The sequence below is a fragment of the Magnolia sinica genome, chromosome 6, assembly GCF_029962835.1.
Source record: "Magnolia sinica isolate HGM2019 chromosome 6, MsV1, whole genome shotgun sequence".
In the NCBI taxonomy this organism is placed as follows: Eukaryota; Viridiplantae; Streptophyta; class Magnoliopsida; order Magnoliales; family Magnoliaceae; genus Magnolia; species Magnolia sinica.
The window spans coordinates 92,198,810-92,270,898 of record NC_080578.1 but is presented as its reverse complement, the minus strand read 5'-3'; the positions used below and the strand labels follow the sequence as shown (position 1 = coordinate 92,270,898).

Here is a 72,089-nt window from a genome sequence, read left to right as displayed (position 1 = left end):
CTAAGTTTCCAAGTTGAAAACACACCACACTTGATGATAACTTGATGGACCAAATTTAATGGTCCACTACTTGATCATTATAGGATATAAATATAGTGGATGGCCAAAATAGTGGAAGAATTAGATTAGGTACATGCATGTATAAAGTATCATACGTGCTTCCTTCACAGAAAAGTGCACCAAAGTTCTTAGGTTGGTGTAGCACCATACCTAATGTACATCCTTAAAACCCTAATCATCCTTATATGTAAATTCTATCTTAGAGGAGAGGAGCATCCCATGGCGTTTCATAGTTGTTATAAGTAATTAATAGTTTACAAGAAGCATACAACATGTTAATGCAATTTGTTGCACATTGGAAGAAATGATTGCAATAATTGATAGTTTTTCATGAGATTATTATTTTTATGATATAATTTGCGTGGTGTGTGAGTTTAGACCATAGAATGGATATAAACTATCGTTTTAAAGATATGGGTATTACTTTTATTATTATTATTATTATTATTATTATTATTATTATTATTATTAGAATTAATGGATTCTTTATTGCAACCCACTTGAGGCTTGGAATTTTCTAATTTTGGGCTAAAATGATGGACTTTAATCCTTAACATGCAGTGAAATGGTAGGATTTTTCAAAAAATCAAAAGAACGAAATGATCATAGGATCCTCATATGTGATAAACTCACATTTTCTATTAATCGAAACTAAAATGGATTGTTATGCAATATAATTTACCGATATAGAATCCATACACCAAAAGGCCTTTCCTCATTTTATTGCGGTTTAAAAAGATGAGAGAACTACCTGTAAGACTCCTATCAGGTGGGCCACACATAATCATCGGTTAAGATCTGATTGTTGGATTATTCAGATTGAGCGATTCAATGGGCCCCACTATAGTTGTGATCATTATATATAGGTTTGGGACGGGATGCTTGAACCGATGTCCCTATACTTGATTATTAAGCCAGATATGGAAACCTACAGTGGAGACTCTAGAGGGAGAAGTGTGATGGGTAAGCTTCTAGCCCTCTTTCCTATAAATAGATGTCTTGGTACCCTCACTAACACAAGTGAGAAAACCCTAGTCTCATTAAAGGTTCTCCTAAAAGATGTGAGGTGCAGAAGATCAGGATTCTTGTCGAATACAACGCGAAATCAGGAATGTCTTCCCAATCAGGTATGCCTTAAGATTGTTGTATTGGATCTCCATTATTGATGCATAGACGATCCGTCAATTCTACAATACATGTATAACATTTGATATCAGAGCATCTATGCATGAATGTTGTAGATTCGATGAATACTCATTGAAGTACAATGAATTATGCACTGCCTTAGAGTTTTCTCCATTAAAGTTTTTTTGTGGGATTCGTGTTCTGAATGTTGTACACGGATCAGCTTTGTGGTAATACCGGCTGCTTAGATTGGTAGTCTTAGCATGAGCTTGTGGTAATAGATAACAATCCAATAACATAATCAGATTGAAAACCAACATTCCAATCAGCAATGGAAGAAGAATCACCGATCGTCGTCGGCTGCCAACAGCGGGATCTGCTGGCATTGATTCCAGCGATGATTCTGCTCGTTACGACAGCCATAGATTCTGTCATGGATCTGATCCTCCTCCTTTCTGTTAGTTTCCAGCAGTCATGGCCCTATTCAGATGATCTGAGATCAGATCATGTAGACCCAGCAAATCAGGCAGCCATGGCCAACCGTGACAAAAACAAGGGTGAAAACCCTCTACCCATCTTCTTCATCCCTATCAACAAGGTCGACTGTCATTAATGGTGGAATAACCCACCTCTTCCTCCATCAGTAGTGCTCAATTCTAGCCCATAATGGTAGAGATATGGGAGTCGAACATGGTGGTTCTGGTGGTTGGAACCTGCAGCCACGAATTTGACTGAGGAATTGCTGCTCGATTCATGCCGGCGAAGAAGATTTTAGATAATGAGATTAAGGCTATGATTTTGCCGGACTTACTGAGAAGCGCTTAGTTTTTTTGGGGGGGATACGTAGTTTCCTATTTTGAAAAATCCCCTTAATAGCTATGAATTTGGCCGCAAGATGCAAGGGGCTGAGGATTTTTCGGATGTGGATAGTGGAGGAAGAGACGTGTGGCTTCATTTTTGGGCACATGTAGTGGTTGAAAACGGCTGAAAACAGGAGTTTCCCTCTTTTGAAAAGGTTTTGTGACTGTGGAATGGGTCATTGGGCCTATGCACTGGATCCAAAATCTGGATTCTCCATTGGCCTCTACTATTGGTCTACATTTTGGGCCTAGCTATGGCCCACTTCAGTTATTATTTTATGTTGGCATAAGGCTCTAAATAAGGGCGATTTTAAAATTGTCCACGGGCCCATAACATGTTGAATAACATTCCAATTTCTAGGGCCTGATTAAAATTTTCCTTTGGACTATGTGGGCCCACTTTGGATATATATAGGGCCCAATTCCTTAGATGTTGTTGTTTAACCTGATAGCGGGTTGAATTTTGGGCCTAATGCCTTACATTATTTTAGATCCTTAGGGCCCGCTTTAGTTCTTGGGCCCATTGTCCATTGATGATGATCTTAGCCATTGCATTAATTGTACTTGGGCTATCTCAAATTAAATGAAACCTATATAAAGTAATTGATAGTTGATAGGTTACACTTGCTAGGTGGCCCAGGTAATTCAAGAGTATGATTATATACATCTTTTAGTTTTAATTTGATCTAAATAGGGTCATGACCCATCTGTTTAAGGTTGATATTAAGTTGTTGACCATTAGGAATTTAAACCAACCATCACTTTAGAATATATTTTGCCTACGGGCGGTCAAAATCAGTCGTATTTTGTGTTAAATCAAAACTATTTCAGAATGGTCTATTATGGACAAGACCATGTAGCAATCCTTAGGTCCGGGAGTGGGGAAGGGAGCTAGTTGTGTTAGTCACCAAAGTGACCTCAATCGGCAAAAAAAATTTCTTTCAGACTTCAGTTTATGAAATTCAGTGGCCATCCATATTACGATTGCATTTAGTTGCGTTTGTTTTCATAGCGGGCGGTGGTCAGAACAAAAAGGTATCATCACTTGGATATGAGCGGAGTGAAGTGATTGGTGATAATAATATAACTTTAAGATATTCATTTTGCCCAAAGGTGATGGATGTCTTAGATTTATTTCACTAGCACTACTCAGCTTCATGTTTAGTAAAGCCTCCTATATGTTGCAATTTCACCCAAAGGAGGAGTCGCAATGATACGTCGGGCTCTTGCCAGAATTTGATAACTATGGCCCATTATCATTCTAGGTCATTTGATTGAAGGCCCAAATCAATCAAATATTAATGCAAGCATAATGTTTGTAGTTTACATTCATGTAGTAAAATGTAAAACTTGTTCATTCATTGATGTAAGTGTTATGTTTTGTATGTCCAACTATGATTGTCTCCAATGTTTCACACCAGTTTAATTCCATACATTTGCTTACTGGGTCCAATTTTAAGAAAATGAAGCATTATTTAGGAAATCGTTCCTCGGGTCCTGCAGAGGATTGCACATATTTTAAAGAATGAGTTGTTTCTAAGAGTAAGAATCAAGTTTTAGTCTGTTTTGAATCTAATTTAGCTGATATATACACAGACTCTTAGTGGATAGACTCTGGTGCAACTATTCGCATATGTAATTCCACGTAGGATATTGTCCAAAGCCAAACACCAACCCATATATAAAGTTCGGTTTATATGGGGAACAACATTAAAGCAAACGTGGAAGTTATTGGAGTCTGTAGGCTTAAGTTATCGTCAGGACACTTTCTTAATCAAGTAGATACTGTATGTATGCCTTCTATAAGATGCAACTTGGTTTTCATTTCCCATTTAGACAAATTTGGTTATAAGTTTAAATTTGGAAATGAAAAATTAAGTATTTCCTATAATTCTGATTCGTTCTAACACTTTAGTCAATAACCTTTATCAACTAGATTTGGATATTTCACATATCTACAGAATTAACTCATCACATGGAAACACTAAAGGCATTAGGCGAAGGTTAAATTATGAAAATTTCTTCATGTTGTGGCACAGGCGATTAGGCGATATCTCTCGTAAGAGATTGGAAAGGCTTATGCGTGAAGGAATTCTTCACTCTTTGGACTTCTCAGACTTTGGGGTCAGTATAGATTACATTAAAGGTAAACAAATTAAAACGAAGAAAAAGGGTGTCACTCGGAGCATAAGACTCTTAGAAGTGAGTCATACAGACATTTATAGACCATTCCCTTCAGTATCTTGGAATGGGCAGAAATATTTTATTACTTTCATAAATGACTACTCTCGTTATCAATACTTATACCTTATTAACGGCAAATCAGATGCCCTAAATACATTTAAGATATATAAAGTTGAAGTCGAGAATCAACTCAATAAAATGATAAAAGTTATCAGATACGACCATGGTAGTGAGTACTACAGAAGGTATGACAAATCTAGGCGTAATCCAGGATCATTCGTTAGATACCTACAAGATTGTGGCATCATCACCTAGTATACCATGCCTGGTACTCCAGAGCAAAATAGTGTAACGAAAAGGCGTAATCGCACCCTAAAGGACATATTACAGTCTATGATTAGTAATTCAACGTTGCCAAAATCTTAATGGGGTGATGTGTTAAAAATAGTTGTACACATATTTAATAGAGTCTTGAGTTAGTCTATGATGAAAACTCCATATAAATTGTGAACAGAGCGAAAGCTTAGTTTACGATACTTTCATGTACGGGGTTGTCCTACAGAAACCAAACCGTATAACCCGCATGAAAGAAAGCTTGACCCTAAAACGGTTACTTGCTTCTTTATTGGATTCCTAGAAAGATTCAAATGATTCAGATTCTATTATCCATCATATTCCATGAGAGTCATTGAGACTGTGAATGCTAGGTTTGTTGAGAATACTGAAGATAGTGGGAGCACGAACTTAAGAAAAATTATGTTTGAAGAAGAACGGACTATGATTCCCACAACAATTATTCAGAGTAGCGTGGTCGTCCGTCCAGCGGCAGACCCTGGATCCCTATGGATGACCATGCAGAACCTCAAATACAACTCATTAATGAGGAGACAGAAAACTCGATTCAGGATAATGAGCCTTTAAGATGATTACATGGAGAGAGAAGATCTATGATTCCAGACGATTACATCGTCTATCTGTAAGAGCATGACTTTGATATTGGGGCTAAAAAGGATCCTATATCTTTTTCACAAGTCGAACAAAGTGTGAATTCTTCTCAATGGTTCGATGTCATGAAGGATGAATTGAAATCCATGAAGAATAAAAAAGTCTGAGACCTTGTTGAATTGCCTAAAGGGATTAAGCCAATTGGTTGTAAGTAGATATTCAAAACCAAATGGGACTCTAAGGGCAATATTGAAAGGTATAAAGTCAAACTAGTTGCAAAGGGTTCAGTCAGCGTGAGGGCATTGACTTTAAGGAGACTTTCTCACCTGTGTCCAAGAAAGATTCCTTTTGGATCATTATGTCTCTTGTGGCTCATATGGATTTAGAAGTACATCAAATTGACGTGAAAACAACGTTTCTCAATGGAGACCTAAGTGAGAATGTATACATGTTACAACCAAAAGGTTTTAAAGACAAAGGCTCAGAATATCTGATCTGCAAGCTTAAGAAGTCCATTTATAAGTTACAATAGGCATCACGATAGTGATACCTAAAGTTTCATAAAGTTATTTTTTCATATGGTTTCATTAAAAACACTGCGGATGAGTGTATATACGTGAAAATCAATGGGAGTAAGTTTATTATTTTAGTTTTGCATGTTGACGACATTTTGTTGGCCAGTAGTGATATTGGATCATTGCATGAAACTAAAAAATTTCTGTCTCAAAACTTTGAGATGAAAGATCTTGGTGATGCATCATTTGTCATCAGTATTCAGATTAGCTAGGACAGATCACGTAGACTGTTTGGCTTGTCACAGAGGGCCTATATTGATAGGGTTCTCGAAAGATTTAACATGCAAGGTTATGCTCCTAGCCAAGCACCTATTGTAAAAGGTGATAGGTTTGGCCAATTTCAGTATCCTAAGAATGACTTAGAAATGGACAAAATAAAAGATATTCCATATGCGTCAGTAGTAGGGAGCATTATGAATGCTCAGATTTGTACGCGTCCGGATATTGCTTTTGTGGTTGGAATGTTAGGCAGGTACCATAACAATCTAGAGATAAATCATTGGATAGCTGTTAAGAAAATATTGCGCTACCTGCGAAGGACAACGTACTTCGCACTCACGTACAGAAAATCCAATTGTTTGGAACTGGTTGGATACACACATGCAAATTTTACGGGCTGTCTCGACAACAAGAAGTCCACCTCGGGCTATGTATTCATGATGGGTGGAGGAGTCGTATCATGGAAGAGCGTAAAACAGTCGATTATGACATCTTCTACCATGAAAACAGAGTATGTAGCATGTCATGAAGCCACGAGTCAGGCAATCTGGCTTCAGAGTTTTTTCTCTGGTTTACGGGTTGTGCAGATGATTCCAAAACCATTGAAAATCTATTGTGATAGTTCAACTACAATTAATTTCTCCAACAATAACAAGCATTCATTGAGGTCAAAGCATATTGACATTAAGTATCTTGTTGTGAATGAGAGAGTTTAGAATCATTAGGTGTCTGTGGAACTCATCGACACGAGGTAGATGATAGCGGATCCTCTCACTAAAGGTCTTCTTATTACTCTCTTTAAGGAACATGTGACGTCTATGTGAGTTGTAGATCCCAATGATGTATTTCAATAGTGGGAGTTTTCAGTTTTGATCAAATTATGTACAAACATTTCAAAGATATCTTATATGCATTGATGATTCTGTTATTCAGTTTATATCTTGCTTCTCCTTCGGTGTGCACTTTCAGTTTTAAGTAAGAAAAAATTTGGTTTATGTCGTGGTGACACATTCAGATGGACCACTTGAAGATAGGCATGTGTGATCACATTAGATGTGCAATCTTCATACCACACTCCATATCTTTAATCTATGTCGTTGAGGCTAGCTATTGGTATTCGTGATCGCGATTCGTCGCACTTCGAAATGTTTAAATGCTGTGTTGACTACCATGATTCAATATTCGTAATCTTGATTAACCAAATCTGACAAGCGTTGCTCATAATTATCCAACGGTATTGTTTTGAAATTCAATGGGGCGCCCATTATGAACTTTAAAAAAGCAAATACATTTTTCAAAATTGTTTTCACAATTAAAATAAAATGTTTTATTTTCCTTCAAAGATCAGTGTAGCCCAAGTGGGAGAATGTAAGATTCTTATCAGGTAGGGCACACATGATCATCGGTTAAGATCTAACCGTTGGATTATTCAGACTGAGTGATTTAGTGGGCCCCATTATAGTTATGATCATTGTATATAGGTTTGGGGTGGGATGCTTGAACCGATCTCCCTATACTCGATTATTAAGCCAAATATAGAAATCTACGGTGTGGAGACCCTAGAAGGAGAAGTATGATGGATAAGCTTCTAGCCCTCTTTCCTATAAATAGTTGCCTTAGTCCCCTCACCAGCATAAGTGAGAAAACCCCAGTCCCATTGAAGGTTCTCCTAAAGGATGTGAGGTGCAGAAGATTAAGATTCTTATTAACTACAACGAGGAATCAGGAATGTCTTCCCAATTAGGTACACCTTAAGATATTGTATTGGATCTCCATTATTGATGTATAGACGATCCGTCAATTCCACAATACAAGTATAACACTATCATCTATACATCTAGTAGAAGCTAAGGGAGATGCTCGTCGTATCTGTGAAGGAGAGATGAAGAAGAATGATGATGGAAGAATAGCCTCTCTCTGTCTCTCTCTCCTCTTCTCTTCTCTTCTCTTCTCGTCTCCACAAGGTGATGCAAGCAAGGAGAGGGGTTCATACTCTCTTTGATTTGTATATCCCACTGTGAAGGAAGATCATTAATTTATCCCATACATACACATAGTTGTTATATAATCCTTCTATTGTCTAGGCCATCCACTATTTTAATCCAGATCCCAAGTGGTAGATCAGTATCAATTGAAATAAAATAAGTTTTAACAATTAAAAGGATTTTACGTTTAAAACCCTTTTTTAAGCCAATTAAACTTTTAAATATCGGGCCCAGTGGTAAAACCACTTGTTAAGTCCCTAATTTAATCGAATTTAACATTAAACAACTTCCTAAATAAACCTAGTAAATCTCATATTGGCTCATGTATGAATTAATGCATTTTGATGGACATACCCAGTGTCATTCTCTTTCAATGCCTTTAAGAAAACCTCATAAAGTAAGCCAAAACTGCCCAATCAATATCAAAGATCCATACACGCACTCAAGTATAAGAATTGATCATCTTTCATGGTTATCAAGTCCTTAATTGCATTATCATATTCAACGCTAATTAGCCTTCGGGCGTGTTTGTTAACGCCGAAAACTTCCACTTAATACCGAATCTAGAAAGCCATCAGTGTTAAGCGGTGTTTGTTAACACCGGATGAGGAAAGCGCTCTATTATTTTATGTCGATGAAGGAGGCCTAACTTAATGGTGAATCCGGAAAGCACTTTGCAAATATATTTTTAAAATCCAATATTGCCCCGTGCAAACAAAGATTTTCTTATTGATGTAATCAACAACCCAACTTTTAACATGTGACACTTTTCTGGGTCCACCATGATTTATGTGTTACATCCACACCGTCCATCAACTTTTTTATATTATCCTAAAGCATGATCCTAAAAAATATACACATCCAAAGTTCAAGTCGATCACACCACAAAAAGTAGTGGGAATGGAACGACTACCGTTAAAACCTTCCTAAGGTCCACCATGAGGTTATTTGCCATCTAACCTCTTCATAAAGTCACACAGGCCTGGATGAAGAGAAAATACGAAAATAAGCTTGATCAAAGCCTTATGTGGCCCTAGGAAGTTTTCAACGTTAGGCACCCAATTCCCACTGTTTCTTATAGTGTTGCCTGCATGAGCCTTAGATCTGCCTGGCTTTTGGTATTATTCCCTAAAATGGTATGGAAAAATGGATGGATGGTGTGGATAAAACATATACATCACGGTAGACCCCACATAGCCTTAGACATGACCGTCTTTCTCTAGCTAGATCCTAATGGGGTAGTACGAGATCCCCGCCCAGATTTGCAGGGGGAAGCGGATTGTGTGGTGTGCCACAAGCTAACTCCATTTTGTGTTGACGTCACCAAGTTTTGTGGGGGCCACTATGATGTATGTGTTATATCCACACAATTCATCTCTTTGGTGAGATTAGCATAGCGAATGAGCCTAAAAATGAGTTATATTAAAAGATCAAGTGGACCATGCCACAAAAAGCAGCGGGGAAAATGATTCCCACTGTTGAAACATTCATAGGGTCCATCACAATGTTTATTTTCCATCCAAACTGTTCATAAGATCATACAGACCTAGATGAAGGGAAAAACCAAATATCAGATGGGTCCACAACTTCTGTGACCCTAAGAAGGTTTCAATGGTAGATGTTCAATCCCCACTGCTTTCTGAAGTGTGGTCCACTTGAGCTTTGGATCTATTTCATTTTTAGGCTCAGGCCTTAAAACATTCTCACCAAATGGACGGATGGTTTGGATATAACACATACATCGTGGTGGGGCCTACTAAACTTGTTGATGTCAACACAGCAGGGCAGTTTGGATATAACACATACACCGTGGTGGGCCTACTAAACTTGTTGACGTCAACACAGCAGAGGTCAAATAATTGGCTCCCCATGCGGATCGCCTAGTGACGCTGCAGTAGGGAGCAAGATATTGGACAAGGCCCTACCATGATGTATGTGTTTTATGCACACTCTCCTTCTATTTTTCCAAATGATTTTATGGCATGAGCCCAAAATTGAGACATCCAAATCTCAGGTGGACCACACCACAAGAAAACAATGGTGATTGAACACCCATCATTAAAAACTTTATAGGGCTCACTGTAATGTTTATTTACCATCATTAAAAACTTTCTAGGGCTCACTATAATGTTTAGTAACCATCTAATGTGTTTATTAGGTCACACAGACTTGGATGAAGGGAAAACACAAATATCAACTTCATCCAAAACTTTTAAGGTCCCTAAGATGCTTTTAATGGTGGGCGTTCAATCACCACTCCACTTGAGATTTGGACCTTCCTCATTTTTGGGGTCATTTCCTAAAATGATATGGAAAAATGGATGGATGACATAGATAAAACACATACATTATGATGTGGGCCACACAACACCATCCAATAACTATGGGTTACAAACATTGTCGGTACGCAATCCGGATCCACTTAGGTGGGTGGGACTCTCAACTGTGGAACCCACCGTAATGTTTGTGACTACATCCATGTTGTCCATTCATATCGAAAGCTCATTCTTAGGCATGATCCAAAAAATGAGGCAAATCCAAATCCTAGATGAACCATAGTACACGAAATAGTGGTAAAAAAAAAAAAAAAACTTATGGGCCACAAAAGTTTTGGATTAAGATGATATTTGTGTGATCTCTTCATCAAGTCTTTTTGACCTTATCAATAGGTTGGATGGCAAATAAACATTTTGGTGGAATCCACGAAGTTTTTAATGGTAGGGATTCAATCACGATTGTTTCCTGTGGAGACAAGGACAAATGTGTCAAATTAACATATTTCAAACATTTCGAACGTTACTTAACAAACAAGTTGTTCTAGACTCAATACTTAATTTTAGACTTTAGATTCAAATTTCACATTCAGGCTTCATACTTCAGATTTAACAAACGGGCCCTTAGACTATTGACTTGTACTTTGATTCATCAATACAAATGTTCAAAGGTTTGATAATAGGATCTTATGTCCATGGCATACTTACACTCTTGTGTATAGTAGGACAAAAGTACAATTGATATCAAGTCAACGATTGATAATGTAGACTTCTATCTTAACCCAAATCATTTCTCACATATTGGATGACTATACATCTCAAATATTGATATTCACAAATATGTCCTGAGCATTTATGCCAGTTATAACTCAATAAGGTACTGAGAGTCATAAACCACAAAATTTTCCAATCAATAACTATTGTATACAATCTCAAGTTTCGAAGGATTGAAAATTTTAATTTTTATATACCCTAAATTAACTAAATTTAAAGTAACACTAGATATCATCTAAAATATGTCACAGATGTCCAAATGACCCATGATCATCAAGATCAATGGCTGAATTCGACCCTATAACATTCACACGTCCAGTGCATAAAGGTGCACATTGATTTTCAAGAGCAGAACTTCGCCACAAAGTATATATATTTCAGTGGGCTTACTATAATAACTGTATTAAATGTCACGTGTGTAAACTAATTTGGATGGTAAAGTAGATTTAATCATACTTAGATTATTATGAATATATAGTAGAATTCTATGCATTCTAATTATAAGCTACTAAATATAGTTTTTAGATTCATTCATTCCAATTACAAGCAGCCCAATACGGCTCAATTTCTAATGGATTCCATAGCCAAGGTGATTTGGAATGAATTCATACAATGATGACAACCAAAAGAGCTCTGATAAAAGAATCTTTTTGGCCTTTTTAAATTGTCTTTGAAAATTTCACATCAAGATCTTGATTTGACATTTCATGAAAAAAGGGTGTTGAATTCTCTTGCCTGGCAAGGGATGGCAAAAGCAAATAGATCATTGCACACTGCTTTCTAGCATGTGCAAATGTCCGAACCGTTAGGAGCACCTTTTGCATGTATGGTTCAAATCATAATTCTCACCTTACGGACGGAGTGGATTTACATACAAATGTTGTTGTATACTTCTTTCCAAGCATGTGCAAATATCCAGGCCCTCGGGAGAACTTTTTTTGTGGTTCATAAAAGTCTTTTCTCACAGCTTATCTTTTGTACGTACGGTTCAAATCATAATTCCCACCTTATGGACGGTGTGGATTTACGTGGACCCATATTGCCTGGGTATTCTAAACCATGTGTTGTCCGAATCAGGACGCTTTGCATGTTGAAACACGTGTGTGGAAAAAACCATTTTTCTGCGAGCGTCGCCTTCACTACACATTTATTCAGAAAGTTATTATACTCTGATCATTGGTGAACGTGCTGTGAGGACTATGTGGGGTCCACCGTGATGTATGTGTGTGTGATGTCCATCCGTTCTGCCAGCTCATTTTAGGGTATGAAACCAAAATAAAAGCATATCCAGAGAATCAGAGATTAAGTGGACCACAACACAGAAAACAGTGAAAATAATTATATCCACCGTTGAAACCTTCTTAAGGCCCACAGGAAAACATAAATATCAGCTCTCCAAGTTTTCAACGGTGGAAATTCAATCCTCACTGTTTTATGTTATGTGGTCCATTTGTGGGTTGGATATACTACAATTTTGGGCTCTTGCCTTGAAATAAACTGTCAAAAATGATAGATAGTACATCATGGTGGGTCCCACATGGTCCTCATACCAAGTAGCTACGTGATGTTATGCTCAGTGGACAGTTATCTCGACCGTCCATTTGGATTAGAATCATCCATTGACAGTGATTTCAGGTTTTGACTGACCCGTAATGGGTTCCGAGATCTGCACGGTTTGGATCGAAGTACAGGAATACCATGTACGAATGGATGGTCATGCCACGCAAGCATATCACTTAGAGAACTGATCACCTACAGACAACTGTACCTACCACTCGTGGTACCGTACATCTTTTCTGCCAAAATGCTGCCTCTTTCGGAAATTAGTACCGGAAAAACGATAGGTCCAACCGTAAAGACATCCTTTATCGGGAATCAGGCTCATCTCTCGATTGGTAGATGGGCTGAGCCTGTCTATTTAGCCAAACCGTCGGTTTTGGTTTATTCCTGCAGTGGGGTCCACCTGAGGAACAGACCAGCCTGATTTTTGTGCGATGTGGTCTTCATGGTGGGGCCTACAGCTTTTGTGGTACTGATGTCCTACAAGAGTGGCGTGTTGGCGGAAAAGATTGCACAGCACCACAAGCTGCGGTACCGTACCTGTAGGTGAGCAGTCTCCTCAGACGGATCGGCTACTCACCCTCCCACTAGCCAATGGCTAGTGGTCGGTGCTCTGTGGGCCCCACCATAATTTTTGTATTCATCCATGCCGTCCAACAATTCTTCCAGATCATTTTATGGTATGAGCCCAAAAATGCGATTGATCCAAATCTCAAGTGGACCGCACATGTTGATTGAACACTCACCATTAAAAACTTCTCGGGGTCCACAAAAGTTTTGAATCAAGATGATATATATTTTTTTAACTTCATCCAAGTCTGTATGACCTAATCAACAGGTTAGATGTCAAATAACCATTACAGTGGGACCTAGGAGGTTTTTAACGGTGGAAATTCATTCACAACTGTTTTCCCATGGTGTGGTCCAAATGATATATAAATCAACATCATTTTTGGAATCAAGCCCTAAAATTATCTTTAAAAATGGATGGACAGCGTGGATAAAACACATACATCATGGTGGGGTCCACATAGTACCGACCACTAGTCACCTGGCTGGTGGCAGCGTCACTAGCCAAACCGCGTCCTCTTCTCATACTATCGTGATCCATGGAAAATCGAAAGTGGGCAAATGAGACGAGATGATCTGATGGGTGTGGACCCACCACCCATCATCACCCAATTAAAAAACAGACGGTGGATCTTGATTCAAGGATAGGAGAGGCGAGCTCAGCTGAGCCGAGCCGGTATCTAGGCCGTGGGGAAGGATGAAGTGGGGCCTACCAAAATGACAATCAGTATCAGGTGGGGACACTAGTACAGCTGTCTTTTGTCATCTAGCGGTGGAGATTAAGACATAGGCGAGTGGGCCCCACATCCCGAGGCAAATCAGGTGTTGTCTCTGTCAAAACCCTTTCCTCGATCTTCCCAATCCCATGAGAGACTACGAGCGAGCGAGAGCGAACCTCAAGTCAATCAAGCCGCTAATCATAGCCTAGCATCTTCTAAATTAGTGAAATGCCACCGCGATTCGCGCGATTACGAACTCAAGAAATGAGTCGCGTCACGCTTGCCAACTTCGTTTACGTGTACGTGATCTGCTCTAATCACTCACTCGGTGGGGCCCACTTGTATTTGGACGGACTTGCTTGTGACCCAGGTTTAGAGGAATTCTCTGAAATCCTGGACTCGTGTGTACCATTGTAATGTTTGTGTTATATCCGGTCCGCCCTAGATGTAGGGCCAAAATGATTAAATACACCGTAGAATCGTCATATCAAGTAAAGCTTGCATTTGCATGATCTATATCATACAATTGTAGTCAACTTATTAGATTTCACGATTGATTATGGTCACTTGTGCACATGCAACGCAAATGTCATATATTATAAGTGCATGCGGATGGATGGACGATGTGGATGACACATGCATTAATATAAGGCATGTATCAACCATAAATCTCATGGTATTTAATAGTAGCGTTGGATGATATTTGGATTAATCAATCCAATCCTTTCAGCAGTTTCAAATGCTGAATGGAATTGGCATGGGGTTAAAAGCAATTACAGACCACTTAATATCATGTTCCAAATAAGTCCTTAGCAAGTCCGCTCATGTTAAATAAAGTAGATTTAAAATTCAAATTAGCCACATCACAAGAAAAAATAGGAGTGAAGATGCTCGCTATTAAAACCTTTGGGGCCATTAATATCTTTATCTGTCAACTAACTTGTTTATAGGGTTATACATGCAGAGATGTAAAGAAACTGCAAATATCAATCTCATTAAGGTTTTCCGTGGGCTTTAAGAAGGATTCAATGGTGGGTGTTCAATCCCTATTAATCTTATTTATTGCAACGTGGCTGTCTAATATTTTAGACGGAAGTGGATAGGATGGCGTACGACACACCACTGACCCGGCTGGTGTGTGTATGTGTGCTGTGTGAAGAAGAGTGCGGAGGCTCCTTGAGCTCCAAGCTATACCAATAGTTAAAAGGAAATTAAAGTTACATGGGCCCCACAATGATGTATTTACTATATCCACACTATTCATCCATACGGCGAGATCATTTAGAGCATAAGCCCAAAAATGAAGCATATCCAAAACTCAAGTGGACCACACCACAAATAGCAATGGAGACAATGGCTCTCACTATTAAAACATTCATAAGGCCCACAATAACATTTATTTTCCATCCAACATATACATAAGATCACACAGACTTAAATGAAGAGTAAAAACAAATGTCATATTGATCCAAAACTTCAATGACCCCCAGAAGGGTTTCAATGGTAGACGTTCAATCCCTCACTGCTTTTTACAATGTGGTACACTTGATCTTTGGATCTATCTTATTTTTCTGCTCAAGCCTTATAATGGCCAGAGCTCACCAAATGGATGAGCAGTTTGAATATAACACATACCTCATGGTGGGAGCCGGAAAACTAAGTGACGTCAACACACAGTCAGGTAAGTGATGTGTGGTACACTAGCCAATCCACTTCGGTTGTGGACCTTCCTAATTTTTTACATCATATTGTAAGCAGTAGTTGATGCAACTGATGAACATAGTGGATGTAACATATACATCAAGATAGGCTTTACAGAGATTAGGTTTACAGGTTTGAGTTCAAGTTGGGTTGTTTAAGGTCTTCGAGTTAGGTTCAGGTAAAAATAAAAAATAAAAATAAAGCAACCGCGTTAATCGCTTATAATATAGGTCAGGTTGTGTCAAACATACAAGACCTTGTATTGATCCAAGTAAGGTCAACCTCAACCCGAATGATCCAACCCAAGTTAAGGTTAGGGTAGAAAAAGTGAATGCGTTGAGGAAATGCAACTCACGTTAGAAATAATCACATGTAATTAGGTTAAGTTACATCGAACATAAAAGGTTACGGATAATAACACGTAATTGGGCATGCGGGTTGAAATTCGAGTCTAAGTCGGGTCATATTTCCGATTTTGCTTTAGACTTGGGTTTTTTTATTTTACATACACACTCACGTTGTAGTGGGATTTCACCACCTATGGATACTGGAACCCTTGACTAGGTGTTGAAACTCCAGAGTCACTACCAGAGCAAGAATAAGGATCCCGATAGACTTAGGTTAACCTTTAGACAGAGGGGATTCTTGTAACTTAAGGTTATTAGAAAGTAACACTTGAAGAGTTACTGACGTGTGGCCCAGTTTATCATTGTTCATCCTCACTTTCGGGATGGTGCATGTGAGTATTCACGTGCCAACATGGCATGCATGTAGCAAATTTGTCGCATGTGCTACCACGCGTGTCCAGAATCTTTCTTCGTGCAAATGGCTTTAGCATTTGTATTTAAAATAAATTTAAAACTTAAAATTAAAAAATTTTTTAAATAAAAAAAATAAAGTGAAAAAGATTGTGTAGTCTTCCTCACATACACTACTCTGGTCGAAGAAAACGGACGTAGACGCACACAAACGGCGTTTGTCGGTGAGCCGTTAGATGGGAAGTTAGGTCCACCACCTACATGAAGTTGGGTGGTTGTTTATTTCTGTAATTTAACGTTACTCTATCTTCCCCAACCTAATAATAATAATAATAATTATTATTATTATTATTAAATATTAATAAATAAGAAACGCAATGATAGTTAATCACTGTTTTGTAAATGGTGGTGATTCATGCTCTTTCCATGCAGCACTGATGTTAGGATCCTTACTCTTGGTTGGGTTGTAGACTCTTAAGGAGTTTCGACACCTGGTCAAGGGTTCGAGTATCCATAGGTGGTGAAATTCCACTACGGCGTGAGTGTGTGGTGTGTGCATGCGTGTGTAAAAAATTGTAGGCATATCGTTGATGGAGCATATCTCTGAAACTACATTAATCCAGGAGTTCTATTGAACGGTCTGGATTGATTTATAAATATGCCATGTACATTGTTCGAAGAGTTGCTACCGTTTTAAAATGGTGATGAACTTATAATAAAAGAAGTAACAGTAATAATAATATAGTTCCTTATCTCTAGCTTAGTAGAGAGTATTCTACACTTATGTTATTGTGAAATACCAATAAAATGACAAATTCAAGATCTGGACTGTTGGCCAGTTGGGGCCCACCAGACCTCATCCTGGCCGCATGTGGCCCCCAAATAAGGCACGTGTGGTGGTGTGGTTGGTAGCCACGTATATTATAAATTTGAACGGTTGAAAAGAACTAGAAACAAGTGCAACTCACCTGATAAAGGGTACCAGATTTGTGGTGGGCCCCACCTGATTGCCTTTCTCAATTAGGGCGAGTTACTGTTTTGCGTGTGATTGGATTGCTTACGTGCTCCTTCTCAGTGGGAAAAGTATACACGATCTAGTAACGTTTTGGACATGCATTATGCTACGAGTTCGAAGGCATTTGTTAAATGGTAGTAACCCCGTCTGCAGTACGTATGGAATGAAAATGAGTTAATCCAGACTGTCAAAATCGTGGGTCCATCTGTGGATAGACCATTCATAAATACTGTACGGATCAGATGATCTTAACCATCAGATTTTATGTATTAAATGTGGAGGATTGACCTTATTTCACATTGGTCCATTTGATCACCATCAATTGGACGTTAACATGTCCGGTCAATTTGAATTCTCCATCAGGAAAGGGGCCCACAATTTGGACGGTCGGAATTGACTTATAGGTCCACTTTAGACGGTTTTCACTATTTCATAAACGGTAAAGAACTCACACCGAGGGAGTGTACGAGGATGTGTATACCGTATGGTATCATCGAGTTCTCAGTTTTTATGTGTGGAGGCCATGGTTTAGTAATCCATACCGTAGATCTGATTTTTACTGTCCAGATGCATCATGTCGGCCTGAAAGTGGCCCCGATGAAACAATCCTAACCCTTCGATTTGTGGCTTTCCAATAGACGGTGGCCTGGCTGTATCCGGCCCGAAAGTGATATATGCTTCAGATATATTTCTTACGTGTGGGGTGATTGTCCGATGATCCAAGCCGTTGATGTGATGAGATATACAGTTGATGAGGACTTTTCTGGATAATCTTCAACATTGGAAGACCCTTTCCATTTCATCAATGGCAGGGGTGGCAATGGGCTAGCCAGCCATACCTGTAGGGATTAGACCGACGCCTGGGATGAACTTGAAATATAGACCGGGCCAATGATGTAGAGCGGGTCGTGGATAATTTCATGGCTAAGATGGACTAGAAAAGGGTCGCTCGGAGACGGAGATGATTCAGACCATCAGAACCTAAAACGGATGTATCTCACAAATCCCAGAATGAGTCATCGGACATAAAATATATAATTTTGGGTAGGACAAGCTACGCCGGGTTGCACAAGCTAAATTCACAAAATACCATAAGGTTGAAGGTCATTTCTTTGTTTTAATTCCGTTTTTACTATAAATAGTAAGTTTTAGTTTGATTATAACTATTCATCCATTGGCCCAAACAATAAGTCTACTGAAATGGGTCCAGATTCGAATGAAAAAAGATCCAAACCCTGGATGGCTAGGATCTTCCTACCTTGTGGATTTTTGGAGCATGGCCCATCAGCTCAATGGTCCAGATCATTGAACCATGGGTCCCACATGTAGAAAAACTGAACAAAGGATAACATGCATATCCTCATGTGGAGGGGGGCAGTGGGGCCCACAACCACAAGTGGGCATCTGATAGCCAGCGACAGAGACCCAGAAAAACTAATTGGGTACTCTAATCGTACAACCGAATTATTTGGTCCCCAGCTCTGAGTGGCAGAAAATAAAAACAACAAGACCCGTCCATTTCTACTGGGGCCCACCGTTCGAGCCGTGGGGCCTAAGTCATCACGTGCTGTGGACGTCCTATGTAAATGTATATTCCACAATTTTGACTTATTCACGTGGGGACAGCTATTTATATCCGGCTTGGTTTGGGTGGTGGGGCCCACCTTGGAATGAAAGGGATTTGTTTCCCCCACTCACAATCTAATTCATAAACAAACAGACATTAATTAATTGAAGGAAAGCAATGCATGATTGAGATATTATATTATGAGTGGAGAATTCAATATATAGAATGAGAGATTGTGGGACTCGGCTTCTTTCTCCACCAATCTACACGTTTAAACTACACGTGTGGCTTCCTTGGATAATGATCTGAACCATTCATCAGTCACAAGTCTCGATAGATGGTTTATGGACCCAAGAGAACAGATATTGGAGAATCCTAACCAGGTGAAAAATACCGTACATAAATCACATTCCATCTTTTAGTGAACTTGGTACACCATTTTTTAGAGGTTTAGGATCACCTACCTATTTTAGGTTTTTCTTATAATTAAATTTTAAAAAAATAAAAATAAACCTATAATCACCATTTCCTACATTTCAAAAAAGAAAAGAAAAGAAAAAAAAAATCTGATGACCTATAGTTTAGGGTGTGTTTGGTTGCACCCAATATCACGAAATTTTAAGATTTTTTATATTTGGTGCAACCAAATGCGAGGTTAACTGAGGATATAGTCCTTGACAGACTGGACAGACTTGATAGAACCATTTGTAGCATACTCTAGCTATAGTTGGGATAAGGCTTAGATGATGATGACGACGATGGCAATTGACCCAAACCCAACTAACCCAACCGAAGTTCGGATCAAGTTAAGTTGGGTTGGGTTGGGTTGTTAAGGTTGTCGAGTTAGGCTAGGGCTGGAAAACTCCAACCTGATTTCAGGTTGCCAAATTCAGTTTGGATTAGGTTTGGAATAATCACATATTTGGGTTGGGTTAGGTCGGGTTAGGTTGTGTATCGAGGAATTCAGGCTGGGCACGTCGGATTAGAATTTGAGTCGGGTCAGGTTGCAGGTTGGGTCCTCTTGAGGTTGGGTCAGGCTCAGATTGAACCCCAACCCACCCTAGTTGTACCACTACTCAAACCACGTTTTGGGAGAGAGATGTTTTTGGGCCATGCACAATTGGAAAAAGGAAGCGTTTGGGTGTCACAGAAAGCATAATCTGCATTTGGTGGACTATCAATTTTCAGCTTCTTCTACCCAAAACTGATACTCATTTCACACTCTATGTGAAAGTGTTTGGGCAGAAAGCAACTCTACCCACCGGCAACTCTCAATAAACCTTCTATTGGGGAAGGAAATGCTACATCCCTACAGCAAACCACTGTTCTGGATTCACCCGATTGCCAAATTGCATTTTCAATCACATACATAACTGAAAGTCGATCGTGAAAAAATCCGATTCAATATGAAAAAACCAATTTCGACCATGGAAAATAGATCAGGGCTTCATTCCGAAGCAATGTTAGAAAATTATCCACATGAGCTACACAACCATGGAATGGAGAGAATCACTGAAGGGATGCTTGTGGTTTTTGCAGTTCTTAAGGTCATGGCCATTGATAATATAACCCAATAAATGCTGCTATGGGCGCATTTGGATGCACTACGATATTGAACTTGCAGTTTTACCAAAGGACTGAAATTATCACATTGTGATTTCCCTTAGGGCCTGCTTGGGATCAAGGAAATGGGAATGTGGATCTTGGAATTTGGATTTTACAAGTCCTACAGGGGTTTGTGGTTTTCGCAGTTCCTAAGGCCATTGGCATTGATAATATAACCCAGTAAGTGCTGCTATAGGCGCATTTGGATGCACTACAATATTTAACTTGCAGTTTTATCAAAGGACTGAAATTATCAGATTGTGATTTCCTTTAGGAGCTGCTTGGGATCAAGGAAATGGGAATATGGATCTTGGAATTTGGATTCTGCAAGTCCTAATGTCCTTTTATTGCTTTTGAGAGAATATGTGGGTTTAGTAAATAATAACTTTTAATTTTTTTTTCATTTTTTTAGTTTTGTTTTTTTTGCGTGGGGGACAAATCCATGGATTTACGGAGGTGACAATTTGCGAAAACTGTGGTAGCTGCCAAATCAACAAATTCTCTCAAAATTGCTGCCAAGATCTGTTTCTGTTTTCCAAAAGGCTTAATAAATTAGTTTAGAGCATTAGCAATTGTCTACAAATAAATCAAGATTGTTTGACAACTACTATGTTTGGTTCTTAAGAACAGTGGGAACTGATTACCACACAATGCAAATTCCACTTTGCATGCCAACCCAAATATCACGCCCTTTAAATCAGGATTGGACAAATAAATTAAAAAATTATAATTTATAATTATAATAATAATACTAAACACAGAAAAGCCCAAAACTTGAGAGCAGACTTTCAAACATACCTGAATTTTATAAACCAGTGACAGCTTCTGTCATTTGGAAATTAGATTTTTAATTGTGATCAAATCAAAGATTCATGCTTATCATGATATTTCTCTCTATGAGAAAGGACCCATATCACCATTTTCATGATCTAGTATTGGTTAGCCTATCCTCATAACCATGGTGTGTTTGTGTGCGCGCATGCACACATGCGTGTGCAGATCCGCATCATTCATCTCCTGGGACATGCCATGATTTGGGAGAAACACGAAAAGACACCAACCAGATTATCCATTGAATTTGGACCAGTGGGTGGACTTTTCTTAACCGGCAATCTTTAATACTCGAAAGCCCCCCTCTACCAACAGTGAGGCTTTTGGGGCACACCCAATCCTCAATGATGTCTAGCAGATGAATGGTCTAGATTTCTACCATGAGGTTTGCTCAAAATACATCATGACGTAGTGCAATACCATACCTTTGAATTTGAGTATTCTTCCAATGATCCAAACCATTTATATGACTAAGCTTACTTTGTATGGTCAAAAGACCACAAATCAAAAGCTCTCAATTGGACTACTTCAACCCTTCAATAATTTGGCTCTTTTGCTTTGAACATGAATGGTAACAGTTACCTTTGTATAACCAATAGGTTGAAATATTCAATATGGAAGATTAGAGTCCCTACAAAAGTCCCAGATCCAATGGCTAGAGTCTCAATAAACCAATTTGTCATTGAAAAGGCCCAAATCAGAAGGTAGAGTCCCTACATGTCTTATTGTAAATTCATAATACGATTGGTATGTATTCAAACAAAACTCTTCTACCATGCATGGGTGCCACATAGACAAGGATAGTGTATCTAAGAGAAGAAAAGGTGAGAAATAGCGTATCCTTATTTTTTGAAACTAAATAACAGACCGGGATTCAAATTACAGGGACATATCCCGTAAGAAAAATTGTAAGAACTGTACAGGAATGTGGTTACAAGCATAACACATCTTAAAGAACTTCAATTTAATTTACTCCTTACCATGTACAGTTTCACTCTGCTCAAGTATAAAATTTCAATTACATGTATCACCAGTATTGCATAAAACAGATACATTTCAGTCTCACCTCTACAGCAGCTCATCGTATAGTCATATGACTACTGAGAGGAAAGTTGGATTCCTTCTTTATGCCCTTCAAAGAGACAGAAGTAGATCTTGAGGTCCCAAACACCTGCCAAAATCTCAATGTTTCATCTGCTGCAGCCGATGCCACAGTAAAACCATCAGGAGACTGCAAAATAGAAAGAAGGTGCATTCAACTTTTTATACCTTAAATAAGGGTGTGTTTGGATGCTCAATTAGGGGTGGCAATGGGCCAGGGTAGACCAGAGCAAGTAGGACAGGCCAGGTTGGCCCTGGTCCAGGTCCTAGCCCTACAAGGCCTGGCCCTATAAGGAAAAGAATAACATGATCTTTTTTGCAGTAGTCTAAACCTAAGAAATTTTTTGTGGGACCCACTCTATACACGACAAGTCCCATTTATATAAATGGTTATGATGATAGAAAATTAGAAACATGACCTTGGATCCAAAAAAAATGCCTTTAAACTACACATGAAAGTTGAATGGGACCCTCACAAGTATCTTCAAATCATCCATCCTTTTGTATAACAGTGACCCACTTGACTATTGGACCAGGCCATTCATCAATGACCTTGGCCAGGCCAGCTCAGACACCGGGCCTAGATTCCAAGTTCGAGCCTGGGCCCCAGCCCAAGTTTAGGGGTCCAAGCCCTGGCACTACAGGGCCAGTGGCCCAGCCCATTGCTACCCATATTGCTCAATTGCATGGGAATGAATCTATTCAATAAAGAGGAAATGAACAAAGTTGGGGGGGGGGGGGGGGGGTGCGGGTAGCACCATTTTAATTTAGAATGACAATGAAACCCTAATTTTAATTACATTTGCTTGTGATTGCATTTCATCTCCATCAAGCACTATAAAGCAACACTGCTGATTTCAACAAGGTGAATCAGTCATTTGAAACAAACCTGTGCAAGATGCAAAACCCGAGCAGTGTGGCCTGTGATTTCTGTTATCTTCTTCATCGACGGGAATTTCCATAAAGTGAGTTGATTCTCACTAAAACCATGAGAACTCAGTAATTCTTTTTCATGATGATTCCACTGTAGGGAGCATACTTGGGAATTTGTATCTATGCTGTTCAAAAGGGCCCCATTGCGAGTGTTCCAAAATTTGATACATCTATCTGCCGTCCCCCCACCAGATGCTAAAAGATTGCTTTGGTAAGGACACCACGCAAGGGCTTTGACTGCTGCCTTATGTGCATCTAAACGGTGGAGATAGTGACCTGAACGAAATCCAACATCCCATATATATAGAAGGTTGTCATTACCGCCACTAGCAAGTTGTTTACCAGATAATGACCACTTCAATCCACATACTTCTTGTTCATGAGCAGACAGTCTGGATATGATGTGTTTATTTATTCTCACTGCAACAGGATCAAGCATGTCAGTAAAAGTATGTTGTCAAAATCGTTATCGTATCACATATTGTAAAGGGGGTTGAATCGTATCGAATCGCAAATTGTATGGTAAATCGTAAGATTTTTTCTGATTTTAAAAATATACATATAAAAAACAAATGAAAAAATACAAGTAAATCAGAAAATATTAGAAACTCATTAATCATCCATTTCCCATCAACATGTACCAAAAAAGTAATATATATCATGATATTATCAATTAAGAAATTGTATATGGTATACATATCATGATATTAAAGAATTCTTGTCTTTTTTCCTTCTTTTTTTTTTCTTTTGTTTTCTTTCGAAAAATTTACCTTCAAAAACATACAAGAGTCCCTTTGATAATTTTGTTCTTTTGTACCTTTCATAAGTGTAGAATCATGTTAGAAAAAATGGCAGTTGATTCCATTGTGAATAGTACCTTGATTTCTTTGTTTTGGATTTTTGAGTATCAAAATCCGCAAATCTCCTCTCTCTCTCTCTCTCTTAAAAGGAAAAAAAAAAAAAAAAAAAGTGAGGATATATTTAATAGGGGAGGCCTTTCTCATGTTTTATAAGCAAAATGGTACAAAGAAAGCAGAAAAAATGGAATAAAAATTAAAAATTTTGATTTTTTAAAGTAATTTTTGGGCCCATTTATGTAATCTACTATTATCATATGATTCATACAATTCGATACAATTATTGTACGATTCATACAATTATTAGAGTTTTGCAATTTGGGTGTACAATTCAAATTGTATGCCCATACGATACGATATGAATTGTACAATTCATATTGTGAATCGTACGGTTTTGCTAACATTGTAAGACCAAGATTCTTGAAACACTTAAAAACAAAGAAAAATGAGAGGCGTCTAGTGTTGGGCCATTTCCATTCTGGCCAGCATTCCTTTGAGAGATCTATAGCATTCATTAGCTGGACCCTATGGTAGATGGGTGGTGCTGTCCCCACGGGTTAATCCTCGCCATCTGATTGTAAAAATAAATACAGCCAGAAGTCCATGTCAATGGGAAAAGGTCCATGTCTGATCGGATGGCTGGGACATTATTTTCATTTCCATCCAGTGTGCCCGACAAGATGAACCACTGAAAAGGCCCCGCCTTATGGAATGCTGGCTGAGAGAGAGAGAGAGACGGAAAAAAAAAACACTTGTGTGGGCCAAGCATTGTATAATACCACAAACAATGAGGGCAATTAAGGCACTAACCATCATGATTAAAAATTTTACTATCTCGACCACCAGTGCTCAAAATGGAACCATTCCATGATAAACTTCCAACCCGAGCAGAATGACCCCTCAAGGACCTCACCTGAATGATCATAATCAAATTTCATCATCCTAAGCAGTGCTAAGCGAGGAAAGAATCAGTTGCATGGAAAACAAGAAGCATGAAATTGATTTTTTTTACCTTCTTTAGTGATAAAGAATCCCAAATCTGAACATCAGAATTATTGAGACCAATTGCAATATGTGTGCCATCTGGAGCCCAAGAAACACTCGTAACAGGCCCATCATCTTCTTTAACTTCTGGCAACTCTTCTATCGCTTGATTGGTGGCATTCCACAAGTATACAATATTACCAAGGCCAATTGCCACAACATTTTTACAACTCCAATCAAGCAAATTCAGATAATAATCATCAACCAGATCAGGAGCATCCAGAGTCCGCTCAGATGTCTGCCAATCACAACAATATCTGCGTTAGAACTGAAACGAGAGAATAAGGGAAATGGTTGGTAGCTCAAGCCAATGCGACTAGTAAAAATAACAAACCTGAGGAATATGGCGAGGAAATCTCCGTTGTTGGTTAGGAGAAGGAAACAAATCTTCAGCAGTTGGATACATAGGATCTAATTCACACTTGTTGGGTTTTGCATTGAATTTTAGAATGCGATAGCCCTCTAAACTATTGTGATCCTTTAGCACAATACTAGCCAGCTGTTTTCTGTATTCCTCCTGCAAATAATTGAAATTTTATTTAGAAGACATATATACACTAACCTTGATTGATACACTCACCCCTTCCACCACCTTTTTTTTTTGGTTGAAGGTTCCCGCCCTTCTGCCATGGTAATAAAATAGCACAAAGTTGCATGATTGAATTACCAAAAGTAGAAAATATGGACTGCATTTATTAATCAGGTCAGGTCTAGATTAAAATAAATAAATAAATAATTATTATTATTTTTTTAAAAAAAAAAAAAACCTACAAGATTAAAACATTTATGGAACAGTGATTGAATTAAGTCAAGAGACCATAATGCAGGACATGGAAATTAAATACGATATACAAGATTTCAAACTTTAGATCATACTAATTTAGAAACAACCACAAAAATTCCGCATCCCTCATAAAGTCAAGCATTTAACAAGGAGGATCCACAAGTGATGCAAACACCAAGCCATTCATAGTATATCAATACAGGAAGCATGCGTTACCGGTGTTAATGGGGTTAGATGACGGGTACGAGTCAGGTCTCTAGAAGTTGAAGACCTTACACATGTGTTCATGACATGTGTAAGTTGCTTAAAAGAGATATTTAGACCATTGGATCACGAGGATGGTGTGATCGGACCATTGAATCGTCACGGCCCACCTTCATTATATCGCCTTCACAGCGCTATCATTGGGGCCCATCGAGCATCTTATATTTGCATTTAGTTTATGAACATTTGATATATTTAAGTTTTAAAACAGTTTGTGCACAATTTTGTGCAAATTTCTTTTTTAAAAAAACAAAACTTTTTTAGTATGGGTATTTTGGTAATTTCATGTAACTACGAATTTATAAGGGTTGCCCTAAACCTATAACATGTTATGTTATGTTTATGAAATAAAAAAGTGAGCTTTTTGCTTCTAATGTTTTCGTCTTCGACTTCCAATGATTGGAAGAGGGCGTGAGGCCCAGGGAAGTGATTTCTCATCATCTACTTCCTTCTCCTCCTTTCTTTTCTCAAGGTACTCTTTTTCTTTAACCTTATTCTCTTCCTTTTCTCCTAAATCTTTAGATCTAGAAGCCGATCTTGTCTCTTTTTATCTAAATCATTAGATCTCAAAAGATTTTCATCCCCACATAAAACCCATCACCCAAATCTAAATTTGAAGAACCACCAATTCTTTTCTGAATTTTCTAGATTTTCCAATCTAGGAAATTCCTATTTTTCTGAAGCCGATCTTGTCTCTTTTTATCTAAATCATTAGATCTCAAAAGATTTTCATCCCTACATAAAACCCATCACCCAAATCTAAATTTGAAGAACCACCAATTCTTTTCTGAATTTTTTAGATTTTCCAATCTAGGAAATTCCTATTTTTCTGAATTAGAAAATCCACTTCAATCGTTAGACGGACCTATTGCAAGACAAAAATTCTATCTTTCGTCGGATCCAACTAACCTCAAATTTTAAGATTCAATACTTCGTGTTTGTGATGGATGGCCATAATCAATGCTATATTAACCTTATTTCTTTCTTGTGTTTATGATGTATAAGACTGATATTTTATTTGTTTTTTAAGATTGCATAAATCTGCCCCTTTCAAATGCCATGCTCATTTAAGGTTGGATTAGGCCGTCTTATATCAATTTTTGGTATCAAAGCCAAGTTTCTTGCATTGGGTCATCTTAGATCGAGTTATCAAGTGTCTAGATTTGTTATTTTTATTTTTTCTGGGGTTTCATACATTGCATATAGAGTCTAGATCTGAAATTTTCAGATTTGCAAAAAAATATATATATATATCTGAATTTTTCCACATTTGCATTATTGTAAAAGTTAGGATCGTCAGTGTCCATAGTCTTATGTCAAAATAATCTCTTAGAGTCGTGTTTTAGGAAACCTAAGTTGAGTCTTATTGTGTATGCCCATTCAGACTAGTAAAGGATTTGGTCTACACCCGATTTTCAATATGGAACAGTTGACTGAGATGATAAACACGATCAACCAACGTTTGGCCACCATTGAGGCACAATCTAGGAACACGAATACCCGTATGGATCAGATAGAAGCGTCCCTAAGAGAAATCTCCGACATTGGAGAGGATGAACAGTCTCACGTAGGGGGAATAGTTGAGGAACGAGTAGGAAATCGTGGTAGAGGTCGTGGATCACATGGCTGAGGGGTAGGATGTGGAAGGGCGCAATATCCGCAGCCCACTGTCGAGTATCAAGACCGTTATGATGCCGATGAGAGGGTCTTAAAGAGTGTTAAGGTAGAAGCTCCTAGTTTTGATAGGCGTCTTGACCCACAAGCATTCTTTGATTGGTTAGCGGACATGAACCATTATTTCGAATGGTATGAGATGTCTAAGAGCCGACAAGTGCGGTTTGCAAAGATGAAACTTGCGGGTCAAGCTAAATTATTTTAGACAAATACGGAGCGTAGGATCGAGAGATTAGGAGGTGTCCCAGTCGCGCATTGGGTAGAGATGGAGTTATTAAAGGAAAAATATCTTCCTCTCTTACCGTCAAAAGCTCCTAGATCAATGGCAAGCATTACGCCAAAGATCTATATCGGTTGCAGATTACAACGCAAAATTTGAGAAGTATATGATGTGGTGTGATATTTAGGAGGATCTGATGAGGACATCATGCGCGCGCGCGCACGCACGTACGCAGAAGGAGGGCCCCACCATCGATCTGGTTTGATGACGACGTCCAAAGAGGGCCTCATAGCTAGAAGACGAAGTTTTTGTTCAAAACGGTAGGCCCGATAGTTAAGAAAAGCCCATCGTGGGATCTCATGTCATGGCCCACTCGTCGGATTGATGTCATATTTTAGGTTTTGCTTGTTGTTATTATTTAAAACATTGTGAACGCTTTGGATTTCTTTGTTTGGTTTTTATTTTAGTTTACTTCACAATCAAGTAATAAGTTGCGCACATGGTGCGAGTTTTGGGGTATAGAGTTTTTCCTATAAATAGGCACCCCTTGTAGTTCTTTTCATTTATTCAAGCTTAATAAAAATTCTTGCTTTATTTTTCTGCTCTCTTCATGAGTTGTGGAAGAATGCAAAAGTAGGTGCGAAGCCCTCCTTTTTCGAAGTGCTAACTATGGTGCGAAGCCACATCGATCTCGATTCACCCCATCCTCCATCATCTCTTTTTTTCTATCTTCTACCACCACTCGTGCTTCGAATTTGTCCTTTGTTGCACCAGTTTTCTTCATTACTACAGATTTCCAGATTTCGGCCCTGCAGGAGGTCAGAAACTTCGATGGAGTACTACGCACAAGTCGCAGCTCGGATCGACCCGAAACTTCAGGGTTTTGGAGCCTACCCCCCAACCGACCAGGGCCAATGAGAGCTTTTCCACAACCGACGCCCCCTTGCACGTGCGGTCAGGTACCTGCACACGTGCGAGCGCCCCAGGCCCGCTGTCCACACGCAGGAACCGTCTTTGGTTCAGGTTTTTGTCATCTTTTACCTCCTCATACATGTTTTCTTCATAAACCCTAAACCTAGATTACGTTTTCCCTAATTTGTTTGTCGTTTCCTCACCTTAGGGTTCCTGGATTTGAAATTAGGCAATCCCTTGGATTAGGGACTGATTCTTATGCATGTGTGGTTGATTTCTATTTCCCTTTGACATCATTTGGTTTATAATTTTAATTGGTCCAGTCCTAACCTGTGTCGGCCTGGACCTGCATAAATTCCCCTTTAATTGAATGTTTAGATTGTCATGTGGGATGTGGAATTTGTGTAATTATTTCTGAATTGGTATGATCTAAGCCTGAATTCTTACATTTCATATTTAAATTTCATGTCTGCATCAGGATCCCTTAGTGACTTTGGCGCGTTTCAAGGTGAGTCTTCGCATGGATCTGCAGCGTGAGCTTATGACCCATGCATGGGTGACTTGGATCAGGCTTACCAGGTTGTACAGAAGTTAGAGTTTTACCTAAAGTCTCCTGTCACGAGGCGCTTTGAGTCCCGAGACTCTACTATTGGATCTAGTTTTCAAGGAACCAAACCTAACATTAGAAGTCAGCCTAGGGCGTAGACTAGTGCACCGCCTAAACCAAAGGATGATAAGGACAAAGGTGTCCTTGGTGCCAATCCTAGCAGTCGTAGTCACTTGAGATGTTATGAGTGCGGAGGTATAGGTCATTTCGCATACCAGTGCACGGCAAAGACTCGCGGGAAAGCCTTAGTCATAGACGAGTCAAATGAAAATGCGGATGACATTGGTGATTATAAAGTTGATGAATATCACCCATAAGTGCTAGTGATTATGAAGAAGAAGAACAGGAGACTGCACCACTAGTTGTAGTTAGATGTGCTTTAGCGCAGGCCAAAGAAAGTGATAATTGCCATAGAAGCAACACGTTTATCAAGAGCAGTGACAAATTATAAAGTCATCGTGGATAGTGGTAGTTACACCAACGTGGTCTCAGCTAGCACAGTCACTCGTTTAGGTTTGAAGCCCATCCCTCACCCTCAACCCTACAAGGTTTCTTGGGTTGACACGTCTTCTATGCCTGTGTCCCAGCAGTGTTTAGTCCCCATCCAAATCGGTTCATATAAAGACATGTTGTGGTGTGATATTTTACCTATGGATGTAGGTCACATCATTCTCGGGAGGTCGTGGTTATAGGATAGAGATGTCACAATTTTTTGTCGCTCGAATGTCTGTACATTCACGCATGAGGGCAGGAAAATCAAGATCAATCCGTTGCCACTCAAGAGCCACATGGACAAGGCTAGGGATGTGAAAACGAGTGAGTCAAGGAAGGATGTGAGGAAATCTATTCCGAAGTCTCTACATATAATAAATACAAAAGAGTTTGAGAAAGAGACAGAGGATGATTCGACGGTATATGCCCTAATGGCTAGGGAAGTTACACCCGAGGTTCATGTAGAGTTACCCCCTAAGGTGACTTCGGATCTCGAGGAGTACAGTGATATCTTCCCTAAGGATTTATCGGATGAGCTTTCACTTATGCGAGACATCCAGCATGCTATTGATCTCGTCTCGGGGTCTACTTTACCGAACTTTCCTCATTACGGGATGAATCCTGTAGAGCATGCAGAATTGCATAGGCAGGTAAATGAGCTCCTGCGAAAGGGTTTCATTCGTGAGAGCATGAGTCCGTGTGCCGTACCAGCGCTATTAACGCCTAAGAAAGATGGAACATGGCGGATGTGTGCATAGTAGGGCGGATGTGGGCATAGTAGGGCCATTAATAAGATCACGATCAAGTATTGGTTTCCGATACCAAGGCTTGATGATATGTTGGATATGATGGCCATATCCACCATTTTTTCCAAGATAGACCTCAAGAGCGGGTATCACCAGATACGCATATGCCCTGGAGATGAGTGAAAGACAGCCTTCAAGACGAAGGATGGGTTGTACGAGTGGTTGGTCATACCCTTTATCTTGACTAATGCACCCAGTACTTTTATGCGTGTGATGACCCAAGTTTTGAGACCCTTTATGGGGAAGTTCTTAGTGGTTTATTTTAATGACATACTCATATATAGTACCACTAAACAGTTGCATCTCGACCACTTGAGGCAAGTCTGTAGTGTCTTGAGGGCAGAGAAGTTATGTACGAACCTTAAGAAATGTTCGTTCCTGTCTGATAGGGTTGTCTTCTTAGGGTTTGTAGTGTCGTCTGTAGAGATGCGAGCAGATCCAGAAAAAAGTCAAGGCCATAGTTGACTAGCCTGGACTGCGGAACATACATAATGTGAGAAGCTTTCATGGCTTAGCTACATTTTATCGTCGGTTCATTTGAGAATTTAATACTATTATGGCTCCCGTTACTGATTGCATTAAAAAGGGAAAGTTCATATGGTCTAAGGCCGCAGCTAAGGCATTCAAAGATATTAAGGGCAAGATGATAAAGGCTCCCGTCATACGTCTTTCAGATTTTTCTAAAGTCTTTGAAGTAGAGTGTGATGTTTTAGGCATAGGTCTAGGAAGAGTACTAAGCCAAGAGGGTCATCCAGTTTGCCTATTTCAGTGAAAAACTGAATGAGGCAAAACAAAAGTATTCCACCTATGACAAAGAATTTTATGCGGTAGTGCAGTCACTACGTCATTAGCGTCATTATATTCTACCGCAAGAATTTTTCTTGTTTTCTAATCACGAGGCTTTGAGGTATTTGAATTTCCAAAAGAAGCTTAACCCAAGGCATGCCAAGTGGGCAGCATTTCTTCAAGAATATTCATTTGTCCTGAAACATAAAGCCGGGATCGAGAACAAACCAGCCGATGCCCTTAATAGGAAAGTGACATTACTCAACTCCTTGAGTGTAGAAGTTGTCGGGTTTGAGCAATTGAAAGACAAATATCTCATGTGTCCAGATTTTGGGGGAACATACATATCAATCTTAGGTGCCCGGCATAGTTTGAGTGAGTTCGTGCTGAAAGATGGTTTCCTTTTCAAAGGAAACCGACTTTGTATTTCCCGCACTTCCCTCCAGGATTTCCTTGTTTGGGAGCTTCATGCTGGAGGTATTGCTGGCCATTTTGGTTGAGATAAAACCATTGCCCTAGTGGAGGATCGATTTTATCGGCCAAGTCACAAGCGAGAGGTAACCAAAATTTTAAGGCAATGTCGAACATGTCAACTAGCAAAACAGAAGAAGCGGAATACTGGATTGTACACGCCATTGCCAGTGCCACATGCACCGTGGCAAGACATTAGTATGAATTTCGTGCTATGACTTCCCAAGACAATTAAAAAGCACGATTCCATTTTTGTTGTCATAGACCATTTCTCAAAATGGCCCACTTTCTCCCTTGTTCTAAAACCTCAAATGCGTCCAACATAACTAAGATTTTCTTTGAGGGGGTGGTTTGATTACATGGTTTGCCTAAGACCATAGTGTCTGACAGGGATGTCTGGTTTACTAGTTATTTTTGGAAGACATTATGGCATATGATGGGTACGAGACTCCAATTCTCGTCTGCCTACCATCCTCAAACTGATGGCCAAACCGAGGTTGTGAATCGAAGTCTCGAAAATCTACTTCAATGTTTGGTGGGTGAACACATTAAAACTTGAGACTTAGTCCTGCCAGTCGCCGAGTTTGCATATAACAGTTCAATTAATAGGTCTACAGGTATGAGTCCATTCGAGATTGTTAGTGGTTACAAACCTAGACTAACCATAGATTTGTTACCTACGTCGGTCATCCAGAGGACCTTAGAGTCAACCAATTTATTTTCCCATCACATTCATGAGTTCCATGCAGATATTAGGAGGCGGATAAATGTTAGTAATGAACAAATCAAAATTTCAGCTGACTTACATTGTAGAATTCAAGAATTTAATGAGGGTGATTATGTAATGGTTAGGATAAGGCCAGAACGGTTCCCACGAGGTACCGTTAAGAAGTTACAAGCACGCGGTGCTGGACCATTTAAGATTCTGAAAAAGATTGGGTCCAATGCGTATGTGATAGATCTTCCACCTCACATGAGGATTAGTTCAATATTCAATGTGGATGATCTAATGCCTTGTTCATGCATCCCATAAACCATAATTTTGTTCTAAACCATTGGCCAATTTCTGAATTTTCTTCCCAACTCACACCACCTATGCCTACTATACCTGAGAAAAGAGAAGAAATTGAAGGAATTGTGGCTGAGCAACTTGTTTCCACTCAGGACGATGGATTTCAGAGGTACTTAGTGAAGTGGAAGAACAGACCATCATCCGATTGTACATAGTTGACGAAAGCAGAGTTGTAGAGACTAGATCCAGATTTGTTAGAAAAACACAAGAGTTTTATCTCGTCAGAGTCGAGATCTTCTCAGCCGAGGGGAGTTGATGCGGACACTAGGCCATTCAAAGTATATCAATGCAGGAGGCGTGCGTTACCCATGTCAATGTGGTTAGATGACGGGTACGAGTCGGGTCTTTAAAAGTTGAAGACCTTACACATGTGTTCGTAACATGTGTAAGTTGCCTAAAGGAGATATTTAGACCATTGGATCGCGAGGATGGTGTGATCGGACCGTTGGATCGTCACGGCCCACCTTCATTATATCGCCTTCACGGTGCTATCATCGAGGCCCATAGGGCATCTTAAATTTACATTTAGTCTATGAACATTTGATTTATTTAAGTTTTGAGACAGTTTGCGCACAATTTTGTGCGAATTTCTTTAAATAAAAAAAAAACTTTTTAAGTATGGATATTTTGGTAATTTTATGTAATTACGAATTTATAAGGTACCCTATACCTATAGCATATTATGTTATATTTATGAAAGAAAAGGAGAGTTTTTTGCTTCTAACGATTTCGTCTTCGACTTCCAGTGAGTGGAAGAGGGCGTGAGGCCCAGCGAAGTGATTTCCCATCCCCTAAATCTTTCTCCTTCTTTCTTTTCTTAAGGTACTCTTTTTCTTTAAGCATATTCTCTTCCTTTTCTCCTAAAATCTTTAGATCTAGAAGCCGATCTTGTCTCTTTTCATCTAAATCATTAGATATCAAAAGATTTTCATCCCCACATAAAACCCATCACCCAAATCTAAATTTGAAGAACCACCAATTCTTTTCTGATCCAGATTTCCCAATCCAGGAAATTCCTATTTTTCTGGATTAGAAAATTCACTTGGATCGTTAGACGAACCTATTGCAAGACGAAAGTTCTATCTTTCGCCTGATCCAACTAAACCCAGATTTTAAGATTCAATACTTCGTGTTTGTGATGGATGGTCATAATCAATGCTATATTAACCTTATTTCTTTCTTGTGTTTATGATGTATAAGGCTGATATTTTATTTGTTTTTTAAAATTGCATAAATTTACCCCTTTCAAATACCATGCTCATTTAAGGCTGGATTAGGCCGTCCTACATCAACAAGGGTCTAAGCCGACACATGTTAGGGCTGGATCAATTCAAATTATAGACCATACATGCAAAGGATTATTTCCCCAATCCAAGGGATTCACATGTTTCAATTCGGGAAGCCCTAGGGTTGTAAAAGGGGAATAGAACTTGAGATTTAGGATAATCTAGGGTTAGAGTTAGGGAATAAGGTGATAGAAGAGTGAAAAAGATGAGAAAGAGAACCTGTAATCAGTCCACACGTGTGGACAGCAGGCTTGCCTGACGCACATGCGTGGATTGCTGCCTGCACGTGTGGGGCCCACGAACCCAAAAGGGGCCAACTAGGGGTTGGTCAGCCAGGGATGGGCCACCCACACACAAAGTTTCAGGGCAATTGGATGACTGGTTTGAGCACAGTGTTCTGCCAAAGTTTCAACCTTCCTGCAGGCCTGATTCTAGAAATCTGCTATAGAGAAGAATTGGCTGCAAAATAAAGGTGGATTTGAAGAGTGTATGGCTATGAGAGATGATGAATATTAGAGGGTAGGAGGTGGGGGCGAATTGGTATGAGTGTGGCTTCACACCACGGTAGTTAGCCTTTTAAAGAAGAGAGGGATTCACACCCAATTAGATTTCCACAACTCAAAGGATCAGAGAAGCAGGAAAAAGCAGAATTTTATTAATCATCTTCAATGAGAAAAAACCTACAAGGGGTTGCCTATTTATAAGAAAACCCTATACCCCAAGTATACTATTACTTAGAGATAAAGTAACAAAAATAACAACTAATCAAAGCAATCTAAATCGTTCATGATGTTCCTAATAACGATAATAAGCAAAACTCAAAGTCCGTAGATCATCTAGAGTAATAGACCACGATCATGAGATCCAATGGTGAGATCCACATGATGATCAAGTCCACTCTAAGAAACCAAAACACAGTCTTGTAACTAGGAGGGCCTCCCCAGACGTCGTCATCGATCCAGATCGATGGTGGGACCCTCCTCCTCCTTGCGTACATGCGTAAGAGGTGTGCATGTACTAGATGTCCCCATTAGCTCTCCTCAGCTACGAATATTTCACCACTGGCAAAACAAAACTCCTGAATCGCTCCAAGATGTCAGGATCAACTCGTTAAAGCTCCTCCTCAGTGAGCCACGTACTATCTGAAGCTGGGCGTGACTTCCACTTAACCAGGTACTTTTGAAATCCATCGTCCGACATTGATACTATCTGATAGTCCAGAATATATATCCTCTCTGGGTGTGGGAAGGGAAGGTATGGGAGGTAGAGGCTAGGAAGAAGGGTCGGGAAGAAGTCATGGATCAACGGAAAGGTCTGGGGAATCGAGATGATTAGGCGAAAGGCTGGACAATGTATCAGGAGTTCCTTGAAAAGCAACTAGATCCTCCACATTAAATGTGAAACTAATTCCCATGGAAGGTGGAAGACCTACCACATGCATTAAGAGCATTTCATTTTATAATTTTGAATGGTCCAGCGCTACGAGCGTGTAATTTACGAATGGCTCCCTGAGGGTACTGCTCTGGCCTAATGCGAACCATCACAGAGTCCCCTACATTGAATTCCTTGAAACGTTTATGCTGGTCTGCAGAAAGTTTGTAATGTTCATTACTAGTGGTGATCTTTCGCCTAATTTCTTGATGCAATGAATGAATGTGATGTGCGAAAGACTCAACAGACTCTGATGGCCTATGGGACAGTGGCTTAGGGACAAGATCAATAGGTTTCCTAGGTTTATAACCGATAACGACTTTAAAAGGACTTAAACCTATAGACTTAGTGACAGAACTATTAAATGCAAACTCAGCTGTAGGTAGTACGGTGTCCCATGTCCTGGTATGCCCCCCACTAAACATCTGAGCAAACTCCCTAGGCTCCTATTGACCACCTCGTTCTGACCATCGGTCTGAGAGTGGTAGGTAGAAGAAAATTGGAGCTTAGTATTCATCATGTGCCATAGTGTCTTCCAAAAACAACTCATGAATAAAACGTCACGGTCGGACACTAGTTTTTGGTAACCCGTGAAGTTTGACGACCTTACTAAAGAACAACTTGGCAATATGAGATGCATCAAAGGTCTTAGAACAAGGAATGAAGTGGGCCACTTTAGAAAAACAGTCCACGACAACAAATATGGAATCATGTTTCCGAATAGTCTTGGGGAGCTCAAGCACGAAGTCCATCCTGATGTCCTGCCAAGGGATGATGGAACTGGCAAAGGTGTGTATAGTCCCGTATTTTACTTTTTCTGCTTTGCTAATTAACAAGCACAATATTGCCCTATAATTTTGGCCACGTCTCACTTAAGGCTTGGCCAATAAAACTTATCTTCCACTAGGGCAATGGTCTTGTCTTGATCAAAATGACCTGCGACCCCTCTTTAATGTAACACCCGGATAAGAAAATCGTGGAGGGAGGTGCGCGGTATGCATAAGCAATCACTCCTAAACAAGTATCCGTCTAAAATCAAGTACTCATTACTAGCTCTTAACGAACTCTCTAACAACGATGCATACACAACTCCAAAATCTAGGCACTCAAAATAATCATCTCTAATACGCTCAAGGCCCGTGATTTCGAAACTCATGGAATTGAGTAACGCAACTTAACGACTCAACGCATCAGCTGGCTTATTCTCTATACCGGCTTTGTGCTTAAGCACAAAAGTATACTCTTGAAGGAATTGAATCCACTTGGCGTACCTAGGGTTTAATTTCTTCTGAGAATTCAGATATCTCAAGGCCTCATGATCTGAGAACAAGACGAATTCTTGCGCCAATAGATAATGGCGCCAATGGTGCAGTGATTGCACTGCCACATAGAATTCTTTGTCATAGGTGGAGTATTTTTGCTTCGCCTCATTCAATTTCTCACTAAAAAATGCGACAGGATACCCTTCCTGACTAAGTACTCCTATGCCGACTCCTGACGCTTCCCATGCGACTTCAAATGCTTTTGAAAAATCCAAAAGTCGAGTGACTGGAGTTTCGGTCATCCTGACCTTTATCTCCTTGAAGGCTTTCAAGGCTGCCTTCATCCATTGAAACTCTCCTTTTTTTTATAAAATCTGTGATGGAAGTTATAATGGAACTAAAACCTTGAATGAACCGCCTATAGAAGGTGGCCAAGCTGTGAAAGCTACACACCTTGTGAATATTACAAGGTTCAGGCCAATTGACAATGGCTATAACCTTCTTGGGATCCGCCGACACACCCTTAGCTAACACAACAAAACTTAAGAAGATAACACTACTAGACATAAACGCACACTTCTTTAGGTTGGAGTACAATTTCTCAACTCTTAAGGATCCCACAAACTTGCCTCAAATGGTTAAGATGTTGTTCCTTGGTCATGCTATAAATCGAAATATCGTCAAAGTAGACGACCAAGAACTTTCCCATGAAGGGTCTCAACACTTGGGTCATCACTCGCATGAAAGTACTTGGAGCATTAGTCAGCCCAAAAGGCATGACTAGCCACTCTTATAGCTCATCCTTCATCTTGAAGGTTGTCTTCCACTCATCACCAGGGCGTACACAGATTTGGTGATAACCACTTTTAAGGTCAATTTTTGAGAAGATGGTAGTATTAGCCATCATATCCAACATGTCATCAAGATGCAGTATGGGAAATCGATACTTGACTGTGATTTTGTTGCTGACCCTAGTATCAATAGACATCCTCTTCTTAGGAGTAAGAAAGGCGAGCACGACATACGGGCTCATGCTCTCTCGAATGAAACCCTTTTCTAAAAGCTTATCAATCTGTCTTTTCAACTCTGCATGCTCCTTTAGGTTTATTCTGTAATGGGAGGTTTGGTAGAGTCACCCCAGGGACTAAATCAATGGCATGCTGTATATCCCTCATAGGGGGAAGCTCATTCGGTAGATCCGCAGGAAAGACATCATGAAACTCATCCACTACCGAAATAGCTTCAGTGGGTAACTCTACACTAGCCTCTAGTGTACTCTCTCTGGCCACAAGGGCGTACACCAACGAGTCTGACTTAGTCTCTCATTCAAAGTTTTTGACATTTAGAATATGGAGAAGCTTAGATTTGGACTTCGACTCCTTCAATTCCTTCGAACTGCTCACACCACTCTTTCTGGTGGACTCATTTCTAGTCGTGTTCTTGGGTGGAAGTGGATTTAGCTTGACTTTCTTACCCTCGAACCAGTATGTACACACATTTGAACGACCAAATATGGTGACATCTCTGTCATAGAGTCAAGGCCTACCCAAAATAATATAGCCAACATCCATGGGAACAACATCGCACCAAAGTGTGTCTTTATATTATCCAAACTGAATAGAAACAAGACAACGATGCAAGACTGGAATGGAGGTTTCATCAACCCAAGACACTCTGTAGGGTTGAAGATGGGCTTCAAGCTTCAAGCCCAAACGGCTCACAGTGTTAGTTGATGTCACGTTGGCACAACTACTATTATCCACAATCATCTTACAGCTCTTTTCACCACATTTTGCGTAAGTATAGAAGATCGTATTGCAGCGTCAATCATCAGTATTCTTAGCTTGTGCAAAGGCATAACGCACAACTTGGAGGGTCACAGACTATTGCACTCCCTCTTCCTCATCACTAGGGGTTTCTGTCAACTTATATTCTTCACCTTCACGATCACTTTCTGGGGGCACTATTTCTACTTGCCCATCAATAAAGAACACCTTGGTGCCCTCTTTCGCGCCATACTGGAGGGCAAAATGACCAAACCCCTAACATCTAAAACACCTAGTTGCTTCACTTTTACGTGAACTAGACCCGACAACCTCTTTATCCTTATCACCTGTAGGCCTAGACTGAGAACCACCGGAATGCTTGTGTTGATATCCAGTGATGGGCTTAGCCCCAGAAGGCTTGGAGTTATATACGCATTGTTGTTAGAGAGTCTGTCAGAAGCTAGTAGTGAGTAATTGATTTTAGACGGATAATTGTTTAGGAGTGATCACTTATGTATACCACACACCTCCCTTCGTGATTTTCTTGTCTGGGAGTTACATTCAGGAGGAGTCGCGGGTCATTTTGGTCAAGACAAGACCATTGCCCTAGTGGAAAATAGGTTTTATTGGCCAAGCCTCAACCGGGACGTGGGTACATGCGTAGGGGAGGCGTGCGTGTGCGCAAGATGTCCCCGTCAGACCACATTTGGAAAATAAACTGATGCAGATCATCCATGAGTTCGACATTTGAAGACAACGCTGAGAATGGTGAAACTGTAGCCTTATGTCTAATTTATACCCTTAGATTTTAAATTTATATCTGACTCCTAAGACTAGGGTTTCTCAATCTAACCTAGGTTGCCGCAGTAATCATCCCCCAATGATTTAGTTAAAAAAACGTAGACCATCTATTCCTGTGTACACTTATACCAAGTGTGACTTGAGGCCCACAACATTGTGTACAAGATCTAACTCAAGTTGTACAATAAATAATCCTCTAGTTATATCATAGCAAAATACTGATCACCAACATTTAGATACTGTCCCGACAATCTCCACGGTACTTTTTTTCCCACACGCACTTACACCCCACACACCCATGCACTCACACCACACAGTGAATTTTACCACAATGGGTACTCAAACCCATGACCTCGTGTTGAAACTTTTGTGAGTCTACCACCGAAGCATGAGCAAGGACCCTCCACAGTACTTTTTATGTCATGCCATCTCTTGAATTGTCTTCTTTCATGATCAATGTTAGCTTTCTATTTGTAGGAGAAAGTAACTATACATAATTAGATCATTGAAGACGTTGTGATCCACCTATCGATAGTGATGATCTTGTTACCTGAGATTTCTCAAGAGACTAGTTATTCCACTAGCATCTTACAAATACTACCCTGCAGATGTTGAGATGCCTTTCTCTAGACTGCCGATTCATGTAAGAAACATATGGCATACATGAATCAGCAGTCTAGACTGCCGAGTCCTGGGGCCCCACTGTGATCATAACTCAAAGACCTCAATGATCAGGCTCAATTTGAACGGGGCAAGGTTTGAAAATCAATTTCAGTATACTGTATTGGTCACCACCGAAACCGTGTCGTATCAGCCCAATAACCAATACATCCATATCACCTATGGATCGCCAAGCTGCTTATTCACTCAATCCACAAAGGGTCCATGTCATGATTGGTATTGGTTGTCATGCCTGCATGCCATGTGTAAAGTGGGTAGCAGCACCACTAAACCAGTTGGGGCAGACACATCGCAGTCCGCAGGTACTTTTTTCCTCCCTTATAGACTTTAATAAAAACCATCGCTGGATTTGGGACTTAAAAAAGGACCGAAAAACCATATCCCAATTCCCAACTTGTGTGGTTCCAGATTTCCAACTCGGCCCACTCACGCAGCGCACCAGATAACCATCCACTGTGTTAAAATATTCAAACCATTCACGATTCTGGATATAACCCAAACACAACCCAAATTTAACAAAAGGAAAAACACTAACTATTCTCATCAACAGAACCACTGTCATCCCAAATTTCTCGAATAACAGACAATAACATCAACAAGAAGAAGAAGAAGCAGAGAACTGACCTTACTAGGGGAAACGAGCATGTCAGTATCCTTCTTATTCTCCGACCTTAGCAGAAATCCCGCAACATCAAAATCCATGGCTGCCCTCACGGGAATAAATCGATCTCCCTAAAGCAAAAGCACAATTGGAGAATTAGGGTTTCATCGAAAAGACAATTGAGCAGAATTTCCAGAAGAATCCATCAATCTATCAAATTGAGAAATTAGGGTTCAGTTAGCAGAAGTACCAGATATCTGGAAGGCGTCAACCGGGGCCTCTTGATGTGGGGGCTATAAGATGACTGATGAAATGACATGATTCTATGAGAGAAAATTGCCGAGATACCTGTACGGAAAATGGCGAAAATGAGAAGAATGACTGCCGAAAACCTAGAAAGAGGAGAAAATGAAGAAAAATAACATCAACATAAACTGATCAAAGAAAAAAAAATGCGGAAATCGTATGAGTGAGAGAGATCGCGCGCGCTCTGAGAGAGTTCTTTCTTTCGAGAGGTCGATTGAGAGAGAGAGAGAGAGAGAGAGAGAGTGAGGTTTTCTTTTCAAATTTCTAGAGAGGGATTGGGTTTGTAACTTTTTAACGGTCGTATGTTATAGCTTTGCAGCATTTGGAAAGTGGTGGTGGGTGATTCTCCTCACACGTGGCACTAATTTACAGCTATCCAGACCATCCAAATTGTGGGTCCCATTGCTGATAGAAAATGATCACGAAATCCTAAGTATCCAATTGATTATTATCAAATGTAGGGTTAGAAGTGAAATTTTTAATGGTCCAAATTCAAATAGAAATATTAGATGGTTGATATTAACTTGTCAGTAAAATGTTCATGTCATGTTCCATCCATGGTTGGTTAAGAGATTTGTACGGTGTGGATTTCCGTAAAACCATGCCACGTGTACGGTTGAAGAGTCACCACCAGTTTAAATGGTTTTATACCCCAAGATTACTTAGTCACCATGCTTCCGATTTGGGCATGAAATTACAAAATTACCCTTATTAAATTTTTTCCATAATAATATTAAAGCTCAAGATCTGTGGGACCCACGTGGTGTTTGTATAACATCCAACCCGTTAAATGTATGCATCATACCATGTTAATGTTACTTGCAAAAGATCAGGTCCATCAGATAATCAGATAGGCTACACTTGAATTGGGATATTTTGAATGGTGTATATTATTTTAAATGTATTGCCCACCTTATGATTCGATTATCCATATTAATTTTTATTCTTCTAATAATGATGGTGTTTTGCATCTGTTGGACGGGTTGGATGCGAGACACATACCACGAGAGACTCACAGCTTTCGATTTTCCACTTTGATGTAAAGGAAAAGCAAATGAGGGTAGTAATGTAAGTTCCACTCTTTAAAATCACAGCCACTAACGGTCATTCAAGACGTGTACAAATTTCGATACCCAGTCGCGAGTAGCTCCCCAAGTCCTGCTCTCGCCACACATGACAAATGTCTCACGCATTTGGGAGATCCCGGTCGTTCATCTGATGGAATTCACCATTGGTGTCCCATGATACGGTGATCTGGTACATCATCTGGCCCGCTGGTGGAGAAAAATGGACGGCTTGAAAGTATGAAAAGATGGTCCACGTTACACATCTATTTGGGGTCTACTTTTCGGATATGGAAGTTAGAAAGTGGGACCCACGTAACGAATGGCCCCGATCGGGTATGTATGAGCCACATTGGGACGTTTGGAGAGTAATATTCTGAGTAGAGTAGATGGCCTTGAACTTATCTAAGGCCCATCAAGGTAGATCTTTCAGTGTCGGATGGCCCGCTGCCACACGTGCCAGGTTTTGCCCTAACCAGTCCCTAGTTTCAGTTAGGCTAAAAAGGCCTTGGCCGTAGTCCTAGGCCTCTAGAGCTAGGGTGGGCCAGGGCCCATCCCAATAAAAAAATTGAAATAATCAATGACCTTAAACTATGTAATGGTGGCCCACTTGATGATTGGACCAGGCCAACGAGCTGATCCAGGCCATTCATCATTGGCCTGAGCACAGCCAGCTGTACATCAGGCCTATATTTCATGCCAGAGCCCGGCCCTCTGGCCCAGTATAGGGGACAAGCCCTGGCCCTACACATTGCCTACCCTAGATCACCACCGTGACTCATCCTCTTATGTGGCACTGATTTAAATCTATAATGACCATCCAAATTGCGGGTCATGTTACAGATGGAGCGTATCTACAAAATCACACCGATAAAGCATTCTAATCCATCCAAATGTACGGTTAAAAGTAAAGCATTGAGTGGTCCAAATTCCAGATCGAAGTCAGTGGTTGTTGTACTTTATTTCTATTCAATCCTACTAGAGCTATTAGAAAGTGATACGTGTAATTTTATAAGAGTTGTGTGGTGTATTGGAAGTATGTGGAGATACCTTAAAGTGATTTTGCAGTAATATAATTGGTGCCTATCAACCAATACTATGTCATAAAATAGGAGTAGTTATAGCAAATGTCAGGATATAGAAAGCATTCAAATGGTTAGATTCCAACCAAACTAAATCTAATATATTCTTTATGTAACCTGTAGCAGTAATTAAGTAATTGTTAAGCTTAGTTGTAATTTGAGTATACGCTCATATGCTGAATTCAATAATAATATCAAGTAAATTCTTCATCCAAAGGTGTGTTCTACCGTTCTTTTCTACAATTGATTGTAAGAATATTTTTTTTATTTCATCTATATTGAAGAAGTCTTTTTGTACATAAGCTAAAGGTATAACTCATTTTTAAATGACAAACCTCACTCTCTATTAATTGTCTAATCATCTTAAACAACATTATGTAAGTGTCTAAATAAGAGACTTATCTTATTCAATCTCGGTCACATACAATCAATTCCAATGCATCTACTAATCTTGGCGCTTAGGCTCATTATTGTTTCATATGAATTAATCCTAACATTCAATTTTGACATGCCCACAGTAATCTTATGACCGAAATCAAAACATAACAAGGGACAACAATGGTTAACCTATCTTTTCGGTGTATTTTTGATAATACTCTATCAATTATTAGCTGGTTATATTTGGATGGATTGGAATGCTGTACAACTATTCCATGTGTATCGTTGAAGAGTCACAACCATTTTTAAACGGAGACGTAGATTGCGTACTGAGTTACTCAGTAGGCTCTTATGGTACTGAGTAAGGTGTGTTGGGCCCACAGTGAATGTATGTGGTTTATCCACACCGTCCATCTGTTTTTTCAGCTCATTTTATGGGTTGAGCCCAAAATTGAAGCTTATCCAAAGCTAAAGTGAACCATACCACTGGAAGGAAATAATGATTCCACCATTGAAACCTTGCTAGGCCCCACAGTGATGTTTATTTGTCATCCAACCTTCTCATAAGATCACACAAGCATGGATGAATGGAAAATACAAATATAAGATTGATCCAAAACTTCTATGGCCCCTAAGAAATTTTCAAAAACTTCTATGGCCCCTAAGAAATTTTCAACAGTAGACATTCAACTCACACTGTTTCTGTGGTGTGGTCCATTTTAGCTTTTTATATGCTTTGATTTTTGCATAAGGCCCTAAAATCATCTGGTAAAATGTATGGATGGATTGGATAAAATACATAAATTATAGTGGACCACACAGAGTTTACCATAAGAGTCAATAAAACACCTGTCTTTGAGTGACACGTGTGCAAGATCTGGAACATTTATATGAGTGGGCAGTACCATTAAGATGCAGTAGCCTCAATATCATTCTTATGGGATATTCCGACGGTCCACGACAGCCGGTTGTTTTTGGCCGAATTTTGAACTGGTGGGGTGGGCCCATTCAAAATGTAGGCCCATCCCACTTACGCTTGTACTCTTCCTTCCTTTTTTACAATTTACTCCCCTAATTACGGAAATGCCCCAGTTATTTTTTTATTTAAAAAGTGCAGTCGAGAATTGCGGGGCCTACGTAAAATGTGTATGAAAACCTATCTATCCAAACTGATGAAACCTAGAGTGATGACAGCACAAAAAATATTGCTGATCCAAACATAAGGTGGGCCACAGCATAAAAATAATAATATACACCATCCTAAAACATCCAAATTCATGCGTAGCCCATAAGATGTTTAGATTAGATCAACCAGATTTTTATTTCAGCTGATGACCATCCTAGGGTGAATGTTTTTGGACGGCCTAGATGTCGTACACATACCACGTGGGCCCTACAATTCTCGACTTGATTAATTCTTTTTTTAAAAAATAACAATAACAAGGGCAATTTTGTAATTTCCCCTCGAAAAGGCATTTTATTTCCGTTGTTGGAGGCTTTGTTAGAATCTCTGATGCATTTTGCCGTAAAAAACCCTGCCGGTTTATTCTTTGAATGATATCTATATTACTTATTCCCAAAATGTCCTCCCTCTCTATGCTCTGCAGACCGTTGATCTGATGGTTCTTGCCGTTGATGGCCCATGCACCAAAAATCCTTTGGACTGGAAGATCCTAACCCTATAATATTTGGCCTTGTCCTCAGTTGAATGTGAACCGTTGCTATACTCTATAAACTATCTATTCGTTAAAAAGTATTTTAGAGTCAGGATTCTTGCTACCTGGAGTTTTTTTTTAATGGATGGGCATTGTGGAGCCCCCATTCAGTAATCCAAACCGTTCAACTCCCAAATTCTTTCCCAATACCTGATAGAAGAAACTTATGCTCTAAAATCTACACTCGCAGCAGTAGGATTCAAGTGTCATGACCCCATAACAGCAGCTGGTGGGCGTTTCCATCATAAAATGACAACAGCAATAGTGACACAAAACTGGAAATTAGAAATTGGAAAGCATCTGGCCCACCGTACATAACAGTCACTAGAATTTTAAAATAAATAAATAAAAACTGCAATGGAACACCATCATACAAAAAGTGGGAACGTGGATTTGGAACCTTCTGAATTTGAAATCCTCCTGTTTGTTTGGCAGCCTAGATTCAGAATCCCCAACAATCCAAAAGTAACTATGCATAGTATATTTTTATAGGTGTTTGAATTTAATTACTAGATCAACTTTCATATCTCTAATTAGTGTATTATGTAATATTTGACACAATAGTTGTAATAAGCTCGATGAAATACATACTTTGTCCAAAAATGATGAAATTCCAAGTCTCGGATGGGCCACAAGCACAAGATCACATCTGAGTGACTAACCAACCAACAAATTTTAACAGTTCATTTACATGGACAATGTTTGGACGGCATCATCATATTAAAGTAATTATAGTAATGCAATTGCTAATCTAATTGTTTTGGGATATCATTAGTGGGCTATGTGCCCAATAGATTAATAGTCTAGTGTCACACATGCAACTCTTGGAAGGATTTTAAATGTAATCCAGGGTGAGATTTCATAACCTCGACTACGAGTTTGCGAGTAGACTCTAAGTCCAGGCTGAGTCAGTCTCAAATCCGAGTTCTACAAGACTCAGCCAAGTTTCGAGTCGAATCAGCAAGTTTAAAACTACGGTACAAGGGCTGTTATTCCATTAGCTGTTTATAAGGGAGACTGATACTGTCATAACAGCCCCAATAACGGGTGTCATGGCATTTAAAAAACAAAATTCATGGCACCATAGCAATAGTAGCATTTGTTGTGGAGATTTTTTCTCTTTTTTAACATTTCTATACAAAACTGTGAGTGAACATGTTACACCAGAATGTTTCTTTCATGACAACCTACCATTTCTCTCTCTCTCTCTCTCTCTCTCTCTCTCTCTCTCTCTCTCTCTCTCTACCCCCATAATAATACAAGGCAATGGGGCAGCCAGACCCATAACAGCTCCCACCATCCAATAAATCTCTTTAGAGAACTAAAATATTTTCTTTTTTCTTTTCCTAAATGAAGGAACTTGCAATCTGCAAGAATCCCATATATGAGAAGAGGTTCGTTTCTCTTCCCCACATTTTCCGATTTCCGCCATTTTTTTAGTCTAAGACAATGACTCTCTGATTGAAGGATAGACAGGGTTGCAACAGAATCATTGAGCCTTTCTCCTCGCACTTAATTTACACCAGGGAATTCATCGTGTCGCTAACTACATGTCTGCGTGGCTGAGGTCACCGAATTTGTGTTCTCCCAAGAGATGAGGCTCCAATGTCGCTATCAGTATTCTGTGATTAAAGTTCCATCAACATATATTGCATCAATAATCAGTTCATTCTTTCAATATTAAAGCAAATGAGCAAGGATGCCAGGACAACGTTTGGATGCACAAGGGAGTTGAATTGCAAACATTCAGTTTTTTTTTTTTTTTTGGAAAGATAACTTATATTAAGAGAAAAAGAAAAACAGAACAAACAAAGAACACTGCTGAGATAGCAGAAGGAAAGCTAAGCCTTAATAAAGGCTAGATCTACATCAGGCCCGTCCATATGGAAAACCCATTCCGCAATCAGACATTTGACGTAAGAAGCCACGCCGTGAGAAGATTTTGACTCGTTGCAAACATTCAGTTTAATTGAGTGGAAATTACAACTTGGTTATTTCCAATTTATAGGACTAGCAATTGTAATTAGATTCATCCCAGAATGCTAAGTTGAACGATGATTAGGCAAGCACCAACATGGGGCCCATTGCTGAATTTTCAATACCCATTAAGTGGCTCGGCATATGGGCACCCATTGTCTGGAGTATCCCCAGTATTTGATAATATCCTTGATACTATCTGTTATCTCCACCTCTGCAATATTGATAACACTGGTAGTACAGAAATTCAAGGTATTGGTGATATATCATTAAGTATCACCAATGTAACGATATCGCCAATATTTTCAACTGTGTTAAGTTCCAGGTGTCACTTGTATCGCCAATGTATACATATCGTCAATGTATCATCTATTTTTTTTCTTTGTAAATTCAAGTGTCGCTTGTATCGCCAATGTATCAGTGATTTGCGATAACATCGCCAAAATTTTGTTATTAAAAAAAAAAAAATCCATTAAATTTTTTTATGGTTGCATAGATGTATGATGAAATGCATGTTTGTATGTGTGTTTATGTATGCATGCATGGATGGATGGTTGGTTGGTTGGATGGATGGATTGCATACACTACAAATCCTTTGGCAATAGACAGTGTCTCCAATGTATCAGTGCTCTCACCATTGAGTATAGTTCCTGATCATACGTGGAGTCATTTCGCTTGGCGTCATCCAACTTCTCACCGTAAAACGCCATTGGTCTGCCCTCCGCCCCTATTCCCTTCCAAGAGGCATCACACTTAACCTTAAATCACTTTGAAAAATCAGGTGAAGTCAAGTGGTGCAATGCTTCTCTTTTCAGCAGCTCCATATCCATTTCAATTGGTTGTTTTCTTCTCGCAGCACCTCAAGATAGTCCGGCCTGTGCTATGTAATTTCCCAGGGACTTTGTGTGTGTGTGCGCGCGTGCACATGCATGGATGAATAGATTGAGCATGCACGTGTGTTTGTATGTATGTATGTACATGCATGGATGGATGGATGGATATACCATGTTTCCCCAATGTTGCCTTGGCCCTTGAGTCAATGATATATGCTTTTAAGTCACATTAAAGGGAAAGTTATTATTTGATTCCTAAATATTCAAATATGTGTCTTTTTCACTATTATTTGATTCCTAAATATGCAAATATGTGTAATTTAGCATCTCCTGAAGTGTCGTTGAGAAATTACACCATTTCCTTGTAGTTTCCCAATGTTTCCCTTAGTCAGCAATACATTTCCGGGTATCAGCAATAACATTGGTGACATCAATACATGTTTGCCAGCGATACATGTAACATTACCAATACTACGAACACTGATGGGCACTTATCCTATCATCATGCAATTAGGTGTGGCTTTCGTAGTGCTAGTCAGCTAAGTATTCCCACTAATGTGTGAAAATACAAAGATAACGTCTTCAAAGCATTGTAAGCGGATTGTCTGTATCGAAGAATTTACGCATAATCATTAAAAGCAGCAGCAGCAGTATAAGAAGAGGAAGAAGAATTATAGGGCCCTGCTCATGCATATTTTGCTGATGCACAGGATTCTGTGCATGTGAAGCTTAGTTCAGTGATCCAAACCGTTGATCTAATAGGCCCCACTTTAAAAGGGGATGCCAAGCAAATATTGTAGATTGGAATATCACAACCCTTCAATATGGTAGCCAAAAAATGGACGGTTAAAAGAAAAATAAAGCAAAAATGCACATTCAGCAGAAATAAGACAAAATATTAAACGGTTAGGATATTCTAATCCAAGAGCCTTCTGGGACATCCCCCATCAAAGGTGGGGCCATTAAGATCAACAGTCTGAACCTATGAACCACAGGTTCACATAGTGAATCCGGTGCTTCGGCAAATTGTGCATTTCTTGATGAGGAGGATTGTACAATTCTTCAAGAAACTGAGGGCGGCTTTCAGATCTAAAATGGTATGGGTGAATTTCTTCCCAATTAATGCTATGCTTACCTGAGATTTTGGAGAAGGGAACACATTCCAAAACCGAAGTGTTTCATCTCCTGCACCTGTGACAATTGTCTACAAAAAGAGATGATCCATCAAAAATATGAATACCCAGAGGCATACATATGAGTGAAAGAGAAGAAAGTGATGAAAAGAATGGAGGAATGATGATTATATTACCTGCCCATCAGGTGAGATAGCAAGATATAGAACTCTGTATGTATGGCCAGTAAGTGTCGCCAACTGTTGTAAGGGAGAAACACAAACAAAAATCAATCAGTCAATGGAGGCTTTTCTTTCTTAGAAATATTATAAGACACGTACCTTAGACATGGTTGGATATCTCCAAACAATTATTTGGTTTTGAGAGTAGCCATGGGTGCTGACGAGCTCATTGACATTCTTGGACCACATGAGGTTGCACACCTGCATTATGGATGACAAGGGAAATTAGCTTCTTGTGATAACCACAGGGCATGATCACCAATCGAGAAATGCTTGAGTTTATATCTTGCCATCCAACTATCCTTCAATAATAATAATAATAAATAAATAAATAAAAATCTTGCCATCTAACCCACGAGGAAAATTGCATAATCCTTCTAATTAGGTGCTGCTCCCACTCCCACTTCCTAGCAGTTTATACTTTTTGAAGAGCCTAGCAGTTTATACTTGCTGGCATTTTGAAACAAATGCTTCCCCGCTCCCACACCTGAATCTGTTGCCGCTTCACGCTCTGTGCAACTTCAAGTCTTAACACTTGACAAATGCGTAGCTTGCTGAAGGCTTCCATATGTGAGAGGCTGCTCATATGATCTAGACCGTTGATCTTTATTAACCATGTTTGTGGCTGAGGGATGCCCCAGAAAATCTCCCAGATAAGAAAAATCCTATGCTTTCAGTCTTTTGGCCTGAATATTGAAAATTGCATTCCGCTCAACCATCTATTTTTTACTACGTATTGAAGGGTTAGGATCGTCCAATCTGGTAATTTTTTGTGGTATTCCCCATCCACAGCGGGGCCCATCAGATCAATAGTCTGTTTCAGTGGACCATGTGCCCCAATTACAGGTATCCTTTTCCTCTGAGGCTCAGCATCCTATGATTCCCCCAAGTCAACAGGTTGCAGAATCTTGACCATTTCCTATCTTTTCCTTCTACACATCCATGTAATTAATGGCTTCTTAACCTCTAAGTCAAGGGTTGGCCATCATCATAAAAAAAAACTTTGAATGTTTTTCCATATATTCTATGAGCTAGTTTCACAGAATGCACTTTTCCATATATTTTACAAGCTAGTTTCAAAGAATTTCCACCATCCCATTGCTGATAAACGGGCAGAATCACATAAATTTTATGCAAAAGCAAGGCGTATTTGCTAGTAATTTGCATTCAAGAATTTAGAAGTCCAGCCACATCAAAACTGACATGAAGGCTGAAATTAATGAAATTGACCAACTAGCGGAGGTTAAGGTGGATATACAACCATTTCTCTACTTCGGGGGGTGAGCGTTTGGTTTTCCACCTTTGTTACCTCCAGTGGCTAACCTCAGGTTTGCCGGAAACAGAGACTGTCATCTGAAACCGCCCCCATCCTGGGGTTAGGCGCTGGGAGGTTAAGCTTCACTTACACCTAACCACTAAGTGGCTTGCCCAAGGTACAAGATTTCTCTTCACCTTGACCTTCCACTTAGCGAGCCATTTAAAGCAGCAAGGGAAGTACCTCACAAAGTCCCCCCAGCTAGCAGTTTAAGGACATGCCTAGGTCCCCACCATTTCTCTACTTAGGATGCCCCGAATCCCACCCTTTCTAGGAAGTCCTGGACCCCAAGGATTTACTTTCTACTTCCACAGCAGCATCAGGTAAGGGTGGGACTGGAAGTGGGTCCCATAGGAGATTTTTATTATTATTTTAGGATAGTGGGTCACATAGAAGATGGTTATTAACCTCCGGTAAGGGTAGGACTGGGATTGGGTCCCACGCAAGATGGTTAACATTCGAAGCAAACAACGCAGCAAAAAAGGTGTAACTCAAGCACATGCATAGATCAACTAAAGCAAAAGAAGGACGCGCTCACTAGGATGGCATAAGGGAACATGCCAAGATGTTAGATATTCAGATCTGATACCTATTGTGTATATTTGATAGTGGAATGGTGGAATAGGATAGTGTAACTGACCCCAATTAGTCAGGATGAGAGTTAGATGATCAGGACTTAATGTGTATAGCAAAGCATGAAGCACTTCCATGCTTGAGCTGTTGAAATTTTTACCAAATCTCAGCCTCGGGACCTGTTTGGATGATGCTCAAAATGCCGAACAGCTTTTTGGTACAAAAAGGGGATTCTAGCTTCATTTAAATAATGCTCTTTCCACAACAAAATTCTACAGACGGTGCTTCATTCATGCAGAACTATACAGATGCTGTTTCCACTCTAAAAAAATGAGGTTCTCAGAAGGGAGTAATTTGATACATTGGCAGTTTGCAATAGTTGACACTCAGGCAATCAGAAACTTTACATGTTATAAATAAATTTAAAGTTGAACTGTCCAAATTGTAGGACCAACTGTAGATAGGTCACAATCCCAAATCAGATTGTTTGAACAATTGTAACCTCCAATTCATGGACAATTTCAGAGTTCTCTTTTTCATAAGTGGTGCTTTCTTTCTTTTCTTTTCTTTTTGACGGGTCACTTATGTTATTGTGAATTATTATTTTTGTTTTATCCACATCAAACTGACCCTAAATAGCTGAGACAGGACAGTGGTGACAATGATAATCCCACATTCACTTCTGTTCTCCAGGCATATCTTTCTTCCAATCCTTTCTACTTGACAAGAGTTTCGTATGAAGATCTATATTTTTCACTAATGCTACCAACTTAACGGTTTTGCTTAACAAGAAAAATTAAAAAAAAGAAGAAGAAGAACTAAAATTTGGCAGCCAAGTAAATAGTGAGAAAACTACCTGACTGCCGGTGTCAACACAACTCAAATGTGAATTTGAGGTTGTGTTCCAAAAACGAATGCATCGGTCTGCTGTACCACCACCAGACGCAAGAAGCCCATGGAGATGAGGGGACCAAGCAATAGCTTTGACAGCTGCTGTGTGCTCACAGTATTTTAGTATGGGTTGCGTTGAATGTTGATTCCAAACAAAAAGCTGCAAAAGGATGACATTTTAAGGAAAGGTAAGAGATAGGCCATTGGGAGAAAATAAATCATAGAGCAATTGGGTATCCTTATAAAAAGTTCAAAATCTTATACATTAGTCGTTTGTATCACTGATGAAGCACTATAATTGATCCTCTCTCTCTCTCTCTCATTTCTTATGCATATCATTTGGGAGAAAGTGCAATTGGAACTCTGATATGGTATTCTAAACCTTGCTTAAAGAGGAAGAAGAACTCACTCTATTATCATTTCCCCCAGATGCTAGTTCACGATTATCATAAGACCACTTTAGCCCACATACCTAAAACAAGAAAACCAACTGTCAAAGCCAGGGAACAGTAGAAATACTAGATGAAGCATCAAAAGAAGAACTAATGCTTATCACAGATGATTTCCAATCTATAAGACGAAACAGTTAGCACATCTAATTTGAAAAGAAACAATTTAAAAGTAAAAGGAAGAAGAGTTTAGCATATCTACTTTAAAAAGGGAAATGTCTAAAGATCAATCATCAATTCACCAACATAACCTTGTCCCAGCTATTTGGGCTCGGTGAATCCTGTTTAAACCGGAATTTCATGATAGCTTGGTAAAAGTTGAAAAACTGGCAGCCCACCTGACATAAACGCTCCTCCCTCACCCAGGCAGGGGAGCGGCTGGCGCAATCACAACAAGGTGGAGTTGGAAAGATCAATATGATGATGAGAACAAATCACATACAGCTGATCCAGCACACAGGTATAGCCCACTTTATGAGTAGACCTGTCTGATTTGTGCCACATGGTCTTCATTGTGGGGGGGCTACCATTTGCATGGTACAGTTTCTCTACCCAAATGACATGTTGGCAGGAAAGATGTGGCTGCACGATAAGCTACTTTCAGCTGCATGCAATCAGTTTCTCTATGGTTATAGTTCTGATAAAATGTGAAATGCATTCAAAACTCAAACCTAAGGGCCAGTACAGGTGTACCTAACAATGCTTGCAGCGTAGTCCCTCCATCGGCCAGGTTGAGAAGGCAATGATAATGGGTCCAAAATCCTTTGCCATTACACTCTCACTTGAGGTGGACTTTGCGATGGGAGTGTTTAGACCATCCCCCCGTCAAAATTTTGTGGGATGAGCTAAACAGTTCCTGTCCACAATATTCATGTGGACAGAGCCTCATTCCATTATCATTCTAGGTGCATCCAAACATACGCTAAGCTTCCTAATATAGAGTCGGAAACATTTCAAGGGATTCAGCAATGATTTCAAAATTCAAATAAATTCAGGTAGTATAGACACTAACCTCTGACTTGTGCCCCATGAGTTTGCTAACAGAATCCTCCTGAGCTCTTATGTCACGTTGAAGAATTGTCTTGTCCCTACTACCAGATGACAATAGGGATGAACTCCAGGCAAGAGCCCCAACCCGCATACGGTGGCCCTCCATAGTCCTTACCCTCCTACAGCGAGATGCATCCCATATCTACACAATATAATTCAATAATTAACAATAGATTCAGAGATCACCCAAGCACTGTTAGATTTGATTGTGTTAAATTCGCATAACTTTTTTCTCATAGTCATAGTCCTCAAGAATAGTGCATCAATGGCAATGATGGGGACATTAATTTATTTCATTTCAATCAAGTGGTTTACAAACTATAATTTCTCAATCAAATGTTCAGCTACGTAAATTCTCATTGTCCATAGTTGTTATGCATGCAAATGGGTCAGGTGAGCCCGTGGGCCAACTCACCCCGCCAGCTTCTGAGACAAGTTTGGGCCAAGCTAAATGGGGCTTGGGCTAGAAACAGTGGCCCATTTAAGTAAATGGATCTAGCTCAGGTTGAAACCTACCTGACCCAACCTGCCTATAGAAAGTTATCAATGGAATGAGCTTGATTACCTGACCTAAAACCCAAAACAAAACAATAGAAGACATATTGTGATCCTTCTAAGTTCTAACCAGGTGCCTCTCACTTCAAATCCTGCTCCGGATTCACGCTTTTGCTCTCGCTCCAGCTTCCTACCTATTTATACTTGGAAACATTTCAAAACAGATGTTTCCTTGCTCTCAAACCTGAATTTGTTGCCACTTCGCTTCACACTTTGTGCAACTATAGTATAGATTCACATAAATAAGTATGAATATATGTATCCATCCACTAATTCAGTGAGTGATGCAGAGATCAGCAGCAAAACCAGAGAACTGAATCCTCGAACTATGACTCATGATTTAATGCAAATTGATGCAGAGATTCCCCGGTAAAACCATATTGCGATATGTTTATATACGAACTGATCTTCTTTTTCTTTTTTCCTTTTCTAGTAAATGGTAACAAAAGATTTATTAGCACCAAACAAAAACATTAGCTGTAGAACGAGGCAAGAAATGGGGATATGAGGAATCATCTCACTTCTTCTTCGATTACATGAGGAATATAATCTCCTAAAAGACCCACAGTGTCTTCCGATTTACAACCCTTGAACCGAATACACTGCAAAAAACCAAAAGTCACCCTCCCTCCCATTGGCCCAATGGAAGACCGCCTCTACAGTCTACACTCTAGGACTTCAGTAACTTGTGCAATAAGCCAAACCAACTAGGGTTTCAATACTTGTTCAACAGGCCAAAACAACCAGGACACAAGTCTAACCAAGGAAACTTGCTAACAAGAAAAATTACTATAGCATTAATGTATTGTAGCACTACTATATAGTGATTGCTGCTATTAATCAACCAGGTTGGGCATACTTAGCCCCATATTTCATTCTTAAACATGAGTTGGTTCATGCTAGGATCGTGTTGGGTTCATTGAGCCAGACCTAATTATAATCAAATGGATTGGGTCCCATTCACTTGGGGTGTGGGTTAGGTCCAGCCAGAGGGTAATGTGTCAAGATTGGGTTCGAACATGAATCCTTGGTGAGCCGAACTCATCCAATCGTCACCCCTAATAGTTATCGACATTGTAAAAAGTAGCCTTGCTTAGTCCTACAGTTAATTGCTGAGTGTTGGTTCCCTAGCATGTGAAAATCCTTCTTTGAAGGAAAGTTGGATAGAAATAATTAAACAATCCCAAACATCAACCATAGGAGACATTTCAAACTATCAAAAATCCTAGATGTTGATTACGAGCATGAAACTGAATCCTTGTGTAGTTCTACACTTAAAAGCAAGCTTCCTCTAATCCAAAGCCATAACGTAATACAAGGTGATTAAGGTGAAGTGTCCCAAATCACAGGCAAAACGCATATTATGGAATTTGAAGAGGTGGTTATCCAATCCACCATTTTTACAAGGTGCATAAAACTGAAAACACACTAAACAGATATGGGTTTTTTGCCTTTTCTAATTCGAATCGACATACATTTTCATTTTTTTTTTTCAATGAGAAGTAATGGGTATTAATTTGCAACCCCACCCACACCACCCTTCTAATACAAAGTTGTGATTCCCAAAGCGCGGTTGTAGCTCACCCTCTCTAACATTAATTGACAACATTAATGATTTCCTGATGAGGAATCACTTCACGTACGCCTTTGCGTACATATCAGAGGAAGAGGCGGGCCGCACCGATTTTCTGATGACTAGGCGAGTACTCGTGATCGAGCTAAAAACCCCATGTGCATGTGCGAGCATCTGGAAGACCCCACACTAGGAAGATACACATGGGCTGCTTCATGGAGTGATTCAGACCGTTAGATTAAAGGGACGTGACGATTAGGCCGTTGGATCGTGCCTTTGATCGTGGATCGTCCACACCAGTTTTTCTTAGATTCTATCAACTTATAGGATTTAGTTTTGTTTATGTTATGTTTGAACACCATTATAAGTGTTTTTAGTTGATTTTAGTTAGACTAGGGATATTTTCGTCAAAATTCACAAAACAGGGTGTTTATTGTAATTTTTGAACTTTCTTGGAGCTATAAAAGAGGTTGGGAATGTAACCCTCCCCCTCATTGGATTTTGTGATTTTAAAAATAAAATTTAAAGAGAGAGAGAGAGAGAGAGCTCTTGCTTTCTTCTTCTTCTTCCATCTTCATGAGATTTGAAGATACTTTCATGTGATTTGGAAGGGAGATCAGTGTGAGGCTAAACTTCATCAACAGAAGTGAAAGGTCCTCCATCTATTCCCACATCATCATTTCTTTTCCCCTCCATCAAGTTACTTTCTTCAAATTCTTCGATTCTCACATCTTAAGCCTTCATCTTCTTCTAAACTCATCCTTCCTTTACTTATCTACAATCATAAACCCTAAGAAACCTAACCCATCCATCCCACGCCTCACGTGTGACCGTACGGCCACACGTGTGAACTTTCCGGATTGGTCATACGACTGCACCTTGTCCATTTTGGCTTCCTTTCACCCTTAAATCAAAACCTCATTTCCTCTCTACTAAAACCTTAACCCTAAATCTAGAAATCCCTAACTTTCTAAGATTTTTCTAATTTCCTAAAACCATAATTTTATCCTAGGTTGTATTAGGCCTTCTACTTTAAAATAGACTATACCCTATGCTAATTGAATGTCCCTACATCCATTAGATCCTAGTCTCCTTTTATTTAATGATCTTGTGTGACAATATCGGTAACTTAGGCTAGGATTATGCATGATATTCTTTTGATTTTCATAGTATTCGTGATGATTATGGCAATATTTGTGTTTTTTTGTTAATTGTTTTAATCTTGCTACTTGATCTCACATGTTATTTGGTTCATGCATCGGTCCTACATCATTTCCACTGAGTTCATGATCTTACCTACAAAAAGCTACTCTTCCCAAGAACCAACAAAGCAACAAATACCAACATCTAGGGTGTATTTGGATGCATGATTGGATTAGTATTCAATCTAATAAAGTTGGAAACAACCAAACTGTTATTTTCTTGTTAAGTATTTAGATTGAGAATCCAACTCTAAATTGCAATTCCGTTACTTTCAAGTTGAACTTTAAAGGGATGCAGTTTGAGGAATATTGCTTGACTTGTGTCCTTTATCTGACTTGTAGTGTTTATTTTATTTAATAGATTTGGTGTCCCTGTACTTAATAGATTCAGTTACCTTTCCAAAACAAAGGGTGGGTGTGGGATTACTTTCCCATTATAGATACTAGCTAGGAAGAACATTAATTCAATGTTTTAAGATAAAGAAAAGTCACATTTACCAACCATGTCTACTTTAGGTTTCCTACTTTCTCAACATCTCTCACCTGGACTTTTCCTAAATTCGTTCCAACAGCTAGGTGTGTACCTCGCTGCGCCCACCCCACGGAACAAACACTATCGTCCATTCCCAAGTCACATAACTTCGTCACCTGCATTCATCACACACAAATCAAATTCAACTCAATTCATCAAAAGCAGCACCACATGCATTACGAAAACACAAAAAATAAAATAAAATCAATAATGCAAACAGGTTGAATTTCAAGTCAGTAAAATCACAATTCAACCACCAATTGATTAAAAAACAACTTCAAAAAGCTGAAATCTCACCTTACTACTGCAAGCATTCCAAAGATAAACACAATTACCCAGGCCCACAGCAAGCACATTATGCGAAGACCAATCAACGAGATTCAAATAAAAATCATCTTGCAATGCAGGCGCATCGAGAACCTAACAGAAACAGAGCCCGAGATCACAATCGAAAACTCGAAAACATCAGACCCCAGTTCCAAATCGCTCCACATTAACTAACATTAAAGAAAAAGAAATCAACCTTGTAAGGAGACCGAGGGACCTTCCTCGGCGTCTTGGGTGGGGTAGGAATAACGCCGGGGAGCGCACCATCAAACCCGACAGGCGATAGAGAATACGACGACCTCCGGGTCTCCGTCTTGAACCTGAAGATATTCCTGCTCGGGTTACCAACACCACCGCCCGACGAAGGCGAGCTACGGCCAGACCAGTTCCCCGGCGTCCGGTCAGGCGTGGTCGGAGAGACGACATCTGAATCGCCAAAGAGGACGGTCCGCAGCAGTGTTGAGTAAGCGCCGGAGCCATCTTCTCGGCCTTCGGCGGAGGAGGCGTTGGAGGGAGGTGAGACGTCGAAAAGGGCGAAGTTGGAGGAGGATCTGCTGGGGATGAAACGGTCGCTGTAGATCGTTCTAGAAGGTGTGGCTGAGGAATCTGAATGGTGGTGATGGTGAGAGGATACAGATGGAATTGTTTGTATTGAGAGAGGGTTTATGGAGAGATTGGGAGGGAGATTTAGATGGGAAGTCGAAGACCTTTGTGATGCATTCTCCATTGATAGAAGACACGAGCAGAATAATTCATGAGAGAGATTCATCATATATTTCCTCTTCTTCAACAAAAATACTAGTATGTTAGTTTTACACCATTTTAAAGAAAATAATTTTGACTCTTAGAACTAATCTAGGACAATCTAGACCGTTCAAATAGTTGGCCATGGATAATTAACTAAATTTTGTATTTATAAATTTGTTTTCTTCCAATTTTGAACCAATTATATTGATGTTTTTGGTTTGCTTCATTTTGTGGCCGCTTGTTTATTATTAGGATTCTTTATTGGGTTATTTTAAAATATATGATCCATCTACGATGGGAAACATGATTTGAACGGTTTGGATTTTTGTAATTCAGGGCCATGTACTAGATTCGCCACAATTGTTTAAATAGTGGTGAGCTAACGTATAGGTTGCTTCCAATCTTGAGCGGATTAGCTGTTAAACGGATAATACTTAGTGGGTGCTACCTTTATTGTGGGCCCACATTGATGATTTTTATTATATCCACGCCGTCCATCAATTTCTTCAGAAAGTTTTAGGACAATTTTCCAAAAATCATGTAAATCCAAATATCAGGTCGACCATACCATGGGAAACAGCGTTGATTGAGTGTCTCACCGTTAAAATTTTCCAAAGAGCCTATTGTAATGTTTTTCGTAATGTTTATTTGAAATCCAATCTGTTGATAATTTCAATAAGATATTGATGAATGGAAAATACAAATATCGTATTGATAAAAAACTTTTGTGGGCCACACAAAAGTTTTAATGGTCATTTATCACTGTTTCTAGTGGTAAGGTCCATATGACATTGGATCTTCTTAAGGTTTTGCATATCGTCCTACAATAAGACATAAAAACAGATGGACGGTGTGGATATACAAAAAATAAATCAAGATGGGCTCCACATGGTTAGGATAACACCCACTAAGCTGTTCCCGGGTAACAGCTAATCCGCTCCGCTTAGCGGGTAAAACACCCACGCTCGGTGGGACCCACCATGTTGTGAGAGTGACATCTTTTGCGTCCATCAGTTGCGATATATACAAACGTATTGTTGGCGGTCCCTCCTAATGCTGTCTGTGATGTGTTACAAATAAGTTGTGGGTCTTGCTGATTTTCAGTTTCAACGCCTAATATCGACCACAGCACCTGATGAACGGATTGGATTTGATAAAACCATCTCAGTGGGTCTACTTGGGTGTTTTTCTTAAGGCATAAAACAGGGGTTGTGGTCCTCGTGGAGGATTCTGATCCCCACTTTCCTCTTCTAGAGATTAGGTGCTTTAACCAGGTAACGATGCAGTGGTGTTTCCCTGATTGTGGGGCCCACATTTATTTAGTTTTTGTATATCCATGTTTTCCATTAGTTTTCCCATATCATTTTAGGGCATGTGTATAAGAAATTAAGAAGATCCACTTCTCAAGTGGACCACACCCCAGGAAACAGTGGTCATTGAACGACCACCATTCAAAACTCCCAAGGGCCCACGTAATGTTTATTTTCAATCCAACCTGTTGATAAGGTCACAAAGACCTGGATGAAGGTAAAACACAAATATCATCTTGATTCAAAACATCTATAGCTCCAAAAAGTTTTCAATGGAGGAAATTCAATACCTCCTGTGTGGTAGACTTGAGATTTGAATCTGATTCATTTTTTGCAACATTACAGAAAATGATTTTTAAAATATGATAGACGGTGTGGATATATATACATACATGTGGGCCCCACGGTCAGGGAAACAGCTATTACGGATAACAACTAATCCGATTTTGCTCTTCTATTGTACTTTCCCTTTGTGACTCTGTATATCATCATTCATCAACTGCTTTTTGGTTTCCAATTACTCAAGTAAGAGCCGCTCTACAGTGATCCAGACCGTTGATACGACGATCCGAACCGTTGAGCCTTCCATGTCTTACAATAAACGGTCAAGGGATGAACGGTTAAATATCCTACCGCTAGAATGTGTGAATCTGGAAGAAGGTTAGTGGGTATGGAATCTTTTTGAGGCCCACTATCCCAACGGTTTGGATGAATGAATAGTCGCGTATTCGTACGAACTGGTTGAAGTAATACGGTAGAGCGGTCTTTTTCATAAATTGACCGTCCACGTGGGAAGGTGTATGCGAACGAGACCGTCCAACCAGTGCAATGTACCTTAGATGCACGATAAAGGGGAAAACAGATTAGTTGCAATCCCCACTTCCTGCTGTCCGAAGCTAGGTGGGCCATTGTGATGTTTGTGATAAATCTACTCCGTTCATCCATTTTCATGCCAGTAGATGAGTGCAAAACTGATACAGATCCAAAACTAAAGTGGACCACACAATAAAATGTCACCGTTGAAGCATTAGTGGGCCACAAAAATTCTGAATCTATTTATCCTGAGGATGACCTTATAGATGATTTGAATGGCATATAAACATTGTGATAAACCCAATAGAAGGTATGGATGGATATCTCGTAAAGATATGCAGTGGGCCTATTATCTTCCAACTAATGCGATCTGCAGTGGGCCCACTATCTTCCAACTAATGTAATTTGTAGTTATATGCAATCGGTATCCAATAAAGGTCCACTAAGGTTAAAATCCAGTCCTATACTGCCAACTCTTTTTATTTGATGCCAAAGATATCGATAATGACCGGCGAGATTTGAATGGGCCCATCTTTGACTCCTTTGGTTGTAGTGTTTTTGTGTGGGTTCATCTTTGATAGTGCCATGTGGCGCAATCAAATTCCACCACTTGGAAATGCATGGGTAATCGACTCTGTGAGTGGACCCACCGAGATATGCCTGATATATAAGGGTCCCACACGGTAAGAGTAGGCATGTTTTCTATGGCATGGCCCACCTAAGTTTTAATTCGACGGATTTTTGGAATCTTTTTCTATTGTGAATTTTTTTTAAACGTATACTAATTAATTTCTTACTAACATCTCTATGGCCTCTACATATTGCCGTTGCACAACTTTTAATGTATAGAACTTTTGTATGCCTGTCATGATTTATTTGTTAGATGAGTACTGTTCATAAATATTCTCAAGCCATTTTAAAGCATGAGCTCAAAAATGAAGCACATTCAGAACTCAACTAAACCACACCATGGAAAGAAAAAGTATTAAGCAACTACCATTGAAGCCTTCTTAGGTTCCACTATGAGGTTTTTTACCATCTAACATTTTACATTTAATAATGGCACACCAAAAAATTCATATTATTTCCTAGAGTTGCCAATTGAGCCTGGATCTACCTCATAGTCTCATGCCTTCAACTAAATGAAATATATATATATATAGATTGTGAATCTAACACACGATCATGATGGGCCTATAAAAGTTCAGCTTGTCAAACATTTATTCTTCCCTTCACAAAATGTGTTACACTACATGTGGAAATTATTTAATGTGTGAAATTTATAGAGATTTTTCCTATTGTATGACGCACTTATGGGCCATGCACCTTTCTAAGCCCTTCCATACTTAACTTTCAAGAATACTTGCCTGCTGTATGGACGCACATTTATTGGACCAAAATGGCCCTATTTTTTATTATAAATGTGATTTTTGATAGCTAGGGTTCCCTATGGCTACGGATTATAACCGCAGTGTAAAGGCCGTGAAAATTTACTAATAATAATAATAAAAGAGTTTTTTGAATTTTATCTTTATTTTATATTTATTTTAAATCTATCTTATCTCCTATCCTATTTATATAATTAACCCGTATATTTTAAATATACCTCTAACCTTCCCTGCATCTCTCAAGATTCAAATACTCAAATGGAAAAAGAATTCTAATCGAAATTAGATATTAACAAAAAGTTTACCAGCGACAACAAAGAAATGGAGAAAGAGAGTTTTGGATTGCTTACATCAGGTATGTGTATCGTCCTCATTTTAGTATTTTTTTTATATTTAATATAATTTAATTTGATGTATGCAATGAACGATGTGAATCGGTCACACATTCACTATATTAAATTATGGGTAGATACAATGTAAAGGTGAGGGGAGTCTAAAATTATGTAATTGTAATTAGTGTGCATCTGATCAAATTAGATTAGATCTGTACAGATCATATGATCCCTAAAGTCAAAATATACAAGGGCATTAAATTTCATATCAATCTGACCATCAGAAGGGCCACATTAGTTAGATATAGAAGTATTTAATAAGAGAATCTTAAATTTTTGCGTAAGTGTGGTATCACTTAGCGTAGAAGGTCAAGATGGGCCATTAGTGTATTTGTGGTTTGATCCACACCATTCATCTAATGTGTATAGGCAAAACATAAAAAAACCTCAAAAATCTAAATGATCTGATCATCCGATGGGCCACCTCGATCAAATAATTTCCAATTAATTTTATGATCTTAAAAGGGAAATAAAAGATTGAAATAAAAATTAAAAAATTTATATTTTATTTGATTATTTTAGATCTGACCACTTACGATGTTAATCAAAGGTAGGTCTCGCTAGAGGTGGGCATCGGACCGAGTCAGATCGGATTGTGCCCAACCTAATTCTGTCCGAGATCTACATATGCTGACCTGAGCTTGTTCCGATCCGGGCCGGATTTGGGACATGCCATCCAATCAGATCCGACACCCTGTTGGCCTGACCCGAACCGAGTCCGACTCGGCCAAGGAAACCGAGTCGGATCGGATTAGGTACAATACTGATCAGATTTTTTAACGGTGAAAATCATTATCCTCGTTGTTATTTTCGGCGTGGTCCATTTGAGCTTCAGATATGATTCATTTTTTTACCGAATGCTCTAAAATGATCATGAAAAACGGTTAAACGATATGGATATAATAAATACATCATTGTGGGGCCCATGTTGAATTCGTTTGAACCGTTCATACAACGCTCGACGTTTAAAAGTTACAGCTGTTTACAGCTGTGAATGGCGTTAATGGGACTGTCTCATGCGTTATGTGGTACACGGTATTGACGTCACGTTAATAAGTTAAGTGGGTCTGATCATGGTACATGTGTTATATCAAAACCGGCCATCCATTTTTCGAGCTTATTTTATGACTTGAGACAAAAAATAAGATAGATCTAACTATTAAGTGGGCCACATTGAAAGAAGCAGTGAATATTAAAGGTTTATCATTGAAACCCTTTTTGGGTCGCCTTTTTTTGTATAATACTCTAAATTAATCTGTAAAAATATGTGAACGGTGTAGATATAATAAAAATATCACTATGGGGCCATATAACGTTGATCTCCTTTGAATAGAGTAGCATCGTCTTGGCACGACACGTACCTACACCTAGGTTGAAAGCCAGCTATGTAGTAGCTGTGTGCAGTGTGCGGTACACAGCAAATCATTTTGCTATTGTACACAGCAATCTCAGTTGGGGCCCACCTTGAATGCATGTGATGTATCCACACCGTTCATTCATTTTTGCATATCATTTTAGTGGTTGAACCCAAAATTGATGTATATCCAAAGCTTAAGCGGACCATACCACAGGAAAAGGTAGAAGTATCAAAAGAACTACTTCGGATTGGGTAGGATCGGATCTGTCCGAATCCATTCGGATCGGTTTTCGGGTCGGGTCGGGTCGGATCAGGGCCAATTCGAATTCGACCCGAAAAGATTTCGGATCTGGATGGGGCTACCCGATCGCACTGATCCAGACCGTCGAATAGGTTCTAACCGGGTCGGATCGGGTCGGATCCACCGAATCGGGTCTATTTCGCCCAGCTCTAAGTCTCACCATGTAATAAAAATAGATTAATAATAATATCGTTGTTATAATTGATGGGACCTCGGGATTCAATCCAACTTAATTATATTGCGGAGTTTATACTACTGGACTCAGGCAAGTAGCTTAGCTTGTCTCATAATTTATTAAAATAAAAATAAATCGTTGTGATTGTTTGATTGGTTTTCTGATTTGAGTATTTTGATATGATAATTGTACGCTAAATTTATATGTGAATATTCTGATGAAGATAACTATGCCAAATATGAAAAATATGTATTTATATATCATCCATTATTCATTGCATTTGCATAATGCATGGTCGATCCTAGGGACCCTCCCTGGAAGAAATATTGATCCTGGTAGAGCATTACCAGATGCGAGCTATGACTAGGCCTACCCAACGGGTGGATGTGGGTTGATGACCTCCAACCAAAGCAGATGGACGATCATCTCATCTGATGCATTTATACATCATTTTACATCCATATCATTGTACATATGTTTTTGTATTATTTTAATTGCTACAGTTATGAACCATGCTGGGTTATTTCACTAAGTCTGGTCAGGTTACATTTTTATTGATGGAAAAACCGTACAGATGAACTATTAACAGATGATGTGGCGCAAGAACCGGAATGATCTACTGTATCTGAACACAACCAACGTGAAACATGGTCATACTTATTTAAAGATGAAGTGACGATATTAGACAATTTTTAATTATGTGATTTATTTGTTAGCATAGTTTGATTAACGTATAATGCATATCAATATTGATTTTGAGATTTTAATAAATTATTTAGATTTATTTCATTGAAACAAAATTAGCATGAAATAAACATAATCGTAGTATGATTGTATAATAAATGAATAATTTGTAAGGTTTATTTTATTTTTAAGATGGTCAAGATTTATACATGCATGGTTGATTGGTGCTAAATGTTATGTATGTGTGATTGGGATTATGGTTGAACTTATACTAAATGTAATAATCACATATAATTAAATTGATTAAGGAATTAAGTTAGTACACTTTGTGTACGAGTTACGAACTGAAATTCGGGTCTAAGGGTGCACACTTTGTACCCGGATTTCAGGGCGTGACACGTAGCCATTGAAATTGTCCGCAAAGTGAACAGAATTGACAGCAAAGTGAAAGAAATTCATCGCGAAGTGAATAGAATTGGGCGTGAAGTGAAGGAAATTTGACCGCGAAGTGAATGAAATTGACAACAAAGTAAATGAAATTCACAGCGAAGTGAATGGAATTGATTGTTAAGATTTATATATGTATAGTTTATTGGTGCTAAATGTTTATGTATGTGTGATTGGGATTATGGTGGAACTTATACTAAATGTAATAATCACATATAATTAAATTGATTAAGGAATTAAGTTAGTACACTTTGTGTACGAGTTACGAACTGAAACTTAGGCCTGAGGGTGCACACGTTGTACCCGGATTTCAGGGCGTGACATATAGACATTGAAATTGTCCGCGAAGTGAACAGAATTGAAAGCAAAGTGAAGGAAATTCACCACGAAGTGAATGGAATTGGCCGTGAAGTGAAGGAAATTCATAGTGAAGTGAATGGAATTGACTGTAAAGTGAAGAAAATTCACCGCGAAGTGAACGAAGTGAATGAAATTGGCCGTGAAGTGAAGGAAACTCACCATGAAGTGAAGGAAATTGACCGCAAAGTGAATGAAGTAAATGGAATTGACCATAAAGTGAAGGAAATTCACCACAAAGTGAATGAAATTGATCACGAAGTGAAAGAAATTCACCGTAAAGTGAATGAAGTGAAGGAAATTCACCGTAAAGTGAAGGAAATTCACCACAAAGTGAATGGAATTGACCGTGAGGTTAAGGAAATTCACCACAATTTGAAGGGAATTGACCGCAGAGTGAAGTAAATTAACCGCGAAGTGAAAGAATTTGATTGCGAAGTGAATGAAGTTAATGTAATGACTATGAAGTGAACGAAATTCACCATGAAGTAGATGAATCGAATGGAATTCACCGCGAAATGAGTAAACTTCACCGCGAAGCGAAGAAAATTCACCGTGAATTGAATGTAATTGACTATGAAGTGAAGAAAATTCACTGTGAAGTGAATGAAATTGACCATGAAGTGAATAAAATTCACCGCGAAGTAAATGAATTAAATGGAATTCACCACGAAGTAAAGGAAATTCACCGCGAAGTGAAGGAAATTCACCACGAATTGAATGAAGTGAATGTAATTGACCGCGAAGTGAAGGAAATTCACCACGAAGTAAATGAAATTGATCACGAAGTGAATGAAAATTCACCACGAAGTAGATGAATTGAATGGAATTCACGTGAAGTGAAGTAAATTCATTGCGAAATGAATGTAATTGACCGTGAAGTAAAGAAAATTCACCGCGAAGTAAAGGGAATTCACCTCGAAGTAAATGAAGTGAATGGAATTCACCGTAAAGTGAACAAAATTGACCGCGAAGTGAACAAAATTGACCGCGAAGTGAGTGAGATTGATCGCAAAGTGAGTGAAATTGATTGCGAAGTTTATTAGCCATCCAACATGTTAATAGGGTCACATGGACATGGATGAAGGTAAAGCACAACTATCAGCTTGGCCCAAAACTTTTGTGGCCCATAAAAAAGTTTTTAATAGCCATTGATCATTGTTTCATGTGGTGTAGTCCACTTATAATTTCATTTACTTCGCGGTGAATTTTATTCACTTTGCAATAAAGTTCATTCACTTTGTGATGAAGTTCACTCACTTCACGGTGAATTTCAGTCACTTTGTAGGAATGTCAATGGACCTTAATGAGTTATGTGATTGACTAGGAGGAGCGTTGATATTTCGTGGCCAGAATCATTCTTCTTACCTTTGTGTAATCTATCTCACCCTGATAAGGTCGATGAAAGCCAATGATGGAAAGCACCACCCTAGTGGAACTCATTGTCAATTTCGACCCCGGGCACGCTTCATAAGATTGACTTGTCAATGTTCACACACTTGTTCGCTTCCCTGAGAAGCTTACTAGCATCTAGGTCGATTCGCCTAATGGCTTTCCCTTGTTCACTATTTGCTTCCATTATCACCGCAAATCGAATGAAATTGACTGCGGAGTGAGTAAAATTCATCGGGAAGTGAATGAAATTGACCACGAAGTGAACGGAATTCACCGCAAAATAAATGAAATTAATTGCAAAGTGAATGAAATTGATCGCGAGCTGATTGAAAATGATCCCGAACTGATTGAAAATGATCACGAAGTGAATGAAATTGACTGCGAAAAGAGTGAAGTTCACAGTAAAGTGAATGAATTTCATCGCGAAGTGAATCAAGGGAATGAAATTTACCACAAATTGATTGAAATTGACTACAAAGTGAATGAAATTGACCGTGAAGTGAATGAAGTAAATAAAATTCACTGTGAACTGAATGAAATTGACTGCGAACTGAATGAAATTGACCGCAAACTGATTGAAATTGACCGCGAAGTGAATAGAAATCGCCACAAAGTGAATGAAATTGACCGCGAAGTGAGTGAAATTGACAATGAAGTGAATGAAATTGACCGCGAACTGATTAAAATTAACCGCGAAGTGAATGAAATGGGTTTTCGACCATCGACCTGATGGAATCTTGGAAAATAACTAGGTTGGTTGGCTAAAGGAGCTTCTCCTACCCCAAAATCATATATGATATGTCAAAGTAACTCATTCTGGTTTAGGAGATATGGTTGTTAAATGAATAAAGAAATAAATGAATAAAAAGAGATATTTAAATTTTTATATGCTTATATATACATATTTATATAAATATGCATTAGAGAAAAATGTAGGGGGAAAAAGTTCTCCTTGTAAAAAAAAATAAAAAAATAAAATTGTATAGACTGCCACGGCATTACTACCAATATGGTGGTATTGTCGTGGCAGACTGCGCGCGCGCACACACACACATATAGACTGCCACGACAATCCCCCACTGCTTTTGTGGGTCCCATCATGAGGTATGCGTTATATCCAAACCGTCCATCTATTTGGCGAGCTCATATTAAGGCTTTAGATAAAAAATTAGACAGATCTAACTATCAAGTGGACCACACTCTAAAGGCAATGGGGGATTGAACGTTTACAATTAAAACCCTTTTAGGGGTCACGAAAGTTTTGGATCAATATGAAATTTGTTTTTCCTCTTCATATAGGTCTTTGTGACCTTATGAATAGATTGGATGGAAAATAAATGTTTTGGTGGGCCCTACGAAAATTTTAACGGTGAAAATCAAATTTCCTGCTGCTATTTATGATGTGGTCAGTTAATGCTATGAAATGATCTTGAAATATGGATGAACGTAGTGTATATGATGAATACATAACTGTGGGGCCCATGTAACTTTGATCTCTTCTGAACCGTTCGTACAACTCGGAGGTCTTGAGCGTCAGCGTTGTCTTCGCACACAAGCCAATCCACTTCTAGAAGAAATGGCGGAGGTATTTTGGTCTGGCCCGTACATCGTGGGCATAGTTTGGTATAGTAAGTTTGGACGGGTGTAATAAAGTTGCTGGCTTAAATGTGAAGGAGACTGTAGGAAAAAACTCAAAATTTATATAGGTCCCACCATGATGTAGTTTTTATATTACGTCCATCTTAAAAAAATAAAATTATTGTAGGTTTTTATATAAAAAATAAGTCAGAATCAAATCTCAAGTGGACAGTATAGTAGGAATTGGATGTCTACCATTAAAAACTGTTCAAGTTTATAAAAAGCCTTGGTCAAGCTGAAATTTATAACGGTCTCACAAAACATGTCTTAAGTTTTTTATTTCTTTTTCCTTGCTAGATCTCATGAAAAAAATATATCCAAATATCAGGTGAACCACACTGCCAGAAAATGGTATCGGCCAAATGTGTACCATTAAAAACCTCCCACGGTCCACTGTAATATTAATTTAACATCTAATTGGTTGATTACCTCGTACAAACCCTTAGACTTAAGAAGGGGAAAAGGCAAATATTAGCCTGATCCAAAACTTTTATGCCCTCGGGAATCAACACTGCTTCTCGTGGTGTGTCCATTTAGGTTTGGATCTACTTCATTTTTTGGATTACATTATAAAATAATTCAAGAAAATTGATGGACGGCATGGATGAAACACAAACATGATGGTGGAGCCCACAGAGCACCGAACATTAGCCATTGGCTAGTGTCAGTGTCACTGGCCAATCCACGTCCGTGTTTTGTGAGGCCGTGTCATCGGCAATGACGTGGACTAATGAGAAGCGACAGCACAGGAATTCCCTGCGCGACGATCCGCACTCGGCGCGACATACGCTGGAAACTTTGTCGCAGTAGGCAGAATAAGATAAGCTGTATATATAAGGAGGCGGGGCGCTAGGGCATAAGATCGACTGAACGGAGAAGAAGGAGAGAGATGAGGACGATGAAGCTCTTCATTTGTTTCGCTGCTTTACTTTCTTCTCTAGCCCTAATTCAGGTACTCTTCTCTCATTGCGTTTTTTGCCTTTGATTCCACGCTAACTGTGCTACTGGGTAGAAGTGGGCCCCACGTGATGTATTCACGACATCCGACCCGTCCATCAGATGCGACGCCTAGTGTTTTCTCGCAGCCGAAAAATCAGCTCGATCCGAAAGTCAAATGGGCCACATCACATGGGACAAGCTGAGAGGGGATATCCACCCTTGATTGGAAGGCGATCGGGCTTTTCACCTTCTCTGGATGAAAGGTCAGGACAAGAATCGGGCTGTTCTGCAGCTCAGGTGGGCCCTGGTGAGAATCAAGGGTCGAGAGGCGTTCCCTCCCACGTTGTTCCCTGTGATGTGGCCCACCATAATTTTGGATCGACCTGATTTCTAGGTCCTGCTGGTAGCCTGAGGGGATCCATCTTATAGACGGGGTTGGATGTGATACATACACCACATGGGCCCCACATCTGCAGACAACACCATAAGCTTAGGGTTATTGTTGTCGTCGTTCTTGTCGTCACCCTTGACGGGTGTGGGAGTGTGTTTGGATCGCCTTTCGATGTCACCGTCTGTTCAGATTTCAGAATATGTTAGTCAGCGTTGTATCTTCATCTGCCACTGGATCGGCAGCAGATGGGGTCGATCTCTTCATTAATGCCGGAGCTGCTACAAAACTCTGTGGGTTGAGCTTAACCCACAACACGATGTGTGGGGCTCACCGTGATGTGTGCACGACATCTGATCCATCCATCATGTGTGCCTTCTCAGCTTCTTATTGGACTTGAAAATCAGGCTGATCCTGAATTCAACTGGGCCACACCACAGGATGGATGGTTGCAATCATTGGGCATTCTCTGGAATTAGGCCCCTGTGGGTTGATACCCACTCAGTTGTGAGACATGCAAAACAAACTCGATATCATGTATGATTTGCATCCATTTCGAGCTTGTTGCAGTCCATCAGGGGTGAAGACTTTTCAAAGAACATCGAATTATTTTGACATTCGTAGTGTGATATGAGCTTTGGTGGGATAAATAATAACAAACCAATATCGTCAATTAATTTAGTATTCTTACATCCCATCTACATGGTGGCCCACTAGATCAGCTGTCCTGATCATTACAACTGCTTGCCATGTTTGCCTCTATGACTGCATGGTAATGTTCCATTTTTCCAAATTTCAAGTTAAAATAAGAGAAAAAAGGCAAAAGGAGGAACCTTTTTGTTTCTGTAGAAGTCAACCAAAAAGATGGGCTGGGCGGGTCAATGGCGGATGAGATCGATCTATTCTTCTCCCTAGTATATTTTCAGAAGCTGCAACTAACTCCCAAAATTCCACAACCACACAAACATGCAAGACAATGATAGAGAATTTATTCAAATGACTTGAAATAGTAACACTATATAAGTTTCTAAGGGCTTGTTTGATTTCTATATTACAATGTAAATATATTGTAAATGTAGTTATCATTATTTGCACCTGTATTTCCTCTTATCCCAAAGTTGATGTCAATAGGTTAAAATTTGGCGCAAAACAGTGACGGGAAGAAATTTGGGGCACAAAAACTGTGGGGCCTACCATGATGTATAGATCATATCCATTCCATTCATCCATTCCGCCAGCTCATTTTAGGGCATGAGCTCAAAAATGAGGCAGATCTAAAGCTCAAGTGAACCACACCACATTAAAAAGTGGGAATTGAATGCCTAGTGTTGATAATTGCTTGGGGGCCGCAGAAATTTTGGATAAAGCTGATTTTTTTTGTTTATTTTTTCCTTTATCCATGTCT

At 39.4% G+C, this 72,089-nt stretch overlaps 3 protein-coding genes and 1 long non-coding RNA gene across 7 annotated transcripts in view; 2 read left to right on the top strand and 2 right to left on the bottom strand.

The window, feature by feature from the left end:
- Positions 1-22,149: 22,149 nt before the first annotated feature.
- On the bottom strand, positions 22,150-41,744 carry LOC131249076 (cell division cycle 20.2, cofactor of APC complex-like). Its single transcript, XM_058249642.1, has 7 exons — positions 41,428-41,744; positions 41,201-41,308; positions 25,596-25,778; positions 25,230-25,499; positions 25,028-25,130; positions 23,317-23,780; positions 22,150-22,557 (listed from the first exon to the last, which is right to left on the bottom strand). The coding sequence occupies exons 1-7, from the start codon at positions 41,494-41,496 to the stop codon at positions 22,405-22,407; spliced, it is 1,350 nt and encodes a 449-aa protein (XP_058105625.1). The 5' UTR covers positions 41,497-41,744; the 3' UTR covers positions 22,150-22,404.
- A 5,036-nt stretch (positions 41,745-46,780) lies between these two features.
- LOC131249075 (B-type cell cycle switch protein ccs52A-like) lies at positions 46,781-59,113 on the bottom strand. 3 transcript variants are annotated; one of them, XR_009172665.1, is made up of 11 exons: positions 58,550-59,113; positions 58,324-58,446; positions 58,038-58,142; positions 54,127-54,306; positions 53,075-53,137; positions 52,631-52,825; positions 49,986-50,087; positions 49,842-49,904; positions 49,668-49,736; positions 46,969-47,344; positions 46,781-46,936 (listed from the first exon to the last, which is right to left on the bottom strand). XR_009172665.1 is itself a non-coding variant. In XM_058249641.1 (10 exons), the coding sequence occupies exons 1-10, from the start codon at positions 59,078-59,080 to the stop codon at positions 47,291-47,293; spliced, it is 1,485 nt and encodes a 494-aa protein (XP_058105624.1). In that variant the 5' UTR covers positions 59,081-59,113; the 3' UTR covers positions 46,781-47,290. The 3 variants fall into 3 exon arrangements, 1 of the variants encoding a protein (XP_058105624.1); XR_009172666.1 differs by having other exon boundaries at positions 46,781-46,930; XM_058249641.1 differs by having other exon boundaries at positions 46,781-47,344.
- An 11,039-nt stretch (positions 59,114-70,152) lies between these two features.
- Positions 70,153-72,089, top strand: part of LOC131249073 (peptidyl-prolyl cis-trans isomerase CYP19-4-like) — a 19,870-nt gene continuing 17,933 nt past the window's right edge. Inside the window, exon 1 of one of the 2 annotated variants that reach the window (XM_058249640.1) lies at positions 70,153-70,309. In XM_058249640.1, the coding sequence (XP_058105623.1) occupies positions 70,247-70,309 (63 nt within the window). In that variant the 5' untranslated portion in view covers positions 70,153-70,246. The remainder of the gene's footprint in view (positions 70,310-72,089) is intronic. The other variant, XM_058249639.1, reaches the window with a different exon arrangement.
- LOC131249074 (uncharacterized) lies at positions 70,317-70,741 on the top strand. Its single transcript, XR_009172664.1, has 2 exons — positions 70,317-70,653; positions 70,710-70,741. It is a non-coding gene; the product is annotated as an uncharacterized LOC131249074 (long non-coding RNA).

Coding starts and splice junctions, on each gene's coding strand:
- LOC131249076 (XM_058249642.1), bottom strand. CDS start 41,496: ATGTCATTTCATCAGTCATCTTATAGCCCCCACATCAAGAGGCCCCGG. Junction 25,779..41,200: donor TGCTCGTTTCCCCTAGTAAG/GTCAGTTCTCTG, acceptor AATTATTTGCAG/GAGGAATACAGAAAACAGCT. Junction 22,558..23,316: donor GGGTTTTGCATCTTGCACAG/GTTTGTTTCAAA, acceptor TCTATTTTGCAG/TCTCCTGATGGTTTTACTGT.
- LOC131249075 (XM_058249641.1), bottom strand. CDS start 59,080: ATGGAGAATGCATCACAAAGGTCTTCGACTTCCCATCTAAATCTCCCT. Junction 58,447..58,549: donor TCCCTCGGTCTCCTTACAAG/GTTGATTTCTTT, acceptor TGTTTCTGTTAG/GTTCTCGATGCGCCTGCATT. Junction 54,307..58,037: donor CGAATTTAGGAAAAGTCCAG/GTGAGAGATGTT, acceptor TATATTGTGTAG/ATATGGGATGCATCTCGCTG.